This window comes from Scyliorhinus torazame, chromosome 4, assembly GCF_047496885.1.
Source record: "Scyliorhinus torazame isolate Kashiwa2021f chromosome 4, sScyTor2.1, whole genome shotgun sequence".
Classification (NCBI taxonomy): Eukaryota; Metazoa; Chordata; class Chondrichthyes; order Carcharhiniformes; family Scyliorhinidae; genus Scyliorhinus; species Scyliorhinus torazame.
This window is the reverse complement of record NC_092710.1, coordinates 365624455-365685402: the sequence shown is the minus strand read 5'-3', so window position 1 is coordinate 365685402 and position 60948 is coordinate 365624455. Positions and strand designations below refer to the sequence as shown.

The 60948-nt window shown below is 56.5% G+C and overlaps 1 protein-coding gene across 1 annotated transcript; it reads right to left on the bottom strand.

The window, feature by feature from the left end:
- Positions 1 to 1989: 1989 nt before the first annotated feature.
- On the bottom strand, positions 1990 to 36155 carry LOC140411529 (uncharacterized). The gene is made up of 4 exons (XM_072500616.1): positions 36024 to 36155; positions 13724 to 13853; positions 7924 to 8098; positions 1990 to 4119 (listed from the first exon to the last, which is right to left on the bottom strand). The coding sequence occupies exons 1-4, from the start codon at positions 36153 to 36155 to the stop codon at positions 3897 to 3899; spliced, it is 660 nt and encodes a 219-aa protein (XP_072356717.1). The 3' UTR covers positions 1990 to 3896.
- Between the last annotated feature and the right edge of the window lie 24793 nt (positions 36156 to 60948).

Sequence of the window (60948 nt, the reverse complement as noted above, 5' to 3'; positions counted from 1 at the left end):
CCAGGTGGTAAATACCAATTCAAAATTATGCCATTTGGCATGAAAAACACCCCAGCCACATTTCAACGGTTAACTAACAAAGTTGTTTCAGGATTACCCAATTGCGCGGTATACATGGACGATCTGGTAGTTTTCAGCCAGACATGGACAGAACATTTAAAAAGGCGGGTTTGGTGATAAACCTAGTCAAAAGTGAATTTGGAAAAGCCCCAATCATTTTCCTTGAGGAGTTTCCGATACCCTCGAGACGAAGGGAAATAATGCGATTTCTTGGCATGAGTGGATTTGATCGAACATTTGTGCAAACATATTGTAGCGTGATTGCTCCATTAATGGACTTGCGTAAGAAACGTGAAAAATTTCAATGGACAGCGGACTTTCAACAGGCATTTGACTGCCTGAAAGCTGCGATAACCAATGCTCCTGTGTTGGAGAATTACAAGGGACTCTGTGTTCAGATTGAACTAAAGTATCTGACTTTAAAGAGAAATGCTGAGGCATAGAGAAATGGACAGATCGTGCAGAGACCTTCTTGTTCAAAGGGACTGTCAATCGAGAAAGATTTCAGTTGGAGGAAGAAGAACGAAAAAAAAATGGACGATATTATTATACCTGTTTGAGTGTGTTGTTTTTTTTTTTAAACGAAAAGTGTATTTACAGTGTGCATTTCTTAAAGGATAGTGCAAAGGTGAAAAATGAAACCATCTTGAAGTTCATGGTTTATTTTTTTATTCTTGGGGGGAGGTGTCATGTGAGAGTGCCTTCAAGTAATGAGTTTTGAAGAAATGTACCTTTAAGAAATGTATCTGCTCATGTTACTGGAGTGATGTCAGAGTGTGGGTGGAGCTGAGCTCTACTTCTGCTTTTTAGATTCAGTTTGAGAAAAAACTTGGCTGTGTCTGTGTATTTTCAGTGAGCTGCATCTGAAGTCTGCCATCCAAAGACTATCTATGAATCATTTGGTGAACCCAGAATTGTAAAAGGTCTCAATATTGAATGTAAACCTAATGTGCTCCTGTTTGAAGGTTTGTGAAGTCTTTTGAATGTCAAAAGGCAGCTTGTAGGGTTACTTAGTGTTGTATTCTTTGGGGGGTGTATTTGATTTACTGGCTGCTAAGATGTTCACTGTTTGTTTTAGAAAGGTTAACTTGAGTTCATACAATAATCATTGTTTTGCTTTTAAAAATCCTTTTCCATTTCTGCTGTACCACGCCTGTAGAGTGGGCCGTGTGCTCCCCATACCACAATCTATTAATGGTTGTGGGTCAGGTGAACTCCATGATACACTTTGGGGTTCCCTAAACCCTGACCCATAACAATAGACTATTTTCTGAATGGGGAGATGCTTAGGAAGTCAGAAGCACAAAGGGACTTGGGAGTCCTTGTTCACAATTCTCTTAAGGTTAATGTGCAGGTTCAGTCGGCAGTTAGGAAGGCAAATGCAATGTTAGCATTCATGTCAAGAGGGCTAAAGAGCAGGGATGTACTTCTGAGGCTGTATAAGGCTCTGGTCAGACCCCATTTGGAGTATTGTGAGCAGTTTTGGGCCCTGTATCTAAGGAAGGATGGGCTGGCCTTGGAAAGGGTCCAGAGGAGGCTCACAAGAATGATCCCTGGAATGAAGAGCTTGTCGTATGAGGAACGGTTGAGGACTCTGGGTCTGTACTTTTGGAGTTTAGAAGGATGAGGAGGGATCTTATTGAAACTTACAGGATACTGCGAGGCCTGGATAGAGTGGATGTGGAGAGAATGTTTCCACTCTCCAATTGTCACATCTCCCAATGAATTACTCTCTGTCTCTTCATTCTTTAACTTTACACCTCAACATCTTCACAGAATCATTTCACTGAAATGTGGAGAGTTTATCTGATATGAAACTAGTGATGTGATCAGTGACCCAGATTTATTTGTGAGGAAGAATCTAACACGAGACCAAATGTGTAAATGCATCACCCTCTTTATTTCACAGTGAGAATCCATTCCCAGCAGTTTGAAAAACAAAAGACAAACAAAGACTAGAAGACGATGGATTATTTACTGCACCAGACAAACCTGTGAATGGGTCACCTGTTAACGGGAGTCAGATCTGAATCGATCATTTTCTCAGTCACAGATTCAGTCTGTCGATATTCCCAAAGTCAGCTCCCAGTGTGGGTTTGAGGAGATCTGAATGGAAACTTTATTCCATCTTCAGTCTCTGGATTCTAATTTTAAACTGGGATTCTTTCTCCGGTTTAAGGACCAGTTTTAAGCTGCTTCACACCTGGGTCACAAAACTCCCACTTTCACTTTCCTGACCTGGGCCCATCTGTTTCCTGAACTTGGACTGATCTGAGTCAGACCAAACCGGGTTGAGAAACAACCTTTTTAATCATCCCCACCACAATGTCCAGTGTTTGATTCTCAGGACTGGCAGGAAAAGGGAATATTTTACTGCCCACACAGGGTGTGGTCTCCATTAGCAGGTTTCTCCAGTGAGTGATGTGTTCTTCCTACAGTGTCCAGTGTCTATTCCACACAGTCTGTTATATGGTCCATTCCCATTATATTTCAGAGCACAGGACACAGAACTATTCAAACATTGATGCAAAATCTTCCCGATGATGTGATGAAAATCTCATTATTTTACAAATGGTGAACACACTGTCTCTTTACAGTTTAAACATTCCCTTGTAATTAAATAATTCCATCTGGAACTAACTCCGACTGAGAGAGCCCAGGAACAGTCCCACATCTGATCACTCCATGATTTCACATTTAACAGCTTCAATACTCTGTGCTCTGTAACAAATCCCAACTCTTTTCACATCAACTTGAAACATTCTGGTCAGTATGATGGATAAATATGAATATATTCCATGGCTGTGTGAAGATAGAAAATTCTGGAACTATATCTGACACTAGGACCATCTCAGTCTCAGTCTCACAATTTATTGAAAACAAGATTACAGAAAAAGCAAATTAGTGCAGTGATTAATCCCCGTTCCCCAGTAGAGGGCCCACCACCCGGTACAATTGAGTTTTGCCCTGTATCTGTGCAGTGTGGAGACGTGTTCAGCAATGAATTTCAGGTGTTGAAGGGAAACCGAATTATAAATAATATTAAGGGGAAATAGAGCAGGCGGGACTCAGAGACAGTCAAATATATCAGGGCTGGAGTCACATGTACGGTTAACGTGTGGGTGGACGATCACGTGTTTGCTCCACATTTGGTTGGTTAAGTGAGTGGTTAAGAACATGGCAGGTAGAATATGATGTGGTGATGTTTGGGCTCCTTAGTTAAGGGTGGATGATCCGGGTTTAGTGGGAGTGCATTCCCTGTTTATCAGACAGATTACACACTCGAGGGACAGTGTGGGAAGGTGGAGTTAAGGTCGAAGATCAGCCATGATCTTCCTGAATGGTGGAGTGGATTGAAGAGTCTCTGTTTTTATTTAATTTTGAGGCAGACAAAACGGTCCAGACCCAGGTGAGAACCAAGATGGCCGGACAATGTGGGGAGAAACTGGACATCGAGAAAAGAACATTGTTTAGAATCATTGAGCTAAATAATCAATGGGACAGTGTGTGGAAATGAGGAAGAAATGTTCACTGGTGATATGAATGTCGCTGAATAATTTTGAATCTAGAATAAATGCTGCAGTGTGTGTGTGGGAGTCATAATTACTAACTGCCAGTAGAGGGCAATATTTCTAAACAGGGTCACAGGGATTTGGAGATGGACATTGGTGGAATTGTCCAAAATGCCAATATTGACTCAGAGACGTAACCTGTCTGATGAACAGACATTGCGTTCCCTCAAAGGTAAATATAACCATCTTGAGGTAAGGAGATTAAAACTATGCTCAGTATTCCAGATTAAACCCAATGGAAAGTTAAACAGTTTTAGAATAGAGTTAAGCATATCTCACTGTTTCATGTTCAGAACTGCAACAGAACCTTCCAGAAAACCTTGATTCTCCTGTCTTTTCAAAACCCATTCCCAATAGCCCTCCTATGGTAAAAATATCCATGATGAAATATGTGCTATCGAAGGATTGGTTGTCCTGTTCCAGATCCTTCATTAGTTGAAACAGGTGCTCTTCCATTTGCTGTTCATCAACTTTCGTGTCAAAAGCCCTGCAACAGAATTAAGAACAGAGGACTTTAATTTTTACCCTCCTGACAAAACCTGTTTGGAAAGTCGGTTGCCAGGACAACAGGGACAGGAGTTGACCATTCAGCCCATTGAGTCGCCTCCGCCAGTCAGTTATTCCAGGCATTGTCAAACTCGGGGGAGCGACCGCGACTGTTAATCACGCCGGCTGCAAGCGGCCTTCAAAATGGCTGCGAACATGTTAAAAAAAAGCGGCTGCACTGTGCATGCGTGTCAGATCGATGCACTGTGCATGCGTGTCAGATCGATGCACTGTGCATGCGTGTCAGATCGATGCACTGTGCATGCGTGTCAGATCGATGCACTGTGCATGCGTGTCAGATCGATGCACTGTGCATGCGTGTCAGATCGATGCACTGTGCATGCGTGTCAGATCGATGCACTGTGCATGCGTGTCAGATCGATGGCGATCATGTGCAGTGCGGCCGTTTTTTTTTTAAACGGTCGCAGCTTTTTGTTTTACAAGTTCGGGGGGGTTTTATTCATTTAATTTTTTTTAAAATTTATTTTATTCTTTTAATTTTTTTTTATTTTTACAAGTTCGGAGGGGGGGGGTTTATTTGATCAAATTTTACAGGAAAAAAGTGCGGAATTTTGGACAGATGGAGACTCCATACTTTCCCACACCGGAAGGCTTCACCTTCATCCAACAGATTCCATTGGAGGAGCGCGTACGAGGGCCAAAGCGACCCAAAACCATTTCCTCCATTTTTATCAGCAGCAAACAAGGGAAGAGAAAATGGTGGCTCGCGCAGTTTGGCCGGCGTGGGTCACGAAGGTCGGCCGACGCGGGTCACGAAGGTCGGCCAGCGTGGGTCGCAAATGTCGGCCGGCATGGTTCGCGAAGGTCGGCTGGCCTGGGTCCCGAAGGTCGGGCGGTTGGTAAAAATGGGTCCCCGGAAAAAAAGTTTGAAGAAGACTGAGTTAGTCCACAGCTGGGGTAAGATCATCGAGAAGCTGGCCAAGTGGGCAGACAAGTGGCAGATAGAGTTTAACACAGAGAAATGTGAGGTGATGCATTTTACAGAAAGGGTGGAGAGAGTCTATCCAGACTTAATGGCTCAGATCTAAAGAGAGTGCAGTAGCAGAGGGACCTCGGGGTGCCCGCCCAGGATAGATTCTCTGCCATTCCGGCGGGAAAAACGCCAGTGTGAGAAACATTCTTCACAATGTAGTGTGCCAAAGTCAGGATGCCTGGCGCTGCCCACAGAGTTGAGGATGGAGAGCGCCCACAACCCTGGACCCTGGAGCACCACAGCAGTGGGTTGGGGGAGATTGGGACCATGGATCTTCCGTATCATGTGTTCTGGAGGGGGTCCTTCTGCTGGCCTGTTTCTGGGTGACCAATGTTGCTGGAAATCGATCTGCATTTTCAGAAGGTCCACCTTCTTTTGTCAACATGGCTCAGTGTTGTTGGACATCTTTTCAATATGACACCCGGGCAGGAGGGCGGACTACACACCATCCAGGCCTGACCCACTGCTGAAAACAGCGGAAAACACCCAGGTGAATAATTAATGATGGGTGGGAAGATTCGGAGTGTTTTCCGGCAAGCGGCCACGTTCCTGCCCTCGTTCCTGCCCACTTTCATGCCCACTTTCCTGCCCGCTTTCCTGCCCACATTCCTGCCCACGTTGCTACCCACTTTGCTACCCATGTTCCTGCCCACGTTCATGCCCATGTTCCTGCCCATTTTCCTGCCCATGTTCCTGCCCACATTTATGCCCTCATTCCTGCCCACCTTGCTACTCACGTTGCTAACCATGTTCCTGCCCACATTTCTGCCCGCATTCCTGCACACGCTCCTGCTCACTAACCTGCTCACGCTCCTGATCACTCACCTGCTCACGCTCCTGCTCACGCTCCTGCCCACATTCCTGCCCACATTCCAGCTCACGCTCCTGCCCACATTCCAGCACACGTGACTGCCCTTGTTCCTGCCCACGTTCATGCCCACATTCCTGCCCACATTCCTGCCCACATTCCTGCGCACGTTCCTGCCCATGCTACTGCCCATGTATCTGCCCACATTCCTGCACACATTCCTGCCCATGCCCCTGCCAACGTTCCTGCCCATATTTCTGCCCACATTCCTGCCCATGTTTCTGCCCACATTCCTGCCCTCATTCCTGCCCACGCTCCTGCCCACGTTCCAGCCCACGTTCCTGCTCACGTTCCTGCCCATGTTCCTGCCATGCTCCTGCCCATATTCCTGCCCACGCTCCTGATGACTTTCCTGCCCACATTCCTGCCCACATTCCTGCCCACCTTCCTGCCCACGTTCCTGCCCACATTCCTGTCGACATTCCTGCCCACACTCCTGCCTATGCACCTGCCCATGTTCCTGCCCACAGTCCTGCCCACGTTCCTGCCCACGTTCCTGCCCACGCACATGCCCATGTTCCTGCCCACGTTTCTGCCCACATTCCTGCCCACGTTTCTGCCCACATTGCTGCCCACATTCCTGCCCACATTGCTGCCAACATTCCTGCCCACTTTCCTGCCCACGTTTCTGCCCAAGTTCCTGCCCATGTTCCTGTCGACATTCCTGCCCACATTCCTGCCCACATTCCTGCACATGTTCCTGCCCATGCTCCTGCCCACGTTCCTGCCCACGTTACTGCCCACGTTCCTGCCCATGCTACTGCCCATGTATCTGCCCACATTCCTCCCTACATTCCTGCCCACATTCCTGCCCACGCACATGCCCACGTTCCTGCCCTTGTTTCTGCCCACATTCCTGCCCACATTCCTGCCCATGTTTCTGCCCACATTCCTGCCCACGCTCCTGCCCACGTTCCTGCCCATGTTCCTGCCCATGATCCTGTCCATTTTCCTGCCCACATTCCTGCCCACACTCCTGCCAATGTTTCTGCCCACATTCCTGCCCTCATTTCTGCCCACGTTCCTGCCCACATTCCTGCCCACGTTCCTGCCCACATTCCTGCCCACGTTCCTGCCCACATTCCTGCCCACATTTCTGCCCACGTTACTGCTCACGGTCCTGCCCATGTTCCTGCCCACACTCCTGCCCACATTCCTGCCCATGTTCCTGCCCACACTCCTGCCCATGTTCCTGCCCACACTCCTGCCCACGTACCTGCCCACGCTCCTGCCCACGTTCCTGCCCACATTCCTGTCCTCTATCCTGCCCATGTAGCTGCCCATGTTCCTGCCCATGTAGCTGCCCATGCTCCTGCCCATGTTCCTGCCCACATTCCTGCCCACGCTCCTCCCCACACTCCTGCCCACATTACTGCACATGCTCCTGCACATTTTTCTGCCCACATTCCTGCCCACATTACTGCCCACGCTCGTGCCCATGTTTCTGCCCACATTCCTGCCCACGCTCCTCCCCACATTCCTGCCCACACTCCTCCCCACACTCCTGCCCACGTTCCTGCCCATGCTCCCGCACATTTTTCTGCCCACATTCCTGCCCACGCTCATGCCCATGTGTCTGCCCACATTCCTGCCCATGCTCCAGCCCACGCTCCTGCCCATGTTCCTGCCCATGCTCCTGCCCACGTTCCTGCCCATGCTCCTGCCCACGTTCCTGCCGATGTTCCTGCTCACGCTCCTGCCCATGTTCCTGCCCATGCTGCTGCCCACTTTCCTGCCCACATTCCTGCTCACGTTCCTGCCCACGCTCCTGCCCACAAAATAGCACTTAGTCTCAAAATGGGAGAATTGCTCCCTGGGCTGATGTTGATGCAAGAGCTGACAGAAAGGAACATCAATCACAATATATCAGTCACTAAACTCACCTGCCATAGAACCAAACAGGAGGGGCTGTCACTATTTCAACTGTTGGATCTGTTGGTTCAGGCGGGTTGGTGACTTGAGGAACTATCACAAGAAATACTCGGAATTTCTGCTGTATTTCGCCATTTTTCACGTATCCAAAAACTCCCCAAGGTGCAGAGAGAGGAACAATAGTACCTGTGGACAGACACACTGTTACAGCATTTAACTGGGTGATCTGCTGATAGATAGTCAGAGGTTACAGGTCAGGGGGCAGGGTCACTTTGGTGACATGTGGAAAATGTTGTGATATCACTTTAAGGGAATATGCAAATGCCCAAGTTGCCAGGATGGAGAGCAGCATGTGACCAGCATGGTCCCACTCGCAGTGTGAGTGCCGACTGTTGTGTTCTGCTTCTTCATGTAGCATAAGCTGCTTCCTTGATGTCGGCTCTGACAAAGGAAGGTTCAGACTTGGAGATGGTTTAACACATTTATTGAACAGTTAACAATTCTCCTCCTTGAGTTCGACTCTCCTGCTAATCTTGCTATAGTAACTCAGTCTAACTAACCAGTCTGCTCTCAGCCATGCGGTGAGTGTGATGCTTCCTGATCTGCCCCTGTCTCTCTGAGTGTCCTTTTATATGGGTACCTTGTGGTAGTGCCACCTCTGGGTGTCTTGACTGCTCATTGGACGTGTCCTATCTTACTGACCTATTGGTTGAATGTCTGTCAGCTCCCGCTAGTGTTTATTTAGTTGCAGAGTATTTACATGAACCCCTTGTGTGTTTACAGTGATGCACATCAGCACACCGACACCACACCACCCTCCCTGCCCCCCGAGCCCTACACCACCCCCCTCCCTGCCCCCCGAGCCCTTCCCCACACACCCCTCCCTGCCCCCAGTGCCCTACACCACCCCCCTCCCTGCCCCCTGAGCCCTACACCACCCCCTCCCTGCCCCCCCGAGCCCTTCCCCACACACCCCTCCCTGCCCCCCGAGCCCTACACCCCTCACCCCCCTCCCTGCCCCTCGAGCCCTTCCCCACACACCCCTTCCTGCCCCCCGAGCCCTACACCACCCCCCCTCCCTGCCCCCCGAGCCCTACACCATCCCCCTCCCTGCCCCTCGAGCCCTTCCCCACACACCCCTCCCTGCCCCCCCCGAGCCCTACCCCCCTCACCCCCCTCCCTGCCCCCCGAGCCCTACCCCCCTCACCCCCCTCCCTGTCCCCGAGCCCTACAACCCCCACAACCCCCCCTGCCGACACGAGACCTTACACCGCCCCCACACCCGTTGCACAGCTCTCCTTCCACATTACCCCCCTCGTCTTTGTCAAGCCATCAGTTCACCCCCCCCCCCCCATGACCCCAGAACGCACCTCATACTCCTCTCCTGGTTTATTGAGGTGGCTGCTGAGTGTCACAGAGCTGTCCAGATAGACACTGGTGTGTGTCACTGCTGGAAGGGACAGACAGCACAGAGCTGTCCAGATAGACACTGGTGTGTGTCACTGCTGGAAGGGACAGACAGCACAGAGCTGTCCAGATAGACACTGGTGTGTGTCGCTGCTGGAAGGGGGAGACAGCACAGAGCTGTCCAGATAGACACTGGTGTGTGTCACTGCTGGAAGGGACAGACAGCACAGAGCTGTCCAGATAGACACTGGTGTGTGTCGCTGCTGGAAGGGACAGACAGCACAGAGCTGTCCAGATAGACACTGGTGTGTGTCACTGCTGGAAGGGACAGACAACACAGAGCTGTCCAGATAGACACTGGTGTGTGTCACTGCTGGAAGGGACATACAGCACAGAGCTGTCCAGATAGACACTGGTGTGTGTCACTGCTGGAAGGGACAGACAGCACAGAGCTGTCCAGATAGACACTGGTGTGTGTCGCTGCTGGAAGGGACAGGCAGCACAGAGCTGTCCAGATAGACACTGGTGTGTGTCACTGCTGGAAGGGACAGACAGCACAGAGCTGTCCAGATAGACACTGGTGTGTGTCACTGCTGGAAGGGACAGACAACACAGAGCTGTCCAGATAGACACTGGTGTGTGTCACTGCTGGAAGGGACAGGCAGCACAGAGCTGTCCAGATAGACACTGGTGTGTGTCACTGCTGGAAGGGACAGGCAGCACAGAGCTGTCCAGATAGACACTGGTGTGTGTCACTGCTGGAAGGGACATACAGCACAGAGCTGTCCAGATAGACACTGGTGTGTGTCACTGCTGGAAGGGACAGACAGCACAGAGCTGTCCAGATAGACACTGGTGTGTGTCACTGCTGGAAGTGACAGACAGCACAGAGCTGTCCAGATAGACACTGGTGTGTGTCACTGCTGGAAGGGGGAGACAGCACAGAGCTGTCCAGATAGACACTGGTGTGTGTCACTGCTGGAAGGGACAGACAGCACAGAGCTGTCCAGATAGACACTGGTGTGTGTCACTGCTGGAAGTGACAGAGAGCACAGAGCTGTCCAGATAGACACTGGTGTGTGTCACTGCTGGAAGGGACAGACAGCACAGAGCTGTCCAGATAGACACTGGTGTGTGTCACTGCTGGAAGGGACAGACAGCACAGAGCTGTCCAGATAGACACTGGTGTGTGTCACTGCTGGAAGTGACAGAGAGCACAGAGCTGTCCAGATAGACACTGGTGTGTGTCACTGCTGGAAGGGACAGACAGCACAGAGCTGTCCAGATAGACACTGGTGTGTGTCGCTGCTGGAAGGGGAAGACAGCACAGAGCTGTCCAGATAGACACTGGTGTGTGACACTGCTGGAAGGGACAGACAGCACAGAGCTGTCCAGATAGACACTGGGGTGTGTCACTGCTGGAAGTGACAGACAGCACAGAGCTGTCCAGATAGACACTGGTGTGTGTCACTGCTGGAAGGGACAGACAGCACAGAGCTGTCCAGATAGACACTGGTGTGTGTCACTGCTGGAAGGGGGAGGCAGCACAGAGCTGTCCAGAAAGACACTGGTGTGTGTCATTGCTGGAAGAGGGAGACAGCACAGAGCTGTCCAGATAGACACTGGTGTGTGTCACTGCTGGAAGGGGGAGGCAGCACAGAGCTGTCCAGAAAGACACTGGTGTGTGTCATTGCTGGAAGGGACAGGCAGCACAGAGCTGTCCAGATAGACACTAGTGTGTGTCACTGCTGGAAGGGGGAGACAGCACAGAGCTGTGCAGATAGACACTGGTGTGTGTCACTGCTGGAAGGGACAGACAGCACAGAGCTGTCCAGATAGACACTGGTGTGTGTCACTGCTGGAAGTGACAGACAGCACAGAGCTGTCCAGATAGACACTGGTGTGTGTCGCTGCTGGAAGGGACAGACAGCACAGAGCTGTCCAGATAGACACTGGTGTGTGTCACTGCTGGAAGGGACAGGCAGCACAGAGCTGTCCAGATAGACACTAGTGTGTGTCACTGCTGGAAGGGGGAGACAGCACAGAGCTGTCCAGATAGACACTGGTGTGTGTCACTGCTGGAAGGGACAGACAGCACAGAGCTGTCCAGATAGACACTGGTGTGTGTCACTGCTGGAAGGGACAGGCAGCACAGAGCTGTCCAGATAGACACTAGTGTGTGTCACTGCTGGAAGGGGGAGACAGCACAGAGCTGTGCAGATAGACACTGGTGTGTGTCACTGCTGGAAGGGACAGACAGCACAGAGCTGTCCAGATAGACACTGGTGTGTGTCACTGCTGGAAGGGGGAGACAGCACAGAGCTGTCCAGATAGACACTGGTGTGTGTCACTGCTGGAAGGGACAGGCAGCACAGAGCTGTCCAGATAGACACTAGTGTGTGTCACTGCTGGAAGGGGGAGACAGCACAGAGCTGTGCAGATAGACACTGGTGTGTGTCACTGCTGGAAGGGGGAGACAGCACAGAGCTGTCCAGATAGACACTGGTGTGTGTCGCTGCTGGAAGGGACAGGCTGCACAGAGCTGTCCAGATAGACACTGGTGTTTGTCACTGCTGGAAGGGACCGACAGCACAGAGCTGTCCAGATAGACACTGGTGTGTGTCACTGCTGGAAGTGACAGAGAGCACAGAGCTGTCCAGATAGACACTGGTGTGTGTCACTGCTGGAAGGGGGAGACAGCACAGAGCTGTCCAGATAGACACTGGTGTGTGTCACTGCTGGAAGGGACAGACAGCACAGAGCTGTCCAGATAGACACTGATGTGTGTCACTGCTGGAAGGGACAGACAGCACAGAGCTGTCCAGATAGACACTGGTGTGTGTCACTGCTGGAAGGGACAGACAGCACAGAGCTGTCCAGATAGACACTGGTGTGTGTCGCTGCTGGAAGGGGGAGACAGCACAGAGCTGTCCAGATAGACACTGGTGTGTGTCACTGCTGGAAGGGGGAGACAGCACAGAGCTGTCCAGATAGACACTGGTGTGTGTCACTGCTGGAAGGGACAGACAGCACAGAGCTGTCCAGATAGACACTGGTGTGTGTCACTGCTGGAAGGGACAGACAGCACAGAGCTGTCCAGATAGACACTGGTGTGTGTCACTGCTGGAAGGGACAGACAGCACAGAGCTGTCCAGATAGACACTGGTGTGTGTCGCTGCTGGAAGGGACAGACAGCACAGAGCTGTCCAGATAGACACTGGTGTGTGTCGCTGCCGGAAGGGACAGACAGCACAGAGCTGTCCAGATAGACACTGGTGTGTGTCGCTGCTGGAAGGGACAGACAGCACAGAGCTGTACAGATAGACACTGGTGTGTGTCGCTGCTGGAAGGGACAGACAGCACAGAGCTGTCCAGATAGACACTGGTGTGTGTCGCTGCTGGAGGGGGAGAAGGAGACTCCTGTACTCGCAGCCCTGGCACAATACTGAACGGGAAACGGTGGCACAGGCGTGTCCATGGGTCCAGCAGCACGGTGCTGCCCATGAAGACGAGCTGGGCATGGAGACGGAGGGCAGGAAGTGTGGTGAACGATGCATCAGGAGCGGCGCAGCACTGTGGCAGTGTTGCATTCACCTCAAATCTTGGGTGAACCGAGAGCCCCCTGCTCACGCCAGCCTTCATCACCATTAACCCGCCATTGGGAGACTTGTAACAGAATTTTACACCAGCGGGTATTCGACGGTCTGGCTCCCACCAGATTCACCGCATCCAGCCGGCACTAAGAGAATTGGGAGAATGGGGTCCCTGGTTTAACAGAGCTGTGAGTGAGGTCGGTCTCATTGCTCTATTGGACTGATCCATTTAATTGCACGGACCCTCTCTTCACTTTCCCCATTCGTTAAACATTTCTCTGTTGAATTTTAGCCTTGCATTTGTTTCCAGTTCATTCCCGTGACTTCCGGCCTCCCCAGAGTTGGATTTGGAGAGGGTTTTCCAAAGATGTTACATTCGCGCCACACAAGTGTCCGGCAATGACCATCTCCGACAAGAGAGGGTCTCACCCTCGCCCCAGAGAGCGGGGAGTCTGTGGAATTTGAAGAAGGAATTAGATTTGATCTCGGGGCGAAAGGGATCGAGGGAGATGGGGGAAGGTGGGATCAGGGTATTGAACTTGATGATCAGCCATGATCAGAATGAATGGCGGGGCAGGCTCGAAGGGCCGAATGGCCTCCTCCTGCTTCTATTTTCCCGGTTTGTTTCTATGTGTGTAAGTAGCCCAAACAGCGCCTCAACCCACTGGTCACATGTGACCGCGGAACGCTCTGGGATTGACAATTCTTTGCTCAGTGTGTCAGTCTGTACAGAAAGTTTCAAACGTGACAGGTTAAAGAGTGAGTGGCTGTTTTAGAATCTGTTGTTACTTTGAAGGAACATCTGACATACCTGCAACATTCCCACAACGTGCATAACTGAATAGTTTGTCCAGACCGATCGCCAGCGCACTTTTAATATCCACGGCATCAACGTCAGTTTCAATCCTCCGGCGTTCTTTGAATTGCACCTCAAGGTAATTCTAAAACATGAAAATAAAATCCATCACCATGTGACACAACTGAACTCGCACCAAAACACATCAGTGTTGAGGGGACTGTCCTCGGTTCCCATGTGTGGGAGCAGTATTCATGTCCTGTGATAGGGAGACCCCCCCTCACAGAGACCCCTGTGACAGGGAGACCCCCACAGAGTCCCCTGTGACAGGGAGACCCCCCCTCACAGAGACCCCTGTGATAGGGAGACCCCCACAGAGTCCCCTGTGACAGGGAGACCCCCCCTCACAGAGACCCCTGTGATAGGGAGACCCCCACATAGAGACCCCTGTGATAGGGAGATCCTCACAGAGACCCCAGTGATAGGGAGACCCCCACAGAGACCCCTGTGATAGGGAGACCCCCACAGAGACCCCTGTGATAGGGAGACCCCCCCCCAAGAGACCCCAGTGATAGGGAGACTCCCACAGAGACCCCTGTGATAGGGAGAACCCACAGAGACCCCTGTGATAGGGAGACCCCCCCACAGAGACCCCAGTGATAGGGAGACCCCCACAGATACCCCAGTGATAGGGAGACCCCCACAGAGACCCCTGTGATAGGGAGACCCCCCCACAGAGACCCCAGTGATAGGGAGACCCCCACAGAGACCCCAGTGATAGGGAGACCCCCACAGAGAACCCTGTGATAGGGAGACCCCCACAGAGACCCCTGTGATAGGGTGACCCCCCTATTTTGACCCCCTTCCTGCAGGAATCCCCTCCACAGGCGACTCCCCACATTAAGACCCCCCCCCCCACAGACACACAGAAGATGAACCCACCCCTGCCTGGAAGCTCAGAGCAGTCCAAACAGGGTCAGTTAGTGCCCCCCTATTACAGGGGTCCCTGTGGGGGGCTCCCTATCACAGGGGTCTCTGTGGGGTCTCCCTATCCCAGGGGTCTCTGTGCGGGGGTCTCTCTATCCCAGGGGTCTCTGTGTGGGGGGTCTCCCTATCACTGGCGTCTCTGTGGGGGGGGGAGTCTCCCTATCACAGGGGTCTCTGTAGGAGGGGTCTCCTGATGACAGATGTATTTGTCGGGAAGGTCTCCCTATCACAGGGGTCTCTGTGGGGGTGGGGGTCTCCCTATCACAGGGATCTCTGTGGGCGGTTCTCCCTATCACAGGGGTCCCTGTTGGGGGGGGGGGTCTCCCTATCAAAGGGGTCCCTGTTGGGGTCTCCCTATCACAGGGGTCCCTGTGGGGGTGGGTCTCCCAATCACAGGGGTCCCTGTTGGGATCTCCCTATCACAGGTGTCTCTGTGGGGGGGGCTCCCTATCACTGGCGTCTCTGTGGGGGGGGGGTCTCCCTATCACAGAGGTCTCTGTGGGAGGGGTCTCCTTATGACAGGGGTTTTTGTCGGGGGGGGGGGTCTCCCTATCACAGCGGTCTCTGTGGGGGGGGTCTCTCTATCACAGGGGTCTCTGTGGGGGGGGGTCTCCCTATCACAGAGGTCTCTGTGGGAGGGGTCTCCTTATGACAGGGGTTTTTGTCGGGGGGGGGGGGTCTCCCTATCACAGGGGTCTCTGTGGGGGGGGTCTCTCTATCACAGGGATCTCTGTGGGGTGTTCTCCCTATCAGAGTAGTCTCCGTGGGGGGTCTCCCTATCCCAGGGGCCTCTGTTTGGGGGTCTCCCTATCACTGGGTCTCTGTGGGGAGGGGTCTCTCTATCACAGGGATCTCTATGGGGGGTTCTCCCTATCAGAGTGGTCTCCGTGGGGGGTCTCCCTATCCCAGGGGCCTCTGTTTGGGGGTCTCCCTATCACAGGGGTCCCTGTTGGGGAGGGGTCTCCCTATCACAGGGGTCTCCGTGGGGAGAGTCTCCCTATCACTGGTGTCTCTGTGAGGGGAGTCTCCCTATCACTGGCGTCTCTGTGGGGGGGGGGGGGTCTCCCTATCACAGGGGTCTCCGTGGGGGGGGGTCTCCTTCTGACAGGGGTCTCTGTCGGGGGTGTCTCCCTATCACAGGGGTCTCTGTGGGGGGGGTCTCCCTATCACAGGGATGTCTGTGGGGGTGTCTCCCTATCACAGGGGTCTCTGTGGGTGTTGCCCGTATTACAGGAGACCCTGTGGGGGGGAGGGGGTTGGGTCACCCCTGTACGTGTGGGTCAGGAGAGTCCCGTTTCAAACCAGGGGGTTGGGGGCTGCAGTGCGGTGTGGTGGGTGGGAGGGGTGAGGGGTGATGGGGGGGCTGTGCAGTGTGGTGGGGAGAGAGGGTGTGGGATGATGGGGGGGGCTGTGCAGTGTGGTGGGGAGAGAGGGTGAGGGATGATGGGGGGGCTGTGCGGTGTGGTGGGGAGAGAGGGTGTGGGATGATGGGGGGGGCTGTGCAGTGTGGTGGGGAGAGAGGGTGAGGGATGATGGGGGGGCTGTGCGGTGTGGTGGGGAGGGAGGGTGAGGGCTGATGGGGGGGGCTGTGCGGTGTGGTGGGGAGAGAGGGTGAGGGATGATGGGGGGGGCTGTGCGGTGTGGTGGGGACAGAGGGTGAGGGATGATGGGGGGGGGCTGTGCGGTGTGGTGGGGAGAGAGGGTGAGGGATGATGGGGGGGGCTGTGTGGTGTGGTGGGGAGGGAGGGTGAGGGCTGATGGGGGGGCTGTGCGGTGTGGTGGGGAGAGAGGGTGAGGGATGATGGGGGGGGCTGTGCGGTGTGGTGGGGCAGGAGGGTGAGGGGTAATGGGGGGGCTGTGCGGTGTGGTGGGGAGAGAGGGTGAGGGATGATGGGGGGGGCGGTGCGGTGTGGTGGGGAGCGAGGGTGAGGGATGATGGGGGGGGCTGTGCAGTGTGGTGGGGAGAGAGGGTGTGGGATGATGGGGGGGGGCTGTGTGGTGTGGTGGGGAGGGAGGGTGAGGGATGATGGGGGGGGGGCTGTGCAGTGTGGTGGGGAGAGAGGGTGTGGGATGATGGGGGGGGGCTGTGTGGTGTGGTGGGGAGGGAGGGTGAGGGATGATGGGGGGGCTGTGCAGTGTGGTGGGGAGAGAGGGTGTGGGATGATGGGGGGGGCTGTGTGGTGTGGTGGGGAGGGAGGGTGAGGGATGATGGGGGGGGGCTGTGCAGTGTGGTGGGGAGAGAGGGTGAGGGATGATGGGGGGGGCTGTGCGGTGTGGTGGGGCAGGAGGGTGAGGGGTGATGGGGGGGCTGTGCGGCGTGGTGGGGAAAGAGGGTGAGGGATGATGGGGGGGGCTGTGCGGTGGGGTGGGGAGAGAGGGTGTGGGATGATGGGGGGGGGGGGGCTGTGCAGTGTGGTGGGGAAGGAGGGTGAGGGATGATGGGGGGGCTGTGCAGTGTGGTGGGGAAGGAGGGTGAGGGATGATGGGGGGGGCTGTGCGGCGTGGTGGGGAGGGAGGGTGAGGGATGATGGAGGGGGGGTTCGGTGTGGTGGGGAGGGAGGGTGAGGGGTGATGGTGCGGCTGTGCAGTGTGGTGGGGAAGGAGGGTGAGGGGTGATGGGGGGGGCTGTGCGGTGTGGTGGGGAGGGAGGGTGACGGATGATGGGGGGGGGCTGTGCAGTGTGGTGGGGAAGGAGGGTGAGGGATGATGGGGGGGCTGTGCGGTGTGGTGGGGAGGGAGGGTGAGGGATGATGGGGGGGCTGTGCGGTGTGGTGGGGAGGGAGGGTGAGGGATGATGGGGGGGTCTGTGCAGTGTGGTGGGGAGAGAGGGTGAGGGATGATGGGGGGGGGCTGTGCAGTGTGGTGGGGAAGGAGGGTGAGGGATGATGGGGGGGCTGTGCGGTGTGGTGTGGAGGGAGTGTGAGGGATGATGGGGGGGCTGTGCGGTGTGGTGGGGAGGGAGGGTGAGGGATGATGGGGGGGGCTGTGCGGTGTGGTGGGGAGAGAGGGTGAGGGATGATGGGGGGGCTGTGCAGTGTGGTGGGGTGGGAGGGTGAGGGATGATGGGGGGGCTGTGCGGTGTGGTGGGGAAGGAGGGTGAGGGATGATGGGGGGGGCTGTGCGGTGTGGTGGGGAAGGAGGGTGAGGGATGATGGGGGGGCTGTGCGGTGTGGTGGGGAGGGAGTGTGAGGGATGATGGGGGGGCTGTGCAGTGTGGTGGGGAGGGAGGGTGAGGGATGATGGGGGGGCTGTGCGGTGTGGTGGGGAAGGAGGGTGAGGGATGATGGGGGAGGGCTGTGCAGTGTGGTGGGGTGGGAGGGTGAGGGATGATGGGGGGGGGCTGTGCGGTGTGGTGGGGAGGGAGAGTGAGGGGTGATGGGGGGGGGGCGGTGTGGTAGGGAGAGATGTGATGGGGGGTGCAGTGTGGTGGGGAGGGAGGGTGAGGGATGATGGGGGGGGGCTGTGCGGTGTGGTGGGGAGAGAGGGTGAGGGATGATGGGGGGGGCTGTGCGGTGTGGTGGGGAGAGAGGGTGAGGGATGATGGGGGGGGCTGTGCAGTGTGGTGGGGAGGGAGGGTGTGGGATGATGGGGGGGCTGTGCGGTGTGGTGGGGAAGGAGGGTGAGGGATGATGGGGGGGGCTGTGCAGTGTGGTGGGGAGGGAGGGTGTGGGATGATGGGGGGGCTGTGCAGTGTGGTGGGGAGGGAGAGTGAGGGGTGATGGGGGGGGGCGGTGTGGTAGGGAGAGATGTGATGGGGGGGTGCAGTGTGGTGGGGAGGGAGGGTGAGGGATGATGGGGGGGCTGTGCGGTGTGGTGGGGAGGGAGGGTGAGGGATGATGGGGGGGGGCTGTGCGGTGTGGTGGGGAGGGAGAGTGAGGGGTGATGGGGGGGGGGGGCGGTGTGGTAGGGAGAGATGTGATGGGGGGGTGCAGTGTGGTGGGGAGGGAGGGTGAGGGATGATGGGGGGGCTGTGCGGTGTGGTGGGGATAGAGGGTGAGGGATGATGGGGGGAGCTGTGCGGTGTGGTGGGGAGGGAGGGTGAGGGATGATGGGGGGGCTGTGCGGTGTGGTGGGGAAGGAGGGTGAGGGATGATGGGGGGGGGGGCTGTGCGGTGTGGTGGGGAGAGAGGGTGAGGGGTGATGGGGGGGCTGTGCAGTGTGGTGGGGAGGGAGGGTGTGGGATGATGGGGGGGCTGTGCAGTGTTGTGGGGAGGGAGTGTGAGGGATGATGGGGGGGGCTGTGCGGTGTGGTGGGGAAGGAGGGTGAGGGATGATGGGGGGGGCGGTGCGGTGTGGTGGGGAGGGAGGGTGAGGGATGATGGGGGGGCTGTGCGGTGTGGTGGGGAGGGAGGGTGAGGGCTGATGGGGGGGCTGTGCAGTGTGGTGGGGAAGGAGGGTGAGGGATGATGGGGGGGGCTGTGCGGTGTGGTGGGGAAGGAGGGTGAGGGGTGATGGGGGGGGCTGTGCAGTGTGGTGGGGAAGGAGGGTGAGGGGTGATGGGGGGGGGCTGTGCAGTGTGGTGGGGAGGGAGGGTGAGGGGTGATGGGGGGGCTGTGCGGTGTGGTGGGGAGGGAGGGTGAGGGATGTTGGGGAGGGGGTGCTGTGCAGTGGGGTGGGGAGGGAGGGTGAGGGGTGATGGGGGGGGCTGTGCGCTGTGGTGGGGAGGGAGGGTGAGGGATGATGGGGGGGGCTGTGCGGTGTGGTGGGGAAGGAGGGTGAGGGATGATGGGGGGGCTGTGCGGTGTGGTGGGGAGGGAGGGTGAGGGATGATGGGGGGGGCTGTGCGGTGTGGTGGGGAAGGAGGGTGAGGGATGATGGGGGGTGCTGTGCGGTGTGGTGGGGCGGGAGGGTGAGGGATGATGGGGGGCTGTGCGGTGTGGTGGGGAGAGAGGGTGAGGTCTGATAGGGGGGGGCTGTGCAGTGTGGTGGGGAGAGAGGGTGAGGGGTGATGGGGGGGCTGTGCAGTGTGGTGGGGAGAGAGGGTGAGAGGTGATGGGGGGGGCGCTGTGCAGTGTGGTGGGGAGGGAGGGTGTGGGATGATGGGGGGGGGCTGTGTGGTGTGGTGGGGAGTGAGGGTGTGGGATGATGGGGGGCGCTGTGCAGTGTGGTGGGGAGGGAGGGTGAGGGATGATGGGGGGCTGTGCAGTGTGGTGGGGAGGGAGGGTGAGGGATGATGGGGGGGGCTGTGCGGTGTGGTGGGGAAGGAGGGTGAGGGATGATGGGGGGGTGCTGTGCAGTGTGGTGGGGAGGGAGGGTGAGGGATGATGGGGGGGGGCTGTGCGGTGTGGTGGGGAGGGAGGGTGAGGGACGATGGGGGGGGGCTGTGCGGTGTGGTGGGGAGGGAGGGTGAGGGATGATGGGGGGGGCTGTGCGGTGTGGTGGGGAGAGAGGGTGTGGGGTGATGGGGGGGCTGTGCGGTGTGGTGGGGAGTGAGGGTGTGGGATGATGGGGGGGGCTGTGCGGTGTGGTGGGGAGAGAGGGTGAGGGGTGATGGGGGGGGGGCTGCGCAGTGTGGTGGGGAGAGAGGGTGAGGGGTGATGGGGGGGGGCTGTGCAGTGTGGTGGGGAGGGAGGGTGAGGGGTGATGGGGGGGGCGGTGTGGTGGGGAGGGAGGGTGAGGGGTGATGGGGGGGGGCTGTGCGGTGTGGTGGGGAAGGAGGGTGAGGGATGATGGGGGGGGCTGTGCGGTGAGGTGGGGAGAGAGGGTGAGGGGTGATGGGGGGGGGCTGTGCAGTGTGGTGGGGAGAGAGGGTGAGGGGTGATGGGGGGGGGCTGTGCAGTGTGGTGGGGAGGGAGGGTGAGGGGTGATGGGGGGGGGCGGTGTGGTGGGGAGGGAGGGTGTGGGATGATGGGGGGGGCTGTGCGGTGTGGTGGGGAGGGAGGGTGAGGGGTGATGGAGGGTGCTGTGCGGTGTGGTGGGGAGGGAGGGTGAGGGATGATGGGGGGGGGTGCGGTGTGGTGGGGAGGGAGGGTGAGGGATGATGGGGGGGGCTGTGCAGTGTGGTGGGGAGGGAGGGTGAGGGATGATGGGGGGGGGGCTGTGCGGTGTGGTGGGGAGAGAGGGTGTGGGATGATGGGGGGGGCTGTGCGGTGTGGTGGGGAGAGAGGGTGAGTGATGATGGGGGGGGCTGTGCGGTGTGGTGGGGAGAGAGGGTGAGGGGTGATGGGGGGGGGCTGTTCAGTGTGGTGGGGAGGGAGGGTGAGGGATGATGGGGGGGGGGTGCGGTGTGGTGGGGAGGGAGGGTGAGGGGTGATGGGGGGGGCGGTGTGGTGGGGAGAGAGGTGATGGGGGGGGGTGCAGAGTGGTGGGGAGGGAGGGTGAGGGATGATGGGGGGGGGGTTGCGGTGTGGTGGGGATAGAGGGTGAGGGATGATGGGGGGGGCTGTGCGGTGTGGTGGGGAGGGAGGGTGAGGGATGATGGGGGGGCTGTGCGGTGTGGTGGGGAGGGAGGGTGAGGGGTGATGGGGGGCTGTGCAGTGTGGTGGGGAGGAGGGTGAGGGATGATGGGGGGGGCTGTGCGGTGTGGTATGGAGGGAGGGTGAGGGGTGATGGGGGGGGGCTGTGCAGTGTGGTGGGGAAGGAGGGTGAGGGGTTTTGGGGGGTGGCTGTGCGGTGTGGTGGGGAGGGAGGGTGAGGGCTGATGGGGGGGCTGTGCAGTGTGGTGGGGAGGGAGGGTGAGGGGTGATGGGGGGGCTCTGCGGTGTGGTGGGGAGGGAGGGTGAGGGATGATGGGGGGCTGTGCAGTGTGGTGGGGAGAGAGGGTGAGGGATGATGGGGGGGGGCTGTGCGGTGTGGTGGGGAGGGAGGGTGTGGGATGATGGGGGGGGGCTGTGCGGTGTGGTGGGGAGGGAGGGTGTGGGATGATGGGGGGGGGCTGTGCAGTGTGGTGGGGAGGGAGGTTGAGGGGTGATGGGGGGGCTGTGCGGTGTGGTGGGGTGGGAGGGTGAGGGGTGATGGGGGGGCTGTGCGGTGTGGTGGGGAGAGAGGGTGAGGGCTGATGGGGGGGGCTGTGCAGTGTGGTGGGGAGGGAGGGTGAGGGATGATGGGGGGGGGGCTCTGCGGTGTGGCGCGGAGGGAGGGGGAGGGCTGATGGGGGGGGCTGTGCGGTGTGGTGGGGAGAGAGGGTGAGGGATGATGGGGGGTGGGGGCTGCGCGGTGTGGTGGGGAGGGAGGGTGAGGGATGATGGGGGGGCTGTGCGGTGTGGTGGGGAGAGAGGGTGAGGGGTGATGGGGGGGGGCTGAGCGGTGTGGTGGGGAGGGAGGGTGATGGATGATGGGGGGTGGCTGTGCGGTGTGGTGGGGAGGGAGGGTGTGGGATGATGGGGGGGGGCTGTGCAGTGTGGTGGGGAGGGAGGGTGAGTGATGATGGGGGGGGGCTGTGCGGTGTGGCGCGGAGGGAGGGGGAGGGCTGATGGGGGGGGCTGTGCGGTGTGGTGGGGAGAGAGGGTGAGGGATGATGGGGGGGGCTGTGCCGTGCGGTGGGGAGGGAGGGGGAGGGCTGTTGGTGGGGGTCTGTGCGGTGTGGTGGGGAGAGAGGGTGAGGGCTGATGGGGGGGGCTGTGCGGTGTGGTGGGGAGAGAGGGTGAGGTCTGATGGGGGGGGCTGTGCGGTGTCGTGGGGAGAGAGGGTGAGGGGTGATGGGGGGGGCTGTGCGGTGTGGTGGGGAGAGAGGGTGTGGGATGATGGGGGGGGCTGTGCGGTGTGGTGGGGAGAGAGGGTGAGGTCTGATAGGGGGGGGCTGTGCAGTGTGGTGGGGATAGAGGGTGAGGGGTGATGGGGGGGCTGTGCGGTGTGGTGGGGAGGGAGGGTGAGGGATGATGGGGGCGGCTGTGCAGTGTGTTGGGGAGGGAGGGTGAGGGATGATGGGGGGGGGGCTGTGCAGTGTGGTGGGGAGAGAGGGTGTGGGATGATGGGGGGGGCTGTGTGGTGTGGTGGGGAGTGAGGGGGTGGGATGATGGGGGGGGCTGTGCAGTGTGGTGGGGAGGGAGGGTGAGGGATGATGGGGGGGGCTGTGCGGTGTGGTGGGGAAGGAGGGTGAGGGATGATGGGGGGGTGGCTGTGAAGTGTGGTGGGGAGGGAGGGTGAGGGATGATGGGGGGGCTGTGCAGTGTGGTGGGGAGGGAGGGTGAGGGATGATGGGGGGGGGCTGTGCGGTGTGGTGGGGAGGGAGGGTGAGGGATGATGGGGGGGGCTGTGCGGTGTGGTGGGGAGGGAGGGTGAGGGGTGATGGGGGGGGGCTGTGCGGTGTGGTGGGGAGGGAGGGTGAGGGGTGATGGGGGGGAGCTGTGCAGTGTGGTGGGGAAGGAGGGTGAGGGATGATGGGGGGGGGGGCTGTGCAGTGTGGTGGGGACAGAGGGTGTGGGGTGATGGGGGGGGCTGTGCGGTGTGGTGGGGAGAGAGGGTGAGTGATGAAGGGGGGGAGCTGTGCAGTGTGGTGGGGAAGGAGGGTGAGGGATGATGGGGGGGGGGCTGTGCAGTGTGGTGGGGAGGGAGGGTGAGGGATGATGGGGGGGGTGTGCGGTGTGGTGGGGAGGGAGGGTGAGGGGTGATGGGGGGGGCGGTGTGGTGGGGAGAGAGGTGATGGGGGGGTGCAGTGTGGTGGGGAGGGAGGGTGAGGGATGATGGGGGGGGGGTGCGGTGTGGTGGGGAGGGAGAGTGAGGGATGATGGGGGGGCAGTGCGGTGTGGTGGGGAGGGAGGGTGAGGGGTGATGGGGGGGGCTGTGCAGTGTTGTGGGGAGGGAGTGTGAGGGATGATGGGGGGGCTGTGCGGTGTGGTGGGGAAGGAGGGTGAGGGATGATGGGGGGGGCTGTGCGGTGTGGTGGGGAGGGAGGGTGAGGGGTGATGGGGGGTGCTGTGCAGTGTGGTGGGGAAGGAGGGTGAGGGGTGATTGGGGGGGGCTGTGCGGTGTGGTGGGGAGGGAGGGTGTGGGATGATGGGGGGGGCTGTGCGGTGTGGTGGGGAGGGAGGGTGTGGGATGATGGGGGGGGGGTGTGCAGTGTGGTGGGGAGGGAGGTTGAGGGGTGATGGGGGGGCTGTGCGGTGTGGTGGGGAGGGAGGGTGAGGGGTGATGGGGGGGGCTGTGCGGTGTGGTGGGGAGAGAGGGTGAGGGCTGATGGGGGGGGCTGTGCAGTGTGGTGGGGAGGGAGGGTGTGGGATGATGGGGGGGGCTGTGCAGTGTGGTGGGGAGGGAGGGTGAGGGATAATGGGGGGGGGGCTCTGCGGTGTGGCGCGGAGGGAGGGGGAGGGCTGATGGGGGGAGCTGTGCGGTGTGGTGGGGAGAGAGGGTGAGGGATGATGGGGGGTGGGGGCTGCGCGGTGTGGTGGGGAGGGAGGGTGAGGGGTGATGGGGGGGCTGTGCGGTGTGGTGGGGAGAGAGGGTGAGGGGTGATGGGGGGGGGGGCTGAGCGGTGTGGTGGGGAGGGAGGGTGAGGGATGATGGGGGGGGGCTGTGCGGTGTGGTGGGGAGGGAGGGTGTGGGATGATGGGGGGGGCTGTGCAGTGTGGTGGGGAGGGAGGGTGAGGGATGATGGGGGGGGGCTGTGCGGTGTGGCGCGGAGGGAGGGGGAGGGCTGATGGGGGGTGCTGTGCGGTGTGGTGGGGAGAGAGGGTGAGGGATGATGGGGGGGCTGTGCCGTGCGGTGGGGAGGGAGGGGGAGGGCTGTTGGGGGGGGTCTGTGCGGTGTGGTGGGGAGAGAGGGTGAGGGATGATGGGGGGTGCTGTGCGGTGTGGTGGGGAGGGAGGGTGAGGGATGATGTGGGGGCTGTGCCGTGCGGTGGGGAGGGAGGGGGAGGGCTGATGGGGGAGGTCTGTGCGGTGTGGTGGGGAGGGAGGGTGAGGGATGATGGGGGGGGGGGGCTGTGCAGTGTGGTGGGGAGGGAGGGTGAGGGCTGATGGGGGGGGGCTGTGCGGTGTGGTGGGGAGGGAGGGTGAGGGCTGATGGGGGGGGCTGTGCGGTGTGGTGGGGAGGGAGGGTGAGGGATGATGGGGGGGGCTGTGCGGTGTGGTGGGGAAGGAGGGTGAGGGATGATGGGGGGGGCTGTGCCGTGCGGTGGGGAGGGAGGGTGAGGGATGATGGGGGGGGCTGTGCGGTGTGGTGGGGAGGGAGGGTGAGGGATGATGGGGGGGGCTGTGCGGTGTGGTGGGGAGAGAGGGTGAGGGCTGATGGGGGGGGCTGTGCGGTGTGGTGGGGAGAGAGGGTGAGGGATGATGGGGGGTGGGCTGTGCAGTGTGTTGGGGAGAGAGGGTGAGGGGTGATGGGGGGGGGGGCTGTGCGGTGTGGTGGGGAGGGAGGGTGAGGGATGATGGGGGGGGCTGTGCGGTGTGGTGGGGAGGGAGGGTGTGGGATGATGGGGGGGGCTGTGCGGTGTGGTGGGGAGGGAGGGTGTGGGATGATGGGGGGGGGGCTGTGCAGTGTGGTGGGGAGGGAGGGTGAGGGGTGATGGGGGGGGCTGTGCAGTGTGGTGGGGAGGGAGGGTGTGGGATGATGGGGGGGGCTGTGCAGTGTGGTGGGGAGGGAGGGTGAGGGATGATGGGGGGGGGGCTCTGCGGTGTGGCGCGGAGGGAGGGGGAGGGCTGATGGGGGGGGCTGTGCGGTGTGGTGGGGAGAGAGGGTGAGGGATGATGGGGGGGGCTGTGCGGTGTGGTGGGGAGGGAGGGTGAGGGGTGATGGGGGGGCTTTGCGGTGTGGTGGGGAGAGAGGGTGAGGGGTGATGGGGGGGGGCTGTGCGGTGTGGTGGGGAGGGAGGGTGAGGGGTGATGGGGGGGCTGTGCGGTGTGGTGGGGAGGGAGGGGGAGGGCTGATGGGGGGGGCTGTGCGGTGTGGTGGGGAGGGAGGGTGTGGGATGATGGGGGGGGGCTGTGCGGTGTGGTGGGGAGGGAGGGTGAGGGGTGATGGGGGGGCTGTGCGGTGTGGTGGGGAGGGAGGGTGTGGGATGATGGGGGGGGCTGTGCAGTGTCGTGGGGAGGGAGGGTGAGGGATGATGGGGGGGGGCTGTGCGGTGTGGCGCGGAGGGAGGGGGAGGGCTGATGGGGGGGGCTGTGCGGTGTGGTGGAGAGAGAGGGTGAGGGATGATGGGGGGGGCTGTGCGGTGTGGTGGGGAGGGAGGGGGAGGGCTGATGGGGGGGGGTCTGTGTGGTGTGGTGGGGAGAGAGGGTGAGGGATGATGGGGGGGGCTGTGCGGTGTGGTGGGGAGGGAGGGTGAGGGATGATGTGGGGGCTGTGCCGTGCGGTGGGGAGGGAGGGGAGGGCTGATGGGGGGGGCTCTGTGCGGTGTAGTGGGGAGGGAGGGTGAGGGATGATTGGGGGGGGGGCTGTGCAGTGTGGTGGGGAGGGAGGGTGAGGGCTGATGGGGGGGGGCCGTGTGGTGTGGTGGGGAGGGAGGGTGAGGGGTGATGGGGGGGGGCTGTGCGGTGTGGTGGGGAGGGAGTGTGAGGGATGATGGGGGGGCTGTGCGGTGTGGTGGGGAGGGAGGGTGAGGGATGATGGGGGGGGGGGCTGTGCGGTTTGGTGGGGAGAGAGGGTGAGGGGTGATGGGGGGGGCTGTGCAGTGTGGTGGGGAGGGAGGGTGAGGGGTGATGGGGGGGGCGGTTGTGCTGTGTGGTGGGGAGAGAGGGTGAGGGGTGATGGGGGGGGCTGTGCGGTGTGGTGGGGAGAGAGGTTGAGGGATGATGGGGGGGGCTGTGCAGTGTGGTGAGGAGGGAGGGTGAGGGATGATGGGGGGGGCTGCGTGGTGTGGTGGGGAGAGAGGGTGAGGGATGATGGGGGGGGGCTGTGCAGTGTGGTGGTGAGGGAGGGTGTGGGATGATGGGGGGGCTGTGCGGTGTGGTGGGGAGGGAGGGTGAGGGATGATGGGGGGGGCTGTGCGGTGTGGTGGGGAGGGAGGGTGAGGGATGATGGGGGGGGCTGTGCGGTGTGGTGGGGAGAGAGGGTGAGGGGTGATGGGGGGGGGTGCGGTGTGGTGGGGAGGGAGGGTGAGGGTGATGGGGGGGGGCTCTGCGGTGTGGTGGGGAGGGAGGGTGAGGGTGATGGGGGGGCTGTGCGGTGTGGTGGGGAGGGAGGGTGTGGGGTGATGGGGGGGCTGTGCGGTGTGGTGGGGAGAGAGGGTGAGGGCTGATGGGGGGGGGTGCTGTGCAGTGTGGTGGGGAGGGAGGGTGAGGGCTGATGGGGGGGGGCTGTGCGGTGTGGTGGGGAGAGAGGGTGAGGGATGATGGGGGGGCTGTGCGGTGTGGTGGGGAGGGAGGGTGAGGGGTGATGGGGGGGCTGTGCGGTGTGGTGGGGAGAGAGGTTGAGGGCTGATGGGGGGGGCTGTGCAGTGTGGTGGGGAGGGAGGGTGTGGGATGATGGGGGGGGCTGTGCAGTGTGGTGGTGAGGGAGGGTGTGGGATGATGGGGGGGCTGTGCAGTGTGGTGGGGAGGGAGGGTGTGGGATGATGGGGGGGGCTGTGCGGTGTGGTGGGGCGGGAGGGTGTGGGATGATGGGGGGGTGCTGTGCAGTGTGGTGGGGACAGAGGGTGAGTGGTGATGGGGGGGGGGCTGTGCAGTGTGGTGGGGAGAGAGGGTGAGGGGTGAGGGGGGGCTGTGCGGTGTGTTGGGGAGGGAGGGTGAGGGGTAATGGGGGGGGGCTGTGCAGTGTGGTGGGGAGAGAGGGTGAGGGGTGATGGGGGGGGCTGTGCAGTGTGGTGGGGAGGGAGGGTGTGGGATGATGGGGGGCTGTGCGGTGTGGTGGGGAGGGAGGGTGTGGGATGATGGAGGGGCTGTGCGGTGTGGTGGGGCCGGAGGATGAGGGATGATGGGGGGGGGGGCTGTGCGGTGTGTTGGGGAGGGAGGGTGAGGGGTGATGGGGGGGGGGCTGTGCAGAGTGGTGGGGAGAGAGGGTTTGGGATGATGGGGGGGGGGCTGTGCGGTGTGGTGGGGAGGGAGGGTGAGGGGTGATGGGGGGGGGCTGTGCAATGTGGTGGGGAGGGAGGGTGAGGGGTGATGGGGGGGGCTGTGCGGTGTGTCGCGGAGGAAGGGGGAGGGCTGATGGGGGGGGGCTGTGCGGTGTGGTGGGGAGGGAGGGTGTGGGATGATGGGGGGGGGCTGTGCGGAGTGGCGCGGAGGGAGGGGGAGGGCTGATGGGGGGGGGCTGTGCGGTGTGGTGGGGCAGGAGGGTGAGGGATGATGGGGGGGGCTGTGCGGTGTGGTGGGGAGAGAGGGTGGGGGATGATGGGGGGGGCTGTGCAGTGTGGTGGGGAGGGAGGGTGTGGGATGATGGGGGGGGGCTGTGCGGTGTGGTGGGGAGGGAGGGTGTGGGATGATGGGGGGGGCTGTGCAGTGTGGTGGTGAGGGAGGGTGTGGGATGATGGGGGGTGCTGTGCGGTGTGGTGGGGAGGGAGGGTGAGGGATGATGGGGGGGGGCTGTGCGGTGTGGTGGGGCGGGAGGGTGAGGGATGATGGGGGGGTCTGTGCAGTGTGGTGGGGACAGAGGGTGAGTGGTGATGGGGGGGGGGCTGTGCAGTGTGGTGGGGAGAGAGGGTGAGGGGTGATGGGGGGGGCTGTGCGGTGTGTTGGGGAGGGAGGGTGAGGGGTAATGGGGGGGGGCTGTGCAGTGTGGTGGGGAGAGAGGGTGAGGGGTGATGGGGGGGGGCTGTGCAGTGTGGTGGGGAGGGAGGGTGTGGGATGATGGGGGGGCTGTGCGGTGTGGTGGGGAGGGAGGGTGTGGGATGATGGAGGGGCTGTGCGGTGTGGTGGGGCCGGAGGATGAGGGATGATGGGGGGGGCTGTGCGGTGTGGTGGGGAGGGAGGGTGAGGGGTGATGGGGGGGGGCTGTGCGGTGTGGTGGGGTGGGAGGGTGAGGGGTGATGGGGGTGGGGGCTGTGCAGTGTGGTGGGGAGAGAGGGTGTGGGATGATGGGGGGGGGCTGTGCGGTGTGGTGGGGAGGGAGGGTGAGGTGTGATGGGGGGGGCTGTGCAATGTGGTGGGGAGGGAGGGTGAGGGGTGATGGGGGGGCTGTGCGGTGTGTCGCGGAGGCAGGGGGAGGGCTGATGGGGGGGGGCTGTGCGGTGTGGTGGGGAGGGAGGGTGTGGGATGATGGGGGGGGGGGGCTGTGCGGTGTGGTGGGGCAGGAGGGTGAGGGATGATGGGGGGGGCTGTGCGGTGTGGTGGGGAGAGAGGGTGGGGGATGATGGGGGGGGGCTGTGCGGTGTGGTCCGGAGAGAGGGTGTGGGATGATGGGGGGGGGCTGTGCAGTGTGGTGGGGAGGAAGGGTGTGGGATGATGGGGGGGGGCTGTGCGGTGTGGTGGGGCGGGAGGGTGTGGGATGATGGGGGGGCTGTGCGGTGTGGTGGGGAGAGAGGGTGAGGGCTGATGGGGGGGGCTGTGCCGTGTGGTGGGGAGGGAGGGTGAGGGATGATGGGGGGGGCTGTGCGGTGTGGTGGGGAAGGAGGGTGAGGGATGATGGGGGGGGCTGTGCCGTGCGGTGGGGAGGGAGGGTGAGGGATGATGGGGGGGGCTGTGCGGTGTGGTGGGGAGCGAGGGTGAGGGATGATGGGGGGGGCTGTGCGGTGTGGTGGGGAGAGAGGGTGAGGGCTGATGGGGGGGGCTGTGCGGTGTGGTGGGGAGAGAGGGTGAGGGATGATGGGGGGTGGGCTGTGCAGTGTGGTGGGGAGAGAGGGTGAGGGGTGATGGGGGGGGCTGTGCGGTGTGGTGGGGAGGGAGGGTGAGGGATGATGGGGGGGGCTGTGCGGTGTGGTGGGGAGGGAGGGTGTGGGATGATGGGGGGGGGCTGTGCGGTGTGGTGGGGAGGGAGGGTGTGGGATGATGGGGGGGGCTGTGCAGTGTGGTGGGGAGGGAGGGTGAGGGGTGATGGGGGGGGGCTGTGCAGTGTGGTGGGGAGGGAGGGTGTGGGATGATGGGGGGGGCTGTGCAGTGTGGTGGGGAGGGAGGGTGAGGGATGATGGGGGGGGGGCTCTGCGGTGTGGCGCGGAGGGAGGGGGAGGGCTGATGGGGGGGGCTGTGCGGTGTGGTGGGGAGAGAGGGTGAGGGATGATGGGGGGGGGCTGTGCGGTGTGGTGGGGAGGGAGGGTGAGGGGTGATGGGGGGGCTGTGCGGTGTGGTGGGTAGAGAGGGTGAGGGGTGATGGGGGGGGGCTGTGCGGTGTGGTGGGGAGGGAGGGTGAGGGGTGATGGGGGGCTGTGCGGTGTGGTGGAGAGGGAGGGTGAGGGGTGATGGGGGGGGGCTGTGCGGTGTGGTGGGGAGGGAGGGTGTGGGATGATGGGGGGGGCTGTGCAGTGTGGTGGGGAGGGAGGGTGAGGGATGATGGGGGGGCGCTGTGCGGTGTGGCGCGGAGGGAGGGGGAGGGCTGATGGGGGGGGCTGTGCGGTGTGGTGGAGAGAGAGGGTGAGGGATGATGGGGGGGGCTGTGCGGTGTGGTGGGGAGAGAGGGTGAGGGATGATGGGGGGGGCTGTGCGGTGTGGTGGGGAGGGAGGGTGAGGGATGATGTGGGGGCTGTGCCGTGCGGTGGGGAGGGAGGGGGAGGGCTGATGGGGGGGCTCTGTGCGGTGTGGTGGGGAGGGAGGGTGAGGGATGATTGGGGGGGGGGGGCTGTGCAGTGTGGTGGGGAGGGAGGGTGAGGGCTGATGGGGGGGGGGCTGTGTGGTGTGGTGGGGAGGGAGGGTGAGGGCTGATGGGGGGGGGCTGTGCGGTGTGGTGGGGAGGGAGTGTGAGGGATGATGGGGGGCTGTGCGGTGTGGTGGGGAGGGAGGGTGAGGGATGATGGGGGGGGCTGTGCGGTTTGGTGGGGAGAGAGGGTGAGGGGTGATGGGGGGGGCTGTGCAGTGTGGTGGGTAGGGAGGGTGAGGGGTGATGGGGGGGGGGGGCTGTGCTGTGTGGTGGGGAGAGAGGGTGAGGGGTGATGGGGGGGGCTGTGCGGTGTGGTGGGGCGGGAGGGTGAGGGATGATGGGGGGGGCTGCGCGGTGTGGTGGGGAGAGAGGGTGAGGGATGATGGGGGGGGGCTGTGCAGTGTGGTGGTGAGGGAGGGTGTGGGATGATGGGGGGGGCTGTGCGGTGTGATGGGGAGGGAGGGTGAGGGATGATGGGGGGGGGGGCTGTGCGGTGTGGTGGGGAGGGAGGGTGAGGGATGATGGGGGGGGCTGTGCGGTGTGGTGGGGAGAGAGGGTGAGGGGTGATGGGGGGGGGTGCGGTGTGGTGGGGAGGGAGGGTGAGGGTGATGGGGGGGGCTGTGCGGTGTGGTGGGGAGGGAGTGTGAGGGTGATGGGGGGGCTGTGCGGTGTGGTGGGGAGGGAGGGTGTGGGGTGATGGGGGGGCTGTGCGGTGTGGTGGGGAGAGAGGATGAGGGCTGATGGGGGGGGGTGCTGTGCAGTGTGGTGGGGAGGGAGGGTGAGGGCTGATGGGGGGGGGCTGTGCGGTGTGGTGGGGAGAGAGGGTGAGGGATGATGGGGGGGCTGTGCGGTGTGGTGGGGAGGGAGGGTGAGGGCTGATGGGGGGGGCTGTGCGGTGTGCTGGGGAGAGAGGGTGAGGGATGATGGGGGGGGCTGTGCAGTGTGGTGGGGAGGGAGGGTGTGGGATGATGGGGGGGGCTGTGCAGTGTGGTGGTGAGGGAGGGTGAGGGATGATGGGGGGGGCTGTGCAGTGTGGTGGGGAGGGAGGGTGTGGGATGATGGGGGGGGGCTGTGCGGTGTGGTGGGGAGAGAGGTTGAGGGCTGATGGGGGGGGCTGTGCAGTGTGGTGGGGAGGGAGGGTGTGGGATGATGGGGGGGGCTGTGCAGTGTGGTGGTGAGGGAGGGTGTGGGATGATGGGGGGGCTGTGCAGTGTGGTGGGGAGGGAGGGTGTGGGATGATGGGGGGGGGCTGTGCGGTGTGGTGGGGCGGGAGGGTGTGGGATGATGGGGGGGGGCTGTGCAGTGTGGTGGGGACAGAGGGTGAGTGGTGATGGCGGGGGGGCTGTGCAGTGTGGTGGGGAGAGAGGGTGAGGGGTGAGGGGGGGGGCTGTGCGGTGTGTTGGGGAGGGAGGGTGAGGGGTAATGGGGGGGGGCTGTGCAGTGTGGTGGGGAGAGAGGGTGAGGGGTGATGGGGGGGGCTGTGCAGTGTGGTGGGGAGGGAGGGTGTGGGATGATGGGGGGGCTGTGCGGTGTGGTGGGGAGGGAGGGTGTGGGATGATGGAGGGGCTGTGCGGTGTGGTGGGGCCGGAGGATGAGGGATGATGGGGGGGGGGGGCTGTGCGGTGTGGTGGGGAGGGAGGGTGAGGGGTGATGGGGGGGCTGTGCGGTGTGTCGCGGAGGAAGGGGGAGGGCTGATGGGGGGGGGGCTGTGCGGTGTGGTGGGGAGGGAGGGTGTGGGATGATGGGGGGGGGGCTGTGCGGTGTGGTCCGGAGAGAGGGTGTGGGATGATGGGGGGGGGCTGTGCAGTGTGGTGGGGAGGGAGGGTGTGGGATGATGGGGGGGGCTGTGCGGTGTGGTGGGGAGGGAGGGTGTGGGATGATGGGGGGGGCTATGCAGTGTGGTGGTGAGGGAGGGTGTGGGATGATGGGGGGGGGCTGTGCGGTGTGGTGGGGAGGGAGGGTGGGGGATGATGGGGGGGGGGCTGTGCGGTGTGGTCCGGAGAGAGGGTGTGGGATGATGGGGGGGGGCTGTGCAGTGTGGTGGGGAGGGAGGGTGTGGGATGATGGGGGGGGGCTGTGCGGTGTGGTGGGGAGGGAGGGTGTGATATGATGGGGGGGGCTGTGCAGTGTGGTGGTGAGGGAGGGTGTGGGATGATGGGGGGGGCTGTGCGGTGTGGTGGGGAGGGAGGGTGAGGGATGATGGGGGGGGGGCTGTGCGGTGTGGTGGGGCGGGAGGGTGAGGGATGATGGGGGGGTCTGTGCGGTGTGGTGGGGAGAGAGGGTGAGTGGTGATGGGGGGGGGGCTGTGCAGTGTGGTGGGGAGGGAGGGTGTGGGATGATGGGGGGGGCTGTGCGGTGTGGTGGGGAGGGAGGGTGAGGGATGATGGGGGGGGCTGTGCGGTGTGGTGGGGAGGGAGGGTGAGTGGTGATGGGGGGGGGGCTGTGCAGTGTGGTGGGGAGAGAGGGTGAGGGGTGATGGGGGGGGCTGTGCGGTGTGTTGGTGAGGGAGGGTGAGGGGTAATGGGGGGGGGCTGTGCAGTGTGGTGGGGAGAGAGGGTGAGGGGTGATGGGGGGGGGCTGTGCAGTGTGGTGGGGAGGGAGGGTGTGGGATGATGGGGGGGGCTGTGCGGTGTGGTGGGGAGGGAGGGTGAGGGATGATGGGGGGGGCTGTGCGGTGTGGTGGGGAGGGAGGGTGAGGGGTGATGGGGGGGGGCTGTGCAGTGTGGTGGGGAGGGAGGGTGTGGGATGATGGGCGGGCTGTGCGGTGTGGTGGGGAGGGAGGGTGTGGGATGATGGAGGGGCTGTGCGGTGTGGTGGGGCCGGAGGATGAGGGATGATGGGGGGGGCTGTGCGGTGTGGTGGGGAGGGAGGGTGAGGGGTGATGGGGGGGGGCTGTGCGGTGTGGTGGGGAGGGAGGGTGAGGTGTGATGGGGGGGGGGCTGTGCAATGTGGTGGGGAGGGAGGGTGAGGGGTGATGGGGGGGGCTGTGCGGTGTGTCGCGGAGGAAGGGGAGGGCTGATGGGGGGGGGCTGTGCGGTGTGGTGGGGAGGGAGGGTGTGGGATGATGGGGGGGGGGCTGTGCGGTGTGGTGGGGCAGGAGGGTGAGGGATGATGGGGGGGCTGTGCGGTGTGGTGGGGAGAGAGGGTGGGGGATGATGGGGGGGGGCTGTGCGGTGTGGTCCGGAGAGAGGGTGTGGGATGATGGGGGGGGGCTGTGCAGTGTGGTGGGGAGGAAGGGTGTGGGATGATGGGGGGGGGGCTGTGCGGTGTGGTGGGGCGGGAGGGTGTGGGATGATTGGGGGGGGTGCAGTGTGGTGGGGATAAGGGTGAGGGATGATGGAGGGGGGGGTGCAGTGTGGTGGGGAGGGAGGGTGAGGGATGATGGGGGGGGGCTGTGCGGTGTGGTGGGGAGGGAGGGTGAGGGATGATGGGGGGGTGCTGTGCGGTGTGGTGGGGAGAGAGGGTGAGGGATGATGGGGGGGCTGTGCGGTGTGGTGGGGAGGGAGGGTGAGGGGTGATGGGGGGGGCTGTGCAGTGTGGTGGGGACGGAGGGTGTGGGATGATGGGGGGGGCTGTGCGGTGTGGTGGGGAGGGAGGGTGAGGGCCTATGGGGGGGGGAGCTGTGCAGTGTGGTGGGGAGGGAGGGTGAGGGATGATGGGGGGGCTGTGCGGTGTGGCGGGGAGACAGGGTGAGGGGGGATGATGGAGGGGGGCTGTGCAGTGTGGTGGGGAGAGAGGGTGTGTGATGATGGGGGGGGCTGTGCAGTGTGGTGGGGAGGGAGTGTGAGGGATGATGGGGGGGGGCTGTGCGGTGTGGTGGGGAGAGAGGTTGAGGGATGATGGGGGGGGCTGTGCAGTGTGGTGGGGAGGGAGGGTGAGGGCTGATGGGGGGGAGCTGTGCAGTGTGGTGGGGAGGGAGGGTGAGGGGTGATGGGGGGGTGGGCTGTGCGGTGTTGTGGAGAGGGAGGGTGAGGGCTGATGGGGGGGGGCTGTGCAGTGTGGTGGGGAGTGAGGGTGTGGGATGATGGGGGGGCTGTGCGGTGTGGTGGGGAGAGAGGGTGTGGGATGATGGGGGGGGCTTGCGGTGGGGAGGGAGGGTGAGGGATGATGGGGGAGGGCTGTGCGGTGGGGAGGGAGGGTGAGGGATGATGGGGGGGGGCTGTGCGGTGTGGTGGGGCAGGAGGGTGAGGGATGATGGGGGGGGCTGTGCGGTGTGGTGGGGAGAGAGGGTGAGGGATGATGGGGAGCTGTGCAGTGTGGTGGGGAGGGAGGGTGAGGGATGATGAGGGGGCTGTGCGGTGTGGTGGGGAGAGAGGGTGAGGGATGATGGGGGGGGGCTGTGCAGTGTGGTGGGGAGGGAGGGTGTGGGATGATGGGGGGGTGCTGTGCGGTGTGGTGGGGAGGGAGGGTGTGGGATGATGGGGGGGTGCTGTGCGGTGTGGTGGGGAGGGAGGGTGAGGGCTGATTGGAGGGGGGGCTGTGCAGTGTGGTGGGGAGTGAGGGTGTGGGATGATGGGGGGGGCTGTGCGGTGGGGAGGGAGGGTGAAGGCTGATGGGGGGGGGGGCTGTGGATGGGCTCAGTTGGTCACTACAATCTCGGCCCAGGTGTGGTGGGCCTCACCAATGGGGCAAACGCTCCGATGTGACTCCCGGGGAGAGAGAATCCCGGGAGTGCAGAGCAAAGGGGTCATTCCCATCCATTCCCATTTATTTATGCTCCCGCTGGCGTGCGACATGGAACCCGTTCCCGCCGTCACTGAGGGGTCAGAGCATCGCGTTCCCGTTGTCACCAATCCCAATGTTACCCCAATTCTCCGTCCCATTGGGGAACACATCCCGGATATCCCGGGCCGCAGAATCCAGCCCTCCCAGTCACAGAATCATCCCTCCACCACCCTCAGCTTCCTGCCTCTCAGCCAATTGTGGGTCCAATGTGTCTCTTTGCCTTGGGTGCCATGGGCCCTGACTGGATCAGTCTGCCACGAGGGACCCTATCAAAAGCCTGGCTAAAGCCCATATCGACCACTCCAAATGCATTCCCCTCATCAACACTCCTGCTCACCGCCTCAAATAATTCAACTGTGTTTGTCAAGAAAGACCTTCCACGCTGACTATTCCTGATTAATCCGTGTCTAAAGTACAGATAGATTCTGCTCCTCAGAATACTTTCCTGATCCCAGCCTTGAATTTAGAAATCATTAACTGTGTGAGTGCCGGGTCCCGGGATGTGTGAACCGCCCGGGGCAGATATTTCACTGTTTATTCCAGTTCACACACTCAGCATTGACAACCCTCCCTGCCTGAGTCAGACAGATGTTTGACAGTAAAGAGAGCAAAGGGGACTCGACCCAATAACACAGACATTAAATAATTTCCACTGGTACGAACATTACACAATGCAGTAAACTCTGAAGGGCAGCACGGTAACACAGTGGTTAGCATAGTTGCTTCACAGCGCCAGGGTCCCAGGTTCGATTCCCGACTTGGCGCACTGTCTGTACGTTCTCCCTGTGTCTGCGTGGGTTTCCTCCGGGCGCTCCGGTTTCCTCCCACAAGTCCCGAAAAACGTGCCATTGGGTGAATTGGACATTCTGAATTTTTCCTCTGTTACCCGAACAGGTGCCGGAATGTGGCGACTAGGGGCTTTTCACAGCAACTACATTGCAGTGTTAATGTCAGCCTACCTGTGACACTAATAAAGATTATTCTCGTTCTAATTATCCTTACCTTTTCCTGAATGAATACTGCGGGTTTCAGGCAGTCATTTTCTCCACAGACCCCGATCACCTCGTCTACCGCATCCTGTGCAGCGAGTTGGTTCCAGAAGAGGACAGACACGGTTAAGAAGATTCTCAGCATCTTGGTGTCGGTACAGGTCACTGGTGAATTCACTGAATGACCCTCAGCACCTTCAGCTCGATCTGCAGTTTGAGCAGAGAGCTCAGGGATTTTTATACAGTTTTAAGGGGCTGATTTTGAATAAAGTTTAGCTACGGGAACATCAGATGTTGAAGAACCGCCCAGCTTATTAACTATGGAAATGTTTTTTGGTGTTTTGATCACAGCCTGGAATTTAGAAACCATTTAGAAATATTTAGGTATCACAGTGGTTAACACTGTTGCTTCACTGCTCCAGGGTCCCTGGTTTGATTCCCGGCTTGGGTCACTGTCTGTGTGGAGTCTGCACGTTCTCCCCATGTCTGCGTGGGTTTCCTCCGGGTGCTCCGGTTTCCTCCCACAAGTCCCGAAAGACATGCTGTTGGTGAATTGTCCATTCTGAATTCTCCCTCAGTGTACCCGAACAGGCGCCGTAATGTGGCGACAAGGACTTTTCACAGTAAATTCATTGCAGTGTTAATGTAAGCCTGCTTGTAACAATAATAAAGATTATTATTGTCTCTGTGATGCCGTTTACCGGGAAATGTGAACCGCCCGGGGCAGATATTTCACTATTGATTCCAGTTCACACACTCAGCATTGACCCCCCTGCCTGAGTAGACAGGAAATGTGAACCGCCCGGGGCAGATATTTCACTATTGATTCTAGTTCACACACTCAGCATTGACCCCCCCTGCCTGAGTTAGACAGGAAATGTGAACCGCCCGGGGCAGATATTTCACTATTGATTCCAGTTCACACACTCAGCATTGACCCCCCTGCCTGAGTTAGACTGGAAATGTGAACCGCCCGGGGCAGATATTTCACTATTGATTCCAGTTCACACACTCAGCATTGACCCCCCCTGCCTGAGTTAGACAGGAAATGTGAACCGCCCGGGGCAGATATTTCACTATTGATTCCAGATCACACACTCAGCATTGACCTCCCTGCATGAGTTAGACAGGAAATGTGAACCGCCCGGGGCAGATATTTCACTCTTGATTCCAGTTCACACACTCAGCATTGACCCCCCTGCCTGAGTTAGACAGGAAATGTGAACCGCCCGGGGCAGATATTTCACTCTTGATTCCAGTTCACACACTCAGCATTGACCCCCCTGCCTGAGTTAGACAGGAAATGTGAACCGCCCGGGGCAGATATTTCACTATTGAATCCAGTTCACACACTCAGCATTGTCCCCGCTGCCTGAGTTAGACAGGAAATGTGAACCGCCCGGGGCAGATATTTCACTATTGAATCCAGTTCACACACTCAGCATTGTCCCCGCTGCCTGAGTTAGACAGGAAATGTGAATCGCCCGGGGTAGATATTTCACTCTTGATTCCAGTTCACACACTCAGCATTGACCCCCATGCCTGAGTTAGACAGGAAATGTGAACCGCCCGGGGCAGATATTTCACTATTGATTCCAGTTCACACACTCAGCATTGACCCCTCTGCCTGAGTTAGACAGGAAATGTGAACCGCCCGGGGCAGATATTTCACTATTGATTCTAGTTCACACACTCAGCATTGACCCCCCCTGCCTGAGTTAGACAGGAAATGTGAACCGCCCGGGGCAGATATTTCACTATTGATTCCAGATCACACACTCAGCATTGACCCCCCTGCCTGAGTTAGACAGGAAATGTGAATCGCCCGGGGTAGATATTTCACTATTGATTCTAGTTCACACACTCAGCATTGACCCCCCCTGCCTGAGTTAGACAGGAAATGTGAACCGCCCGGGGCAGATATTTCACTATTGATTCCAGTTCACACACTCAGCATTGACCCCCCATGCCTGAGTTAGACAGGAAATGTGAACCGCCCGGGGCAGATATTTCACTATTGATTCCAGTTCACACACTCAGCATTGGTCCCCCTGCCTGAGTTAGACAGGAAATGTGAACCGCCCGGGGCAGATATTTCACTATTGATTCCAGTTCACACAATCAGCATTGATCACGCTGCCTGAGTGAGACAAGAAATGTGAACCGCCCGGGGCAGATATTTCACTATTGATTCCAGTTCACACACTCAGCATTGACGCCCCTGCCTGAGTTAGACAGGAAATGTGAACCGCCCGGGGCAGATATTTCACTATTGATTCCAGTTCACACACTCAGCATTGATCCCCCTGCCTGAGTTAGACAGGAAATGTGAACCGCCCGGGGCAGATATTTCACTATTGATTCCAGTTCACACACTCAGCATTGATCACCCTGCCTGAGTGAGACAAGAAATGTGAACCGCCCGGGGCAGATATTTCACTATTGATTCCAGTTCACACACTCAGCATTGACCACCCTGCCTGAGTTAGACAGGAAATGTGAACCGCCCGGGGCAGATATTTCACTATTGATTCCAGTTCACACACTCAGCATTGACCCCCCCTGCCTGAGTTAGACAGGAAATGTGAACCGCCCGGGGCAGATATTTCACTCTTGATTCCAGTTCACACACTCAGCATTGATCCCCCTGCCTGAGTTAGACAGGAAATGTGAACCGCCCGGGGCAGATATTTCACTATTGATTCCAGTTCACACACTCAGCATTGACCCCCCTGCCTGAGTTAGACAGGAAATGTGAACCGCCCGAGACAGATATTTCACAATTGATTCCAGTTCACACACTCAGCATTGACCCCCCTGCCTGAGTTAGACAGGAAATGTGAACCGCCCGGGGCAGATATTTCACTATTGATTCCAGTTCACACACTCAGCATTGACCCCCGTGCCTGAGCTCGACAGGAAATGTGAACCGCCCGGGGCAGATATTTCACTATTGATTCCAGTTCACACACTCAGCATTGACCCCCCTGCCTGAGTTAGACAGGAAATGTGAACCGCCCGAGGCAGATATTTCACTATTGATTCCAGTTCACACACTCAGCATTGACCCCCCTGCCTGAGTCAGACAGGAAATGTGAACCGCCCGGGCAGATATTTCACTATTGATTCCAGTTCACACACTCAGCATTGATCCCCCTGCCTGAGTTAGACAGGAAATGTGAAACACCCGGGGCAGATATTTCACTATTGATTCCAGTTCACACACTCAGCATTGACCCCCTTGCCTGAGTTAGACAGGAAATGTGAACCGCCCGGGGCAGATATTTCACTATTGATTCCAGTTCACACATCAGCATTGACCCCCCTGCCTGAGTTAGACAGGAAATGTGAACCGCCCGGGGCAGATATTTCACTATTGATTCCAGTTCACACACTCAGCATTGACTCCCCTGCCTGAGTTAGACAGGAAATGTGAACCGCCCGGGGCAGATATTTCACTATTGATCCAGTTCACACACTCAGCATTGACCCCCCTGCCTGAGTTAGAGAGGAAATGTGAACCGCCTGAGGCAGATATTTCAGTATTGATTCCAGTTCACACACTCAGCATTGAGCCCCCTGCCTGAGTTAGACAGGAAATGTGAACCGCCCTGGGCAGATATTTCACTATTGATTCCAGTTCACACACTCAGCATTGACCCCCCCTGCCTTAGTTAGACAGGAAATGTGAACCGCCCGGGGCAGATATTTCACTATTGATTCCAGTTCACACACTCAGCATTGATCCCCCTGCCTGAGTTAGACAGGAAATGTGAACCGCCCGGGGCAGATATTTCACTATTGATTCCAGTTCGCACACTCAGCATTGACCCCCCTGCCTGAGTTAGACAGGAAATGTGAACCGCCCGAGACAGATATTTCACAATTGATTCCAGTTCACACACTCAGCATTGACCCCCCTGCCTGAGTTAGGCAGGAAATGTGAACCGCCCGAGACAGATATTTCACAATTGATTCCAGTTCACACACTCAGCATTGACCCCCCTGCCTGAGTTAGACAGGAAATGTGAACCGCCCGGGGCAGATATTTCACTATTGATTCCAGTTCACACACTCAGCATTGACCCCCCTGCCTGAGTTAGACAGGAAATGTGAACCGCCCGGGGCAGATATTTCACTGTAGATTCCAGTTCACACACTCAGCATTGACCCCCTGCCTGAGTTAGACAGGAAATGTGAACCGCCCGGGGCAGATATTTCACTATTGATTCTAGTTCACACACTCAGCATTGACCCCCCTGCCTGAGTTAGACAGGAAATGTGAACCGCCCGGGGCAGATATTTCACTATTGATTCTAGTTCACACACTCAGCATTGACCCCCCCTGCCTGAGTTAGACAGGAAATGTGAACCGCCCGGGGCAGATATTTCACTATTGTTTCCAGTTCACACACTCAGCATTGATCCCCCTGCCCGAGTTAGACAGGAAATGTGAACCGCCCGGGGCAGATATTTCGCTATTGATTCCAGTTCACACACTCAGCATTGATCCCCCTGCCTGAGTTAGACAGGAAATGTGAACCGCCCGGGGCAGATATTTCACGATTGATTCCAGTTCACACACTCAGCATTGACCCCCCTGCCTGAGTTAGACAGGAAATGTGAACCGCCCGGGGCAGATATTTCACTATTGATTCCAGTTCACACACTCAGCTTTGACCCCCCTGCCTGAGTTAGACAGGAAATGTGAACCGCCCGGGACAGATATTTCACAATTGATTCCAGTTCACACACTCAGCTTTGACCCCCCTGCCTGAGTTAGACAGGAAATGTGAACCGCCCGGGGCAGATATTTCACTATTGATTCCAGTTCACACACTCAGCATTGACCCCCCTGCCTGAGTTAGACAGGAAATGTGAACTCCCGCGGCAGATATTTCAATATTGATTCCAGTTCACACACTCAGCATTGACCCCCCTGCCTGAGTTAGACAGGAAATGTGAACTCCCGCGGCAGATATTTCACTATTGATTCCAGTTCACACACTCAGCATTGACCCCCCTGCCTGAGTTAGACAGGAGATGTGAACCGCCCGGGGCAGATATTTCACTATTGATTCCAGTTCACACACTCAGCATTTGTCCCCCTGCCTGAGTTAGACAGGAAATGTGAAACACCCGGGGCAGATATTTCACAATTGATTCCAGTTCACACACTCAGCATTGACCCCCCTGCCTGAGCTCGACAGGAAATGTGAACCGCCCGGGGCAGATATTTCACTATTGATTCCAGTTCACACACTCAGCATTGACCCCCCCTGCCTGAGTTAGAGAGGAAATGTGAACCGCCCGGGGCAGATATTTCACTATTGATTCCAGTTCACACACTCAGCATTGACCCCCCTGCCTGAGTTAGAGAGGAAATGTGAACCGCCTGAGGCAGATATTTCAGTATTGATTCCAGTTCACACACTCAGCATTGAGCCCCCTGCCTGAGTTAGACAGGAAATGTGAACCGCCCTGGGCAGATATTTCACTATTGATTCCAGTTCACACACTCAGCATTGACCCCCCCTGCCTGAGTTAGACAGGAAATGTGATCCGCCCGGGGCAGATATTTCACTATTGATTCCAGTTCACACACTCAGCATTGGTCCCCCTGCCTGAGTTAGACAGGAAATGTGAACCGCCCGGGGCAGATATTTCACTATTGATTCCAGTTCACACACTCAGCATTGATCACGCTGCCTGAGTGAGACAAGAAATGTGAACCGCCCGGGGCAGATATTTCACTATTGATTCCAGTTCACACACTCAGCATTGACGCCCCTGCCTGAGTTAGACAGGAAATGTGAACCGCCCGGGGCAGATATTTCACTATTGATTCCAGTTCACACACTCAGCATTGATCCCCCTGCCTGAGTTAGACAGGAAATGTGAACCGCCCGGGGCAGATATTTCACTATTGATTCCAGTTCACACACTCAGCATTGATCACCCTGCCTGAGTGAGACAAGAAATGTGAACCGCCCGGGGCAGATATTTCACTATTGATTCCAGTTCACACACTCAGCATTGACCCCCCCTGCCTGAGTTAGACAGGAAATGTGAACCGCCCGGGGCAGATATTTCACTATTGATTCCAGTTCACACACTCAGCATTGATCCCCCTGCCTGAGTTAGACAGGAAATGTGAACCGCCCGGGGCAGATATTTCACTATTGATTCCAGTTCACACACTCAGCATTGACCCCCCTGCCTGAGTTAGACAGGAAATGTGAACCGCCCGAGACAGATATTTCACAATTGATTCCAGTTCACACACTCAGCATTGACCCCCCTGCCTGAGTTAGACAGGAAATGTGAACCGCCCGGGGCAGATATTTCACTATTGATTCCAGTTCACACACTCAGCATTGACCCCCGTGCCTGAGCTCGACAGGAAATGTGAACCGCCCGGGGCAGATATTTCACTATTGATTCCAGTTCACACACTCAGCATTGACCCCCCTGCCTGAGTTAGACAGGAAATGTGAACCGCCCGAGGCTGATATTTCACTATTGAATCCAGTTCACACACTCAGCATTGACCCCCCTGCCTGAGTTAGACAGGAAATGTGAACCGCCCGGGGCAGATATTTCACTATTGATTCCAGTTCACACACTCAGCATTGACCCCCCTGCCAGAGTTAGACAGGAAATGTGAACCGCCCGGGGCAGATATTTCACAATTGATTCCAGATCACACATTCAGCATTGACCCCCCTGCCTGAGTCAGACAGGAAATGTGAACCGCCCGGGGCAGATATTTCACTATTGATTCCAGTTCACACACTCAGCATTGATCCCCCTGCCTGAGTTAGACAGGAAATGTGAAACACCCGGGGCAGATATTTCACTATTGATTCCAGTTCACACACTCAGCATTGACTCCCTTGCCTGAGTTAGACAGGAAATGTGAACCGCCCGGGGCAGATATTTCACTATTGATTCCAGTTCACACATCAGCATTGACCCCCCTGCCTGAGTTAGACAGGAAATGTTAACCGCCCGGGGCAGATATTTCACTATTGATTCCAGTTCACACACTCAGCATTGACTCCCCTGCCTGAGTTAGACAGGAAATGTGAACCGCCCTGGGCAGATATTTCACTATTGATTCGAGTTCACACACTCAGCATTGATCCCCCTGCCTGAGTTAGACAGGAAATGTGAAACACCCGGGGCAGATATTTCACTATTGATTCCAGTTCACACACTCAGCATTGACCCCCTTGCCTGAGTTAGACAGGAAATGTGAACCGCCCGGGGCAGATATTTCACTATTGATTCCAGTTCACACATCAGCATTGACCCCCCTGCCTGAGTTAGACAGGAAATGTTAACCGCCCGGGGCAGATATTTCACTATTGATTCCAGTTCACACACTCAGCATTGACCCCCCTGCCTGAGTTAAACAGGAAATGTGAACCGCCCGAGACAGATATTTCACAATTGATTCCAGTTCACACACTCAGCATTGACCCCTCTGCCTGAGTTAGACAGGAAATGTGAACCGCCCGGGGCAGATATTTCACTATTGATTCCAGTTCACACACTCAGCATTGACCCCCCTGCCTGAGTTAGACAGGAAATGTGAACCGCCCGGGGCAGATATTTCACTGTAGATTCCAGTTCACACACTCAGCATTGACCCCCCTGCCTGAGTTAGACAGGAAATGTGAACCGCCCGGGGCAGATATTTCACTATTGATTCCAGTTCACACACTCAGCATTGACCCCCCTGCCTGAGTTAGTCAGGAAATGTGAACCGCCCGGGGCAGATATTTCACTATTGATTCCAGTTCACACACTCAGCATTGATCCCCCTGCCTGAGTTAGACAGGAAATGTGAACCGCCCGGGGCAGATATTTCACTATTGATTCCAGTTCACACACTCAGCATTGACCCCCCTGCCTGAGTTAGACAGGAAATGTGAACCGCCCGGGGCAGATATTTCACTGTAGATTCCAGTTCACACACTCAGCATTGACCCCCCTGCCTGATTTAGACAGGAAATGTGAACCGCCCGGGGCAGATATTTCACTATTGATTCCAGTTCACACACTCAGCATTGACCCCCCTGCCTGAGTTAGACAGGAAATGTGAACCGCCCGGGGCAGATATTTCACTATTGATTCCAGTTCACACACTCAGCATTGATCCCCCTGCCTGAGTTAGACAGGAAATGTGAACCGCCCGCGGCAGATATTTCACTATTGATTCCAGTTCACACACTCAGCATTGACCCCCCTGCCTGAGTTAGACAGGAAATGTGAACCGCCCGGGACAGATATTTCACAATTGATTCCAGTTCACACACTCAGCTTTGACCCCCCTGCCTGAGTTAGACAGGAAATGTGAACCGCCCGGGGCAGATATTTCACGATTGATTCCAGTTCACACACTGAGCATTGACCCCCCTGCCTGAGTTAGACAGGAAATGTGAACTCCCGCGGCAGATATTTCACTATTGATTCCAGTTCACACACTCAGCATTGACCCCCCTGCCTGAGTTAGGCAGGAAATGTGAACCGCCCGGGGCAGATATTTCACTATTGATTCCAGTTCACACACTCAGCATTGTCCCCCCCTGCCTGAGTTAGACAGGAAATGTGAACCGCCCGGGGCAGATATTTCACTATTGATTCCAGTTCACAGACTCAGCATTGACCCCCCTGCCTGAGTTAGACAGGAAATGTGAATCACCCGGGGCAGATATTTCACTATTGATTCCAGTTCACACACTCAGCATTTGTCCCCCTGCCTGAGTTAGACAGGAAATGTGAACCGCCCGGGGCAGATATTTCACTATTGATTCCAGTTCACAGACTCAGCATTGACCCCCCTGCCTGAGTTAGACAGGAAATGTGAACCGCCCGGGGCAGATATTTCACTATTGATTCCAGTTCACACACTCAGCATTGACCCCCCTGCCTGAGTTAGACAGGAAATGTGAATCACCCGGGGCAGATATTTCACTATTGAATCCAGTTCACACACTCAGCATTGACCCCCCTGCCTGAGTTAGACAGGAAATGTGAACCGCCCGGGGCAGATATTTCACTATTGATTCCAGTTCACAGACTCAGCATTGACCCCCCTGCCTGAGTGAGACAGGAAATGTGAATCTCCCGGGGCAGATATTTCACTATTGGTTCCTGTTCACACACTCAGCATTGACCCCACTGCCTGAGATAGACAGGAAATGTGCACCGCCCGGGGCAGATATTTCACTATTGATTCTAGTTCACACACTCGGCATTGATCCCCCTGCCTGAGTTGGACAGGAAATGTGAACCGCCCGGGGCAGATATTTCACTGTTGATTCCAGTTCACAGACTCAGCATTGACCCCCCTGCCTGAGTTAGACAGCAAATGTGAATCACCCGGGGCAGATATTTCACTATTGATTCCAGTTCACACACTCGGCATTGATCCCCCTGCCTGAGTTGGACAGGAAATGTGAACCGCCCGGGGCAGATATTTCACTATTGATTGCAGTTCACACACTCAGCATTGACCCCCCTGCCTGAGTTAGACAGGTTTCTGGTGGGAAAGGAAGTCGAGGGTTATGGGGACAGGCAGCAAAGTGGAGTTAAGGCCACAGTTTGATCAGACATGATCTAATGGAACGATGGAGCAGGTCGGAGGGACTGGTTGATCGATTCCAGCTCCAATCTTTTTTTATTCATTCTTGCGATGTGGGTGTTGCTGGGCGGGGCCAGCATTTGTTGCCCGACCCTAATTGCCCTGGAACTGAGTGGTTTGCTAAGAGGAAACCGCATTGCTGTGGGTCTGGAGTCACGTGTAGGCCAGACCGGGTAAGGACGGCAGATTTCCATCCTTAAAGGACATTAGTGAACCAGATGGGGTTTTACGATGATCGACAATGGTTTCATGGTCATCAACAGACTTTAACTTCCAGATACTTAAATTAAATTCCAATTTCACCATGTTGCTGAGTGGGATTCGATCCGGGGATCCCAGAGCATTCCCCTGGGTCTCTGGATTACCCGTCCAGTGACAATGCCACTGTGCCACCTCCTCCCCATCTCTGAGGGTTTGGTGACACCGCCTGTTACGATGCATCATCCTCTGTTTTTAACAGTGAGAATCCAATCCCAGCCTTTAGAAAAGCAAAATACAGACAAAGGTTACAAGACATTGTTTAATTTACTCCCCAGGAAAACCCTGTCAATGGGCTGCCTGTTAATAGACCAGACATAGAATCCCTATAGTTCAGACGGAGGACACTCGGCACATTGAGTCTGCACTGACCCTCTGAAAGAGCCCCTACCTCGGCCCAAGTCCCCCTTCCCCGGAAACACACCTAACCTGTGGACACTAAGGGCAATTTAGCACGGCCAATCCACCTAACCTGCACATCTTTGGACTGTGGGAGGACACCGGAGCACCCGGAGGAAACCCACGCACACACGGGGAGAACGTGCTGACTCCGCACAGACAGTGACCCAGCCGGCGCCCTCCATACCAGGCAACATCCTGGTGAACCTCCTCTGCACCTTCTCCAAAGCATCCACATCCTTTTGGTAATGTGGCGACCAGAACTGTACGCAGTATTCCAAATGTGGCCGAACCAAAGTCCTATACAACTGTAACATGACCTGCCAACTCTTGTACTCAATACCCCTTCCAATGAAGGAAAGCATGCTGTATTCCTTCTTGACCACTCTATCGACCTGCGCAGCCACCTTCAGGGTACAATGGACCTGAACACCCAGATCTCTCAGTACATCAATTTTCCCCAGGGCTTTCTCATTTACCGTATAGTCCGCTCTTGAATTGGATCTTGCAAAATGCATCACCTCGCATTTGCCCGGATTGAAATCCATCTGCCATTTCTCCGCCCAACTCTCCAATCTCGCTATATTCTGCTGTATTCTCTGACAGTCCCCTTCACTATCTGCTACTCCACCAATCTTAGTGTCATCTGCAAACTTGCTCATCAGACACCTTTACCTTCCTCCAGATCATTTATGTATATCACAAACAACAGTGGTCCCAGCACGGATCCCTGTGGAACACCACTGGTCACAGTTCTCCATTTTGAGAAACTCCCTTCCACTACTACTCTCTGTCTCCTGTTGCCCAGCCAGATCTTTATCCATCTAGCTAGTACACCCTGGACCCCATGAGACTTCACTTTCTCCATCAGCCTACCGTGGGGAACCTTATCAAATGCCTTACTGAAGTCCATGTATATGACATCTGCAGCCCTTCCCTCATCAATCAACTTTGTCACTTCCTCAAAGAATTCTACTAAGTTGGTAAGACATGACCTTCCCTGCACAAAACCATGTTGCCTATCACTGATAAGCCCATTTTCTACCAAATGGGAATAGATCCTATCCCTCAGTATCTTCCCCAGCAGCTTCCCTACCACTGACATCAGGCTCACCGGTCTATCATTACCTGGATTATCCCTGCTACCCTTCTTAAGCAAGGGGACAACATTAGTAATTCTCCAGTCCTCCGGTACCTCACCCGTGATCAAGGATACTGCAAAGATATCTGTTAAGGTCCCAGCTACTTCCTCTCTGACTTCCCTCAGTAACCTGGGATAGATCCCATCCAGACTTGGGGACTTGTCCACCTTAATGCCTTTTAGAATACCCAACACATCCTCCCTCCTTATTCCGACTTGACCTAGAGTAATCAAGCATCTATCCCTAACCTCAACATCTGTCATGGGGCTGTTTAGCACAGGGCTAAATCGCTGGCTTTGAAAGCAGACCAAGGCAGGCCAGCAGCACGGTTCAATTCCCGTACCAGCCTCCCTGAACAGGCGCCGGAATGTGGCGACTAGCGGCTTTTCACAGTAACTTCATTTGAGGCCTACTTGTGACAATAAGCGATTTTCATTTCATGTCCCTCTCCTCGGTGAATACCGATGCAAAGTACTCATTAAGAATCTCACCCATTTTCTCTGACTCGACGCATAACTTTCCTCCTTTGTCCTTGAGTGGGCCAACCCTTTCTCTAGTTACCCTCTTGCTCCTTATATGTGAATAAAAGGCTTTGGGATTTTCCTTAACTCTTTTCTTGGAAAGAGCACCCTACCCAAGGTCCACACCTCCACCCTATCCCCATAACCCAGTAACCCCACCCAACACTAAGGACAATTTTGGACACTAAGGGCAATTTATCACGGCCCTAACCTGCACATCTTGGACTGTGGGAGGAAACCGGAGCACCCGGAGGAAACCCACGCACACACGGGGAGGATGTGCAGACTCCACACAGACAGTGACCCAAGCCGGAATCGATCCTGGGACCCTGGAGCTGTGAAGCAATTGTGCTATACACAATGTTACCGTGCTGCCCCATAGTGTCCTCCATAGTGCCCTCCTTCAGCACAGCTGTGATATCCTCTCTGACCAGTAATGCATCTCCTCCACCCCTTTTGCCTCCAACTCTATCCCACCTGAAGCATCGATATCCTGGGATATTTAGTTACCAATGATGCCCTTCCCTCAACCAGGTCTCAGTAATAGCAATGACATCATACTCCCAGGTACTAATCCAAACCCTAAGTTCATCTGCCTTACCTACTACACTTCTTGCATTAAAACAAATGCAGCTCAGACCACCAGTCCCTTTGCGTTCATCATCTGCTCCCTGCCTACTCTTCCCCTTAGTCACGCCGACTTCATGATCTAGTTCCTTACAGGCTTTAGTTACTACCTCCTTACTGTCCACTAACCTCCTCATTTGGTTCCCATCCCCCTGCCACATTAGTTTAAACCCTCCCCAACAGCGTCAGCAAAAGCACCCCCAAGGACATTGGTTCCAGTCCGGCCCAGGTGTAGACCGTCCAATTTGTAGTAGTCCCACCTCCCCCAGAACCGGTCCTAATGTCCCAAAAATCTGAACCCCTCCCTCCTGCACCATGTCTCAAGCCACGCATTCATCCTGCCTATTCTTTCATTTCTACTCTGACTACCACGGGGCACAGGTAGCAATCCTGAGATTACTGCCTCTGAGGTCTGACTTTTTAACTTGGCTCCTAACTCCCTAAATTCTGCTTGTAGGACCTCATCCCGTTTTTTACCTATATCATTGGTGCCTATATGCACCGCGACAACTGGCTGTTCACCCTCCTACTCTATATTGGAGAGACTCCACCCAGACTGGGTGACCGCATTGCAGAACACCTCCAGTCCGCCCACAAGCAGGGCCCAGGCCTTCCTGTTGCTGCCATTTTAACTCACCGTCCTGACCTCACGTCCACATGTCCATCCTTGACCTGCTGTAACATTGAGTTCAACAACTTCAGACTGTGAACTCTTTCATGCACCTTTACCCCATATTCATTTCTATCAATTTATTTTCATTTCCTCCATCAATCCATTTGTCCCTCACCATTTGTCCCTCTAAGGCCATCGTTGACACACTGTTTACCTCTGTTCTGCCATAAACACAGTCTGATCTCTGAATGTGCTGCTATCAGCTCCCTTCTGAGTCATTGTCATCGTCATAATATACATCTATGTATGTAATGGAGTGCAGACAGACAGTGACTGACACTCAGGATGACCAGTAAGCACACAGAACAGAGCAGCCAATCACCAGACAGGGCACGACCACTATAAAGCCAGAGGGCACCAGTTTTCTCGCGCTCTCGGGACCCAGCCTCGGAGAGAGTCAGAGTTTGTGAGCTGGCCATGTGGTAGCTAGTAAGTCTGGTTAGGCTAGTAACAGGTCTCCAGTCAAGTCAGCATAGTGTCAACCCACCGTTGAACATGTATAATAGTTTAGATGTTAAATAAAATCGTGTTGCATCTTAGCAAGTGTTGGAGGTCTGTCTCTCGCTACACTGCATCAAGTGCAGTCCACATCGACCCAGCCTACCCAACACATCAGTCCCCACCATTTACATTCCCTCTGTCTATTTGTCCAGGACATCTTTGTCAATCTCCCCCGAACCCTCCGGGTGCTCCGGTTTCCTCCCATATCCAAGGATGAGCAGGTTCGGTGGAATAGCCTTGACAAATTGCCCCTTCGTGTCCAGAGGTTAGGTGGGTTATGGGCACAGGGCGGGAGCCTGGGCCTGGGTAAGGTGCTCTTTCCCAGTGTCAGTGCAGACTCGATGGGCCGAATGGCCTCCTTATGCACTGCACTGATTCTACAAACACAAATCCCCCCAAAAATCAAATGTTACAAGGAAAGTGACGGCAAAAAGCCCTGCGGTGCTTTTAAAATCTTCTGACAATAATCTAAATTAAAACACACAAACATTTTTCAGCATACTGCACGGAAAGTGGTATAATAATATAGCCCAGATTTAACTAGTTTCACAGACTTAAAACAAATAATAAAACATATGTTCACTTATCAATAATCACCTTTAAAACATAAAAAAATTAAAATTATTTTAAAAGAATCAACAGAAACAGTGATGCCTGTTTCAAAGAAAGATTTAAAAACTGTGAAGAAAGTTTCTACATACCTTGAAAACACTTGTTAAAATAGTTTCCTGAGTTTTTCAATATGAATCTACTGTTTAGGGCAGCGCGGTGGGGCTGTGTTTAGCACTGCTGCATCACGGCGCTGAGGCCCCGGGTTCGATCCCGGCTCTGGGTCACTGTCCGTGTGGAGTTTGCACATTCTCCCCGTGTTTGCTTGGGTTTCGCCCCCACAACCCAAAGATGTGCAGGGTAGGTGGATTGGCCACGCTGAATTGCCCCTTAATTGGAAAAAATGAATTGGGTACTCTAAATTTAAAAATAAATGAATAAATCTACTGTTTAAATGCCTGCCCTTAATGGGCGGTCCCAAGCTGGCCTGCCCCTAGTCACCACATTCCGGCGCCTGTTCGGGTACACTGAGGGAGAATTCAGAATGTCCAATTCACCTAACAAGCACGTCTTTCGGGACTTGTGGGGGGAAACCGGAGCACCCGGAGGAAACCCACACAGACACGGGGAGAACGTGCAGACTCCGCACAGAGCGTGACCCAAGCCGGGAATCGAACCTGGGACCCTGATGATGTGAAGCCACAGTGCTAACCACTGTGCTACCCTGCAGCCCAACCTTGTCGATAACTCCCACATCCCAAGAAGCAATAATAAATACCATGTGACCACAATCTGCAATGACTCAACCAAATATGTTCCTGGTTAAAGTTTTTTACAGCTTCATTTTTCTACAGGATTGAGGAGCAATGGAACAATTTCAAATATAAAAATCAGCTCCACCTATTGCTCTGAAATGTGGGCCCTGTAAATGTCCCGATGGACAATTGAAATGAGGTTTCAGATCTGCCTTTGGGGCAGTTTTACTTCAGTGGTCAGTGGGTGCCCCAGATCTCCCGGACATTTCCAATGACCTTGTTTTTGAGTGAGGCACTCAGCTGATGTGATGACTTTGCATTGACAGAGCCACACACCATCGCCTGGCCTCTCTTCACAGTAACATTTACATGGTGCTTTGCAACTTCTGATGTTGAACTCATGGGAGACGAAGAAAAACATTGTCACAAGCTCAAAGTGACTTCACCTGCACCTGGACAAAGTAAATTGCTGAATTTTCTACCCTGATATGCAAAATGGAGCTGTAATTCTCTCTGACTCTTTATTCCCGGGATTAGTTACACAGATTGTCACAAGCCAGAAGCTGACAGGAATGAGGAGGTGGGTGGTGGGTGTGAGTGTGATTCCTCACAGCAGAGACTGGAGGGAATGATCCCTGGCATCCGGAAAGGGGGCAGGGAAAATATCTGGGTTATTGCAGCTGGGAAAGGTGAAGAGAATTCTGCACCAAAGAATGGCCAAGAATTTCGATTGTGCCCTGGAGTGACTCAAATAGACCAGGGGCTCTGATTGGACAGACAGTCGGCGGGTGGGGGGGGGGAGGGAAGGGGGGGTGTGGGGTTGAACGATCTGTTCCTGCCTCCCTGTCCAATAGGAGCCCTTCACCACATTAAAAAGATGTAACACCTGTCCTTCTCGCAGCCACCATGTCACTTTGAGGGGGTTTGTGCCTCTTGATCCCACAAATGGTGTCAATGCCTCATTGTGACTGTCGGCAGTTTAACCAGCAGCAGAGATGTCTCTGCACCCCAGCATTGAAATGTTCAAGAGGACCCTGCCTGTCTCCAGCAGATCGCTGGTGAAGCGAACGTGGAGTTTGGCCTGGAATAGATCGACAGCAAGTCTATAAGTTTCTCTTTAATAGAACATAGAACATTACAGCGCAGTACAGGCCCTTCGGCCCTCGATGTTGCGCTGACCTGTGAAACCACTCTAAAGCTCATCTACACTATTCCCTTATCATCCATATGTCTATCCAATGACCATTTAAATGCCCTTAGTGTTGGCGAGTCCACTACTGTTGCAGGCAGGGCATTCCACGTCCTTACTACTCTCTGAGTAAAGAACCTACCTCTGACATCTGCCCTATATCTATCTCCCCTCAATTTAAAGCTATGTCCCCTCGTGCTAGACATCACCATCCGAGGAAAAAGGCTCTCACTGTCCACCCTATCTAATCCTCTGATCATCTTGGATGCCTCAATTAAGTCACCTCTTAACCTTCTTCTCTCTAATGAAAACAGCCTCAAGTCCCTCAGCCTTCCCTCATAAGATCTTCCCTCCATACCAGGCAACATTCTGGTAAATCTCCTCTGCACCCTTTCCAATGCTTCCACATCCTTCCTATAATGCGGCGACCAGAATTGCACGCAATACTCCAAATGCGGCCGCACTAGAGTTTTGTACAGCTGCAACATGACCTCATGGCTCCGAAACTCAATCCCTCTACCAATAAAAGCTAACACACCGTACGCCTTCTTAACAACCCTCTCAACCTGGGTGGCAACTTTCAGGGATCTATGTACATGGACACCGAGATCTCTCTGCTCATCCACAGTACCAAGAATCTTACCATTAGCCCAGTACTCTGTCTTCCTGTTATTCCTTCCAAAATGAATCACCTCACACTTTTCTGCATTAAACCATTTGCCACCTCTCAACCCAGCTCTGCAGCTTATCTATGTCCCTCTGTAACTTGTAACATCCTTCCGCACTGACCACAACTCCACCGACTTTAGTGTCATCTGCAAATTTACTCACCCACCCTTCTACGCTTCCTCCAGGTCATTTATAAAAATGACAAACAGCAGTGGCCCAAAACAGGGGCGAAATTCTCCCCCAACGGCGCGATGTCCGCCGACTGGCGCCAAAGACGGCGCCAATCAGACGGGCATCGCGCCGGCCCAAAGGTGCGGAATGCTCCGCATCTTTGGGGGCCGAGCCCCAACATTGAGGGGCTAGGCCGACGCCGGAGGGATTTCCGCCCCACCAGCTGGCGGAAATGGCGTTTGTTGCCCCGCCAGCAGGCGCGGAAATGCGGCGCATGCGCGGGAGCGTCAGCAGCCGCTGTCAGTTTCCCGGCGCATGCGCAGGAGCGTCAGCGGCCGCTGTCAGTTTCCCGCGCATGCGCAGTGGGGAGAGTCTCTTCCGCCTCCGCCATGGTGGAGGCCGTGTCGGAGGCGGAAGGGAAAGAGTGCCCCCACGGCACAGGCCCGCCCGCGGATCGGTGGGCCCCGATCGCGGGCCAGGCCACCGTGGGGGCACCCCCCGGGGTCAGATCGCCCCGCGCTCCACCCCCAGGACCCCGGAGCCCGCCCACGCCGCCTGGTCCCGCCGGTAAATACCAGCTTTGATTTACGCCGGCGGGACAGGCAATTTCTGGGCGGGACTTTGGCCCATCCGGGCCGGAGAATCCAGCGGGGGGTCTCGCCAACCGGCGCGACCCGATTCCCGCCCCCGCCCAATCTCCGGTACCGGAGACTTCGGCGGGGGCGGGATTCACGGCGGCCAACGGCCATTCTCCGACCCGGCGGGGGGTCGGAGAATGACGCCCCTGATCTTTGTGGTATACCACTAATAACTAGACTCCAGGTTGAATATTTCCCTTCAACCACCACCGTCTTCTTACAGCTGGCCAATTTCTGATCCAAACTGCTAAATCTCCCTGAATTCCATGCCTCCGTATTTTCTGCAATAGCCTACCGTGGGGAACCTTATCAAACACTTTACTGAAATCCATATACACCACATCAGCTGCTTTACCCTCATCCACCTGTTTGGTCACCTTCTCAAAAAACTCAGTAAGGTTTGTGAGGCACGACCTATCCTTCACAAAACCGTGTTGACTATCTCTAATCAAATTATTCCTTTCCAGGTGATTACACATCCTATCTCTTATAAACCTTTCCAAGATTTTGCCCACAACAGAAGTAAGGCTCACTGGTCTATAGTTACCGGGGTTGTCTTGACTCTCCTTCTTGAACAAGGGGACAACATTTGCTATCCTCCAGGCTTCTGGCACTATTCCTGTAGACAATGATGACATAAAGATCAAAGCCAAAGGCTCAGAAACCTCCTCCCTAGCTTCCCAGAGAATCCTCGGATAAATCCCATCCGGCCCAGGGGACTTATCAATTTTCACACTTTCCAGAATTGCTAACCCCTCCTCCTTACGAACCTCAAGCCCTTCTAGTCTAATAGCCTGTATCTCAGTATTCTCCTCGACAACATTGTCTTTTCCCAGTGTGAATACTGATGATAAATATTCATTTAGCACCTCTCCTATCTCCTCGGACTCCACGCACAACTTCCCACTACTGTCCTTGACTGGCCCTACTCTTACCCTAGTAATTCTTTTATTCCTGACATATCTATAGAAAGCTTTAGGATTATCCTTGATCCTACCTGCCAAAGACTTCTCATGACCCTCCTGGCTCTTCTTAGCTCTCTCTTTAGGTCCTTCCTAGCTAACGTGTGACTCTTGAGCACCCTAACTGAACCTTCACGTCTCATCTTTACATAATTCTCCTTCTTCCTCTTGACAAGTGTTTCGACTGCTTTAGTAAACCACGGTTACCTCGCTCGACCACTTCCTCCCTGCCTGACAGGTACATACATACTTATCAAGGACACGCAGTGGCTGTTCCTTGAACAAGCTCCACATTTGTGGGTAGCATTGCGGATAGCATAATTGCTTCACAGCTCCAGGGTCCCAGGTTCGATTCCGGCTTGGGTCACTGTCTGTGCGGAGTCTGCACATCCTCCCCGTGTCTGCGTGGGTTTCCTCCGGGTGCTCCGGTTTCCTCCCACAGTCCAAAGATGTGCAGGTTAGGTGGATTGGCCATGATAAATTGCCCTTAGTGTCCAAAATTGCCCTTAGTGTTGGGTGGGGTTACTGGGTTATGGGGATAGGGTGGAGGTGTTGATCTTGGGTAGGGTGCTCCTTCCAAGAGCCGGTGCAGACTCGATGGGCCGAATGGCCTCCTTCTGTACTGTAAATTCTATGATCTATGATTTCAATTGTGCCCATCCCCTGCAGTTTCCCTCCCCATCCGATGCATCCTAAGTCTTGCCTCATCGCATCATAATTGCCTTTCCCCCAGTTATAACTCTTGCCCTGTGGTATATACCTATCCCTTTCCATCGCTAAAGTAAACGTAATCGAATTGTGGTCACTATCACCAAAGTGCTCACCTACCTCCAAAGCTAACACCTGTCTTGGTTCATTACCCAGTACCAAATCCAATATGGCCTCGCCTCTCATTGGCCTATCTACATAATGTGTCAGGAAACCCTCCTGCACACATTGGACAAAAATGGACCCATGTAAAGTATTCAAACTATAGTGTTTCCAGTCAATATTTGGAAAGTTAAAGTCTCCCATAACAACTACCCTGTTACTTTTGTTCCTATCCAGAATCATCTTTGCAATCCTTTCTTCTACATCTCTGGAACTTTTCGGAGGCCTATAGAAACTGCTAACAGGATGACCTCTCCTTTCCTGTTTTTAACCTCAGCCCATACTACCTCAGTAGATGAGTCCTCATCAAATGTCCATTCTGCCACCGTAATACTGTCCTTGACTAACAATGCCACCCCTCCCCCTCTTTTACCACCTTCCCTGAGCTTACTGAAATATCTAAACCCCGGCACCTGCAACAACCATTCCTGTCCCTGCTCTATCCACGTCTCCGAAATGGCCACAACACCGAAGTCCCAGGTACCAACCCATGCCGCAAGTTCACCCACCTTATTCCGGATGCTCCTGGCATTGAAGAAGACACACTTTAAACCACCTTCCTGCCTGCCGGTACACTCCTGCAACTTTGAAACCTTACTCATGACCTCACTACTCTCAACCTCCTGTATACTGGAGCTACAATTCAGGTTCCCAATCCCCTGCTGAACTAGATTAAACCCTATCGAAGAGCATTAGCAAATTTTTCTTTCAGCCTTATTCCTGCACACACACACCCCTGGTAACTACGTTGTGGGTTGGGTGGTGTAGGGTTCTGGAGGAGGTGATAAAAGTCGGGGTGTTGTCTGAGATACCGACACAGCTGATCCCAATCCTGTCCTAATTAAATCCCCGTGTGGAGTTTGTAGAGCAGAGGTCAGTGGATTCCAGCAGGAACAGGAACACTGCTGGTTTAATTTTTCCCTTTCCCAGACAAGGAATAAATCGTTGACCCAACTGTCAGCAGGTTGAGATCAGAGACATCCTCACAGACAGCAGGTTAAAGGTGGGACATTCCCGGTCAGATATGTTTCAGTTCCACATCCCAGGACAACTTCCCCTCACAGAGATCACAGGAGAGGCTGGAATCTCCCCTTGGGCAGTAATACAATCTGAGATATAGGGAATCGCGGCTCCTTTTACACCCACCCGATTGTGTAAATCAGCGGGAAAAGGATTGGTCTTCACGCTGACACCTGGGACATCCCATTCACTCTATAACAATACAGGGTCACTGAGAGGGCCGGCCCTGCTATTGGATACTCAGATACTGGAATCAGAAATCACCTTCTTAAACATTCACATTTCAGGGAATGGACACAGCCCCGATCAGCACAGGGTGAACATGATTCAGAGATTTCCCCCATCAGTTTTAAAGACAGCTCTGTGATCACAGGGATATTTTATTCCCCACCTTACAGAGATAGCAGAACAATTGTCGCAGTTAAGTTAGTGAGAGACAGATAAAGGCAGAGCATTTGCTGCGATGTTTGTGCCAGCTCATTTTACTCTGGACACTGAGAGACAGAAAGACATTTAGTCGATGTTTGTTTGATGATCAGGTTTGATTTTGGGCCTTGTGGAAACATTTGACTCGAGTTGTTTTTGTGAATCGAGTTTGGACAATAAGATTCTGGAATAACATTGGGTTGAACAACAAATCCACTCTTGTCCTTTGTTCATCTCATGAGTAACGTCACCGGGGAAACGGGTCTGAATATAAACTGGTCAAAGAGTCGAACATTTTAATCAACAGGAGCCAGAAACATATATATAGACAAATTCAAAGATGCAAGACAATGCTTGGAATGCGACCATTAGCAGGTGATTAAATCTTTACAGATCCAGAGATGGGGTAACCCCAGGTTAAAGAGGTGTGAATTGTACCAAGCCAGGACAGTTGGTAGGATTTCGCAGGCCAGATGGTGGGGGATGAATGTAATGTGACATGAATCCCAGGTCCCGGTTGAGGCCGCACTCATGTGTGCGGAACTTGGCTATAAGTTTCTGCTCGGTGATTCTGCGTTGTCGCGCGTCCTGAAGGCCGCCTTGGAGAACGCTTACCCGGAGATCAGAGGCTGAATGCCCTTGACTGCTGAAGTGTTCCCCGACTGGAAGGGAACATTCCTGCCTGGTGATTGTCGCACGACGTCCGTTCATTCGTTGTCGCAGCGTCTGCATGGTCTCGCCAATGTACCACGCTTCGGGACATCCTTTCCTGCAGCGTATGAGGTAGACAATGTTGGCCGAGTCGCACAAGTATGTACCGCGTACCTGGTGGGTGGTGTTCTCACGTGTAATAGTGGTATCCATGTCGATGATCTGGCACGTCTTGCAGAGATTGCCATGGCAGGGTTGTGTGGTGTCGTGGTCACTGTTCTGAAGGCTGGGTAGTTTGCTGCAAACAATGGTTTGTTTGAGGTTGCGCGGTTGTTTGAAGGCAAGTAGTGGGGGTGTGGGGATGACCTTGGCAAGATGTTCATCTTCATCGATGACATGTTGAAGCCTGTAAAGAAGATGACGTAGTTTCTCCGCTCCGGGGAAGTACTGGACGACGAAGGGTATTCTGTCGGTTGTGTCCCATGTTTGTCTTCTGAGGAGGTCAGAGCGTTTTTTTGCTGTGGCACCTTGGAACTGTCGATCGATGAGTCGAGTGCCATATCCCATTCGTACGAGGGCATCTTTCAATGTCTGTAGATGTCTGTTACGCTCCTCCTCCTCTGTGCAGATCCTGTGGATACGGAGCGCTTGTCCATAGGGGATGGCTTCTTTAATGTGTTTAGGGTGGAAGCTGGAGAAGTGGAGCATCGTGAGGTTATCCGTGGGTTTGCGGTAAAGCAAAGAGCTGAGGTGACCATCCTTGATGGAGACGAGTGTGCCCAAGAATGCAACTGATTTTGGAGAGTAGTCCATGGTGAGTCTGATGGTGGGATGGAACTTATTGATGTCATCGTGTAGCCGTTTCAGTGATTCTTCGCCATGGGTCCAAAGGAAAAAAATGTCAGCGATGTATCTGGTGTATAACGTCGGTTGAAGGTCCTGTGCGGTGAGTAGGTCCTGTTCAAACTTGTGCATGAAGATGTTGGTATATTGAGGTGCGAATTTGGTCCCCATGGCTGTTCCGTGCGCCTGGATGAAGAACTTGTTGTTGAAGGTGAAGACGTTGTGATCCAGAATGAAGCGGATGAGTTGCAGAATTGCGTCTGGAGATTGGCAGTTGTCGGTGTTGAGTACTGAGGCTGTTGCAGCAATGCCGTCGTCATGGGAGATGCTGGTGTAGAGTGCCGAGACGTTCATTGTGACAAGGAATGTTCCTGGTTCAACTGGTCCATGGGTGCTGAGTTTCCGGAGGAAGTCCGTCGTGTCGCGACAGAAGCTGGGCGTACCTTGTACGATGGGTTTCAAAATGCCCTCGATGTAGCCAGAGAGGTTCTCACACAGGGTCCCATTGCCTGAAACGATAGGACGGTCTGGTGTGTTGGTCGTGTGTATTTTCGGGAGGCAGTAGAGATCTCCAATGCGGGGAGTACATGGGATGAGAGAAAGTAGGGTGCTCTGAAGGTCTGGATCCAAGGTCTTGATCAGTCTGTTGAGTTGGCGGATGTGTTCCTTGGTCGGATCTACGGGTAACTGTCTGTAGTGTTCCTGGTTGTTGGGTTGTCGGTATACTTCTTTGCAGGAGTCCGTTCTGGTTGAAGGGTGTAGTCCGACAAGTTGACAATAGATTTCCCTGTATTGTTTTCTACTGTGGGACTGGGAGGCTTGGTTGCTGCTGGTGGTGAAGCTGAGTTTCTCAAGCTTCCTGTTCTTGGTGTGCAGCTGGCAGGATCTTCCAGGATTCACTGGAGGCAGGAAGGGTTCCAGAGGACTGGAAAGTGGTCAATGTAACACCGTGTTTAAGAAGGGAGGGAGGCAGAAGACGGGAAATTATAGGCCGGTTAGCCTGACTTCGGTCATTGGTAAGATTTTAGAGTCTGTTATTAAAGATGAGATCGCGGAGTACTTGGAAGTGCATGGTAAAATAGGACTGAGTCAGCACAGCTTCGTCAAAGAGAGATCCTGTCTGACAAATCTGTTAGAGTTCTTTGAGGAAGTAACAAGCAAGTTAGACAAAGGAGAACCAGTGGATGTGATTTATTTAGATTTAAAGAAGACTTTTGACAAGGTGCCGCATAGGAGACTGTTAAATAAGTTAAGAGCCCATGGTGTTCAATTCCCACCCCCGCCGAATCTCCGGTGCCGGAGAATTTGGCAACCGGCGGGGGCGGGATTCACGCCAGCCCCCGGCGATTCTCCGACCCGGCGGGGGGGCGGAGAATCTCGCCCCAGGCCTCGCAGTATCCCGTTAATTTTAATAAGATCTCCCCTCATCCTTCTAATCTCCAACGAGTACAGACCCAGAGTCCTCAAACGTTCCTCATACGAGAAGCTCTTCATTCCAGGGATCATTCTTGCTGCCTGTCTAAACTAAAATCTTCCACACTTCCGGGTCCGTATACCGATATTCCCATCCTATTCATGTATTTGTAAAGATGCCCCTTAAATGTCACTATCGTCCCTGCTTCCACCGCCTCCTCCGGCAGCGAGTTCCAGGCACCCACCACCCTCTGTGTGAACAACTTGCCTCGTACATCTCCTCTAAACCTTGCCCCTCGCACCTTAAACCTATGCCCCCTAGTAATTGACCCCTCTACCCTGGGGAAAAGCCTCTGACTATCCACTCTGTCTATGCCCCTCATAATTTTGTCCGAGCCAGTTCTGTATCCATCTTGCCAGCTCACCTCTGACCCCGTGAGACTTCACCTTTTGTACCTCCTCTTCGCACCTTACTCTCCCACCTATCTTGGTGCCATCAGCAAATTGAGCTGCCTGACATTTGGCCCCTTCATCCAAATCATTGATCGAGATTGTAAATAGTTGTGTCTCTGACAGTGATTCCATTTCCCAGTCCAAAACAGACTCATTTATCCCTCCTGTTGATTAAAATGTTCGACTCTTTGACCAGTTTATATTCAGACCCGTTTCCCCGGTGACGTTACTCATGAGATGAACAAAGGACAAGAGTGGATTTGTCAGAGACTTTTTCCCCAGGTGGAACACACCATTACAAGGGGACATAAATTTAAGGTGAAAGGTGGAAGATATAGGAGGGATATCAGAGGTAGGTTCTTTACCCAGAGAGTAGTGGGGGCATGGAATGCACTGCCTGTGGAAGTAGTTGAGTCGGAAACATTAGTGACCTTCAAGCAGCTGTTGGATAGGTACATGGATTACGGGAAAATGATATAGTGTAGATTTATTTGTTCTTAAGGGCAGCACGGTAGCATTGTGGATAGCACAATTGCTTCACAGATCCATGGTCCCA

Bases quoted from the DNA above. Each gene is read 5' to 3' on its own strand.
- LOC140411529 (XM_072500616.1), bottom strand. From the start codon at position 36,155: ATGCTGAGAATCTTCTTAACCGTGTCTGTCCTCTTCTGGAACCAACTC. The intron at 13,854-36,023 runs GTAAGGATAATT...TTCATGTTTTAG, and splicing joins CAGTATTCATTCAGGAAAAG to AATTACCTTGAGGTGCAATT. The intron at 8,099-13,723 runs GTATGTCAGATG...GTCTGTCCACAG, and splicing joins ACGTTGTGGGAATGTTGCAG to GTACTATTGTTCCTCTCTCT.